Consider the following 60948-nt stretch of genomic DNA (forward strand, 5'->3'; position numbering starts at 1 on the left):
GCTGAAAATACTCAGCAGCATGCTATTAGAGCCCCAGCGATGGGGGTTTGATTCCCGTCACTGTCTGTAAGGAGTTTGTACGTTCTCCTGTGTCTGAGTGGGTTTCCTCCGGGTGCTCCGGTTTCCTCCCACATTCCAAAGACGTATGGGTAGGTTAATTTGGGTTTAAAATGGACGGCATGGACTCGTTGGGCCGGAAGGGCCTATTACCATGCTGTAAAATATTAAAAAAAGTTCTGACAAAGCGTCTCTGAACTGAAGCATTGACTCTTTCTCTCACCAGAGAGGAAGTGGTTGAGGCAGGTACATTAACAATATTTAACAGGTACTTTGACAGGTACATGGGTAGGAAAGATTTAGAGGGATGTGGGCCAAATGCAGGCAGATGGGAATTCTGGTGGGAAAGTTGGGCATCTTGGTCATCATGGACCAGTTGGTCCAAAGGGCTTGTTTCCGCGTTTGTGTGACTCTCTGACTCTATGTGGTCTGACCCACCAGGTAGTTTCGGCATTTTCTGTGTTTGTATTATATTTCCAGTTTCTGCAGCTTTTTTTTTATTTTCACAACAGTTTGCATATTCAATGCGTCGTTCCTTCTCCAGCCTCCAAGCATCTTCCTTTCTTCAGAAAATAAATAAAACTACAGATGATGGAATCTGAAACAAAAACCAGAAAATGATGCAAACGCTCAGCCAAGTCAAGCAGCATCTTCAGAAAGAGAAGCCAGTTAACACTTCCGGATGGAACCTCCGTCAGAACCTTGCTTCATCCACTTGTGCAACACTTGTTTTCCCCATAATGCCAGTTTAGAACATAGAACATGGATCACAGTACAGCACAGGAACAGGCCCTTTAACCCACCATGTCTGTGCCAACCATAATGTCATTTTAAACTAACCCCTTCTACCTGCACATGGACTATATCCCTCCATTTCCTGCGGTTCATGTGCCTGTTTAAATGTCTTTTAAATGTTGCATCATATCTGCCTCCACCCCCACCCCTGACAGCATGTTCCAGGCACCCACCACTCTCTGTAAAAAAATCTTGCCTCACACATCTCCTTTGAACTTTCCCCCCTCACCTTAAGCCTTTGCCTATGCTTAAGGTGACATTTACACCATGGGAAAAGACTCTGGCTGTCTACTCTATCTGGGCCTCTCATAATTTTACAAACCTCTGTCAGGTCCCCCCTCGGCCTCCACTGCTCCAGGGAAAACAACTCAAGTTTGTCCAACCTCTCCTTACAGCTCATGCCCTCTAATCCAGGCAGCATCCTGGTGAACCTCTCCTGCACCCTCTCCAAAGCCTCCACGTCTTTCCTGTAATGGGGCGACCAGAACTGCACACAGTGCTCCAAGTGTGGACTAATCAAAGGTTCTTACAGCTGCCAGGTGACCTCCCAATGCCCCGACCGATGAAGGTAATCATGCCGTATATCTTCTTTACTGCCTTTTCTACTTGTGTTGCCACTTTCATGGCACCTTGGACTTGGAAAGTATTCTAAGCAAAGAGAAGGCGCTGCAAACTAGAGAATCCCGCAGCAGAGCGAAACCTCAACAGAGAGGCGGCAGAGGACTGGAGGAGCTGCTGGGTTTAGCCGGCAGCTCCGGTGACTGCCTGCAGGTGGCGAGCGTGCTCCACATGGGAGAGGGCAGGCTCCGGGTTGCCAGCATCAGCTGCTGGTCGGCAGAAACTGAAACAGCAGACAAACGCGCTGAATTATTTTGTTCTGAGCCCTCTGCACCAAACACTGGATAAATCCGGCTGGTCACTGGTTCCAGTCTAACCTGAGACAAAAACCAAAAAACTATGGGGCTGAGGGGCGGTGAGGAGGGAGGGGCGGTGAGGTGAGGGGCGGTGAGGAGGGAGGGGCGGTGAGGTGAGGGGCAGTGAGGTGGGAGGGGCGGTGAAAAAGGAGTACCATGGGAGGGGCGATTGGGGGGAGGGGTGGTGAAGAGGGAGTGCTGTGGGAGGGGCGGTGAGGAAGTGCTGTGGGGGGGCGGTGCAGGGGAGTGCTGTGGGGGGCGGTGAAGGGGGTGATGAAGAGGGAGTGCTGTGGGAGGGGCGATGAGGGGGGTGCTGTGGGAGGGGCTGTGAAGGGGGGGTGGTGAAGAGGGAGTGCTGTGGGAGGGGTGGTGACGAGGGAGTACTGTGGGAGGGGCGATGAGGGGGGAGTGCTGTGGGAGGGGCGATGAGGGGGGAGTGATGTGGGGGGGGCGGTGAAGGGGGCAATGAGGACATAAGAACATCAGGAACAGGAGCAGGAGGAGGCCATCTGGCCCATCGAGCCTGCTCCGCCATTCAATAAGATCATGGCTGATCTGTCTGTGGACTCAGCTCCACCTCCCTGCCTTTACCCCATAACGAGTGCTGAGAACTCAGTGATGAGGACGCAGGGTGATGAGGACGCAGAGTGCACAGATCAGGAGGACTCAGGAACCCAGGGTAAGTGGGGGATGTGGACATACCGATTACAGGGCTATGGGCTCTCTCTGTGAGTGGGAATAGACTGGATGGCCTGAATGGCCTTCTTCAGTGAGGAGAGGGCAAGTGACACCAGAGATTCACAGAATCGTGTATAAACATATTAGAAACAAGAGGGTATCTGAGGTGAGGGTAGTTCTGTCAGAGATCCGGAGGGAAGTCTATGTGTGGGGCTCGGGGATGTTCACGTCAGTATTCACCAGGGAGAAGGATGGGGAGGATGGAGAGTTGGGGAGGTGGGACACTGACAGTCTGCAGCATTACAGGCCAGTCAGCTGTCACTGTTGGTGACAAACAGTGAAAATGTTGAAAATGCTTCAGGGCCGGGATTTATGACGGGTGGGAATGGGAGGGGCAGATGGGGATGGGGTGGGGTGGGGTGGAGTCCGTTTTGTGCACGAGTCCTGTTTCACCCAGCTGACCGAGTTCAGGCGGTGACTGAGAAAACTGATGAAGGTGAGTGTGCAGGAGTGGGACATGAAATTAGGCCAAATGCAGGAAGGTGCGGTTACTCTGCATGGACATCTGGGTCGGCATGGACAAGTTGGGCCAAAGGTCCTGTTTCTGTGCTCTATAACTGAGGAAGTATGGAGACACATGGGACAGTAGAATTCTACCACCATTCCACAGGGATCAAATGTCCATGGAGTGAGCTTCACTCTGTCTGACCCCGGAAGTGTGTGACGGGACGGTGCGGAGGGAGCTTCACTCTGTGTCTGACCCCGGTAGTGTGTGACAGGACGGTGCGGAGGGAGCTTCACCCTGTGTCTGACCCCGGGAGTGTGTGACGGAACAGTATGGAGGGAGCTTCACCCTGTGTTTGACCCTAGGAGTGTGTGATGGGACGGTGCGGAGGGAGCTTCACCCTGTGTCTGACCGCATGAGTGTGTGATGGGATGGTGTAGAGGGATCTCTGTGTCTGACCTTTGCTCTGAGATTTGTCGTGAAGAGTATTGAAATGGCCGACTCCATTAGCCATGTCTCAGTTCGACTTTCACTGATGATTTATTCTGTACAGGGCTCATGTGGTTGAGGATATTGAGTCAAGAAATTGAATTGCATCATTGTTTCCTGAGTTTGTTTCATTGATCGGCATGAAGCAAGCACAACAGGCTCCTTCTTCCTGTCTGTGTCGATGTTGTTCACTGCCTCTCCATCTGAACACCCTCAGTGTTCTGTGTGGTCCCTACAACATAGTCCATGTCAAAGGCCCTCCCACTGACCATGGGGAACTGACTGGACTTCGACTGGTCTGGGCCCTGGAGGAATCTTTGTGAGGAGATGGAGTGGAAGAGGGTCTGGTTTTGTTTGTGGGAGTGGAGATGGAGATCAGAATAATTTTTGTCTTGAAATGAGTGGATGTTTCGGAGGTAGTTTGTGGCCACTGTTTGGAAGGAAGGGAAGTCAAGGATAACCACTGGAGTATCAGGGGTCAGTCACTTGCTGCAGGATCCCCAGCCTCTCACCTGCTCTGGAGGTGTCTGCACGGATGTGTTTCTGGTCAGTGGTGACCACCCCAGGATGTTGATGGTGGGGTCTGGGTGATGGGGAAACCATTGAATGTCGAGGGGAGGTGGTTGGAGATGGTCACTGCCTGGATCCTCTGACCAGCCCGTGGTCCAACTCCTGCTCCATGTGGACGTGGGCTGCTTCACTGGTGGGGAGATGTGGATGGGATGAAACATGGTGCAGGCATCAGTGAACATCCCCAGTCCTGACCTTCTGATGGTGGGAAGGTCACTGATGAAGCAGCTGGAGTTGGTTGGGCCCAGACATTGCACTGAGGACCCCCACAGTGATGTCCCTGGACTGGGGGTGGGGGGGGTCTGATCTCCAAACTCATCTTCCGTTGTGTGAGGTCTGACTTCAACCACTGGAGTGTTTAACCCATTGATGCCCGTTGACTTCAGCTTTACCAGGACACCTTGATCCGATCAAACGCTGCCTTGGTGTGGAGGGCAGTCGCCCCCACCTCCCCCCTGGGCCTTCAGCCCGGTGGTCCGAGGCTGCGATGAAGTCTGGAACAGAATGGTCCTATTGACACCCATAATGGGCGTTATGGGCAGGGTCTTGGTGAGTGCCTCTTGAGAGAATGCCTACAGCACCTTCCATCATTTTACTGTTCCCCTGACCCTTGAACCATCCACCAGTGAGAACACCTTCCCTTCATTTCTCTTCTCTGAACCAGCCCAAGGCTCTGAAATCTCCTCAGAAGTTCTTTGTTCTCTGTCAGTCCCAGAAGGACAATCCAGCTCCTCCGGTCCAGCCCCACTGCAATAACCCCTCCCATCAATCCCCCTCCCTGCGTGTTAAGGAATGGGAAGCCATCGTACAGCTGTTGCATGGTCCAGTTGTTGGCCCTGCATCCATGCAGAGATCTCCCCAGTCTCCATGGAGCCTCCCTGTTTCTGAACTCGGGGACCAGGTCCCTGAGGTTTCCCAGTGCCACTCCCCCCACTCTCCCCACCCCACCACCTGTCCCACTCCCCCCACTCTCCCCACCCCACCACCTGTCCCACTCCCCCACTCCCCCCACCCCACACCTGTCCCACTCCCCCCACTCTCCCCACCCCACCACCTGTGCCACTCCCCCCCACCCCCCACCTTTCCCACTCCCCCCACTCCCCCCACCCCACACCTTTCCCACTCCCCCACCCCACACCTGTCCCACCCCCCCACTCTCCCCACCCCACCACATCCCACTCCCCCCACTCCCCCCACCCCACACCTGTCCCACTCCCCCCACTCCCCCCACCCCACCACTTGTGCCACTCCCCCCACCCCACCACATCCCACTCCCCCCACTCCCCCCCACCACATCCCACTCCCCCCACTCCCCCCACCCCACCACCTGTCCCACCACCCACTCCCCCCACCCCACCACTTGTGCCACTCCCCCCACTCCCCCCACCCCACACCTGTCCCACTCCCCCCACTCCCCCCACCCCACCACCTGTCCCACACCCCCCTCCCCCCACCCCACCACATCCCACTCCTCCCACCCCACCAGCCTACTACCTGTCCCACTACCCCCACCCCACCACCTGTCCCACCCCCCACTCCCCCCACTCCCCCCACCCCACCACCTATCCCACTCCCCCACTACCCCCACCCCACCACCTGTCCCACCCCCCACTCCCCCCACTCCCCCCACCCCACCACCTATCCCACTCCCCCACTCCACATCTGTCCAACTGCCCCCAGCCCACTGCCCCACATCTGTCCCAGTCCCACTCCCCCCACCCCACACCCCACACCCCACATCTGTCTCACATGCCCCACCCCACCACCTGTGCCACTCCCCCCACCCCACAGCTACAGCCCCAGGGTGTCCCTTCACTATCCTGTCCTGCCACAGTCAGCACCCCTTGGCCACAACCCATTGCATCCTCCCCTCAGGGAAATGGTGGGATTGTGCAGGAGGGTGGGAGCAGACCAAGCCCAGCAGCTGTGGATTTCAGTGGTCACATTCCGGAGACCAGCTCTCCCAGGAGGGGTTCAGCTGACCCATCGGGAATGTGAATGTTGACCGGCTCATCAACGCTCCCTTCCCAAAATACATCCCGAGGCTGCAGACAGGCTGACCCCAGTGACTCCTCTGTCTCCATACCGCCTCCATTGTGTGGGACAGGGGGCACAGCCAGTGGTACTGAAGTGCAGTCAACAAATGTCACAACAGGGTGAGGCCATGTGGCCCATCATGATAGTTCCTAGCCCCACAGTACTGCCACCCACTGATGGCCACAGGTTCCCCACAACAGTTGATGCAGCTGTTGTTTCAAGTATTAATCAAACTCCCTGTCTACACAAACTGGACGTTGATTTCTGCTCCTCCCACCTCCACGTCCCCTTCACCACATCCTTGAGGCCCACTCACCTTTGTACATTAGACAGCTCCCCTCTGGCCTCTACTCCAGCACCTGGGAGAGAGCATCACAGCTCACCATGCTCCGAGGACACTGATCTTTGGATTACTTTGCCTGGGGTATTATCTGAAGCTATACCCTGAGTATGGTACATCACTGACCATCACTGATGGCTCTCCCTCAGATCCATCCCCAGATGGAGCATCACTCTGCAGGAACATCCTTAAAGATTCCAGAGAGCAGTTCCTCCCACATTGTGACCCTCCCTCAGTACTGCACTTCCCACAGTGTGACCCTCACTGTCCAGCCATGGGTGGGGACCCCAGTGTCTGATGTCCAGCAGTGGGTGGGGACCTGATTATCTGATGTCCAGCAATAAGTGGGGACCCCAGTGTCTGATGTCCAGCCATGGGTGGGGACCCTGGTGTCTGATGTCCAGCAGTGTGTGGGGTCCCCAGTGTCTGATGTCCAGCCGTGGGTGGGGACCCTGGTGTCTGATGTCCAGCAGTGTGTGGGGTCCCCAGTGTCTGATGTCCAGCCGTGGGTGGGGACCCCGGTGTCTGATGTCCAGCAGTGTGTGGGGTCCCAAATGTCTGATGTCCAGCCATGGGTGGGGTCCCCAGTGTCTGATGTCCAGCAGTGTGTGGGGTCCCCAGTATCTGATGTCCAGCTGTGGGTGGTGTCCTGGGGCCCTGGACATGGAATGCGTTAACGTGACATGCTGAGTCACTTTGACTGAGTCATCCCATTGTCTGCAGCTCCAGATCCCTGCAGCCTGACCGTTGCCTTCATTTCAATACAAAGACATTCCTGGAATCTGGCCCAGACCAGAGCTTATTGGCCCTCCCTCACCGCCCCCTCACGAGTGGGGGTGGGTGTGATCTGTCCCCTCAAACCACCACAGTCAGTGTGGGGACGGGGTCCTTCAGTGCTGTTGGAGGAGGGTGTCCCGGCGAAGGGAAGGAATGGCCAATAGATTTCCGAGTGGGGACAACGGGGGGTGGGGGGGTGAACCTGTGGATGGTGGAGCCCCCTGTCCCTGCTACCCTGGTCCTTCTGGGCTGGAGGGGTGGGGGTTTAGGAGGTGCGGTCGGACTAGCGATTGTGCGTTATGTCGACGTGTTCACACAGTCTCAGATCGACACTGGTTCCATGGTGCTTGTCGCAGGAATCTCACATCTAACTTCACAATCCTGCCCTTGATTCTGCCACATGGAGGGAGTGGATGAGGGCAGAGATTTGAGGTGAGAGGGGAAATATTTAAAGGGGACCTGAGGGGCAACTTCTTCACACCAAGGGTGGTGGGTTTATGGGACAAACTGCCAGAGGAAGTGGGTGAGTCAGGTACACTTACGTTTAAAAGACACTTGGACATGTCCATGGACAGGGATGGGTTAGAGATATATGAGATATTTATTTATTAGTCACATGTACATTGAAACACACAGTGAAATGAATCTTTTTGCGTTACTGAGCACGGGCTGTGGGCAGCATGCAAGTGTTGCTACTCTTCCGGCGCCAACATAGCATGCCCACAGCTCCTAACCTGTATGTCTTTGGAACGTGGGAGGAAACCGGAGCACCCGGAGGAAACCCACGCAGACACACAGGAAGAACGTACAAACCCCTTACAGACAGCGGTGGGAATTGAACCCAGGTCGCTGACGCTGTAATAACGTTAAGCTAACCACTACACACATGGCCAAATGCAGGCATGGGACTAGCTCAGGAAGGCACCTTGGTCAGCGAGGAGGAGTTGGGCCAAAGGGCCTGTTTCTGTGCTGTATCACTCTGACTCGATGCACTGGTCCTCTTTACCTTTCCGTCACACTGTCCTGTCTCTCACTGCTTGCCAGTTGCAGATAGTTAATCAAGGTGGTGTGACTGCCTCCTGGAAATCTTGTCCGGGTGATTTTGCCCCCTCCCTGAACCATCCCTGAGTTGCAAATATGGTCACTCCTTACCAGAATGGGGTCCACCAGTTCCCACACATTGCGACTAAAGCAGAATCAAATCAGTGAGACAGGACTTCCCCCATATAAATCCATACCAACGATCCCTGGTTTGGAGGGGTATGGGCCAAATACTGGCAGATGGGACCAGCTCAGGTACTTGGTTAGCATGGGGGAGTTGGGCCGAAGGGCCCATTTCCATGCTGTTTAACTCTGCGACTCTACAACAAATCCGCACTGTAAGGTTTTCCCAAAGACTTTGGCTGGTCCTGATGGAACCAGCATCCAGAATCCTCCAGAATCACACTGTTCTTGTTCTCCCTGGACTGAGGGCACGGAACAAACCCCTGGAGGTCACAATCAGCCCTCAGCCACTCTTCCTTTATTTAAATCCCCCACCACACCCATCCCGTGGCACACTTTCACTGGAAGACTCCCTCCTTCACCCACACAAGACCCCTGATGCACTGGGACACACTGGCCCAATCTCCTCTTCACTGGCTCAGGGAGGATGGTATCTCCACACCCTGAGACAGCAAGACACAATTCCGGGAAACCTTCACCCGACACTGTCCGTGGGGACACAGGGCACAGCACATGGTAATAGGCTGAAGCAGAGTCAGCAATGGCAGGGGAGAGGCCAGCTGGCCCATCACTTCCCTGCTGGTGACCCCACCAGCCCTTGGAAGGGGCTCTGAAGGGGGACATAGGGGCAGTAATATGGGAGGGACATTACTGTGGAGGGGCAGGACTGTGGGAAAGGCAGTAATGTGGGAGGGGCAATACTGAGAGAGGGGCAGTAATGTAGGAGGGGCAGTCATGTGGGAGGGCCAGTACTGTGGAGGGCCAGTACTGTGGAGGGGCATTACTGTGAGGGGGCATTACAGTGGAGGGGCAGTAAGGTGGGAGGGGCAGTACTGTGGGAGGGGCAGTACTGGAGAGGCAGTACTGTGGGAGTGCAATACTGTGGGAGGGGCAGTACTGTGGGGGACAGTACTGTGGGCGAGGCAGTAATGTGGGAGGGGCAGTACTGTGGGGGACAGTACTGTGGGCGAGGCAGTATTGTGGGGGGGCAGTACTAAGGAGGGGCAGTGCTGTGGGAGGGGCAGCGCTGTGGGAGGGGCAGTACTGTGGGCGAGGCAGTATTGTAGGGGCGCAGTACTGAGGAGGGGCAGTGCTGTGGGAGGGGCAGCAAGGATAGATTGCCACACTATGGGAAGGACATTGTGGAGTGTCGCGTGTCACGTTAACGGGTGTAGCGTCGCGTGTGTGTTTCGTTAGTGTTAGTTTGCATTCTCTACCGTAGTATGTCGTTGCATAGTTTCTCTTTTCTGTATTAGATGTGGTGTAATGACACTGGTTGTCTTTTGTAGTGCTTTTAGTGAATAAACGTTTATTATTTAAAAAAAAGGACATTGTGGAGGAAGCACTGCACTGTGGGAGGGGTGGTGAGGAGGGAACACCACATTGTGGGACTGTGCAGCACAGGAGCAGGCCCTTCAGCCCACAATCTCTGCTGACCATGATGCCAATCTGAAGTGATGCCACCTGCTGTGATGTGAAGAAATGTGAGGTGATGCTTTGTGGATGGAGGAGAAGACCAGATATGGGAAGGAAGGATATCATTCTGGAAGGGGTGCAGGCACAGAGGGAGCTGGGGTTCTATGTCCACAGGTTCCTGCCGCTCAGTGTCCGACTTACCCCAGTGATTGGAAATATTGGCACAGTTAGGGTCGATAAATCCCCAGGGCCTGATGGGATCTCTCCCAGGATGCTGAGGGAAGGGTGGGAGGAGATAGCTGGGGCTCTGTCAGAGATTGTTGCATGGTCATTAGCAATGGTGAGGTACCAGAATACTGGATGATAGCCAATATTGTCCCCTTGTTCCAAAAAGGGACTTGGGATAAACTTGGAAACTATAGGCTGGCGAATCTCACATCAGTGGCAGGGAAGTTGCTGAAGTTTCTGAGGGGCAGGATCTGTGTTCACTTGGAAAGGACTGATTAGGAGGAGTCAGCATGGTTTTGTGCAGGGAGATACTGTCTGACAGACCTGGATCAGGCTTTGAGGAGGTAACCAAGAAAATTGATGAAGACATAACGGTAGACATAGTTTACATGGACTTCAGTAAGGCTTTTGACAAAGTCCTGAAGGATTGGCTGGTCCAATAGGTTAAGGCACAAGGATCCGAGGTATGTCCGCAAACTGGATCCAAAATTGGCTTGGAGGTGGAGGGCGGAGGGTAATCTGTAACTTGTGGTTTACCGCAGTGATTGGTGCTTTGTCATTTGTAACATGGATGAGAATGCAGGGGGCATGATTAGTAGGGCTGTGGCCAACATGAATACTGATGGAGTTTGTAGATAACGAAGAAAGTATTTAAGCATACAGCAGGAAAGATCAGCTGGAAAGTTGGGTGGAGTGGTGACAGATGGAATTTAATCCAGGTAAGTGTGAGGTAATGCATTTTGGGAAGTCAAATTCTGGTAGGACGTATAGAGTAAATTGGTATTGGTATTGGTATTTGTATTGGTTTATTATTGTCACTTGTACCGAGGTACAGTGAAAAACTTGTCCTTGCATTCCGTTTGTACAGATCAATTCATTACACAGTGCAGTTACATTGGGTTAGTGCAGAGTGCATTGAGGTGGTACAGAGTGCATTGATGTAGTACAGGTAAAAACAATAACAGTACAGAGTAAAGTGTCACAGCTACAGAGAAAGTGCAGTGCAATAAGGTGCAAGGTCACAGCAAGGTAGATAGTGAGGTCAGAGTCCATCTTATCATATAAGGGAACCATTCAATAGTCTTATCAGTGGGGTAGAAGCTGTCCTTATGTCTGGTGGTATGTGCCCTCAGGCTCCTGTATCTTCTACCCGATGGAAGAGGAGAGAAGAGAGAATGACCCGGGTGGGTGGGGTCTTTGATTATGCTGGCTGCTTCACCAAGACAGCGAGAGGTAAAAACAGAGTCCAAGGAGGGGGGGGCTTGCTTTCATAGACTTGAGGCTTTGAAAATAAAAATCAGGACATCATGTTGCAGCCGTACGAGGCATTGGGAGCATTGTGTATAGTTCTGGTCACCACACCACAGGTAGGATGTGGTAGCAATGGAGAGAGTGCAGAAGAGATTCACCAGGATGTTGCCTGGAATGGAGGACTGTAAACATAAGGAGAGATTGGATCGGCTGGGTTTATTCTCATTGCAATGAAGGAGACCAAGAGGTGACTTTACGATGTTTGTCGTCGAGGAGCTGAGCAGAATTGCTAGTCAGTCGTTGTCCCAACGTAGGGCAGTCTAGAACTGGAGGACATAGGTTAAAGTTGAGAGGGGAAAGATTTATAGGTGACCTGAGGGGCAAATTTTTCACCCAGAGGGTGGTGGGTGTGTGGAACGAGTTGCCGGAGGCAGTGGTAGAGGCAAGTACAATTACAGTGCTTGAAAGACATTTGGACAGGTGCATGGATAGGGAAGAGTTATGGTTAGGGGAAATAGGACCTGCTCAGGGAGGTATCAGGGTCAGTATGGACAAGATGGGCTGAAGGGCCTGTTTAACTACTGTACAAGTCTCTGAATTTACTGACTCTCGGTCACTTTATCTGTGCTACCTGACAAATTGTTGTCTGCAGTGGACAGATTGTGGGCTTGGGATTCAGTGGTCCACAGTCTGGGAATGGGATATGGGGGAGAGGGAAGCAGCCAGGAATATTCTGCCCTACCCCAACTATCCACTGACAGTGAATGGACTGGGGAGTGAGGGAGTGATAGAGTTGGTGTGATGCATCATGTCGTCAGCCAGCCAGGGCGACTGTAACAACTGACGCCCAATTCCTCACTGAAGGAGGATTTCCACGTGTCCCACCCTGACTGGGGGCAGTGGGGAAGGAGCTTATCGTAACACCCGGGAACCCTGGACTCAGAAGAGGGGAGGACTGCATCTGACGGAGCCTAACCTTACTGCTCACAGTCTGATTGCTGATTCCTGCTCTCCAGCTGCTTGGAATATTTCCCACCAAGCAGAGAGGTGCAGAGCATTGGGACAAAGATGCTGATGGTCACTGTCTGGGGGAGGTGCAGAGGGGAGTACACTTCACCCGAGGGAGCCTGGCCCTCAGTGTGGGCTGTCTACCAACTGTTGGTAAAAGTCACAGCACCTCAGAAATAGAAGGGAACAGCTGGAGGCTTGCTGTCTGTTACTGTCTGTCTCTTGTTGTCTGTGGCCTCCCCCACTCTCGGTGCCTGTCTATCGAACTGCTTCTGTCACACTTTCCCTCTCTCCTCCTCACTGCTCTCTCTCTTCCTGTCTTTCTCTCACTCCCCCTTTCTCTGTCTCACTCTTTTTCTGTCTCCTCAGCTAGCTCTCTCACTCCTCTCCCTCTCCTTCTCTCTCTGATTCCCTCTCCCTCCCCTGTCTCCCTAACTCCCTCTTTCTCCCTGCATCTCAGCCAACTTCAGATCTCTCCTTCTCCCACCCTCTCTTGTTCTCCCCATCTCTACCTCCTTGTCTCCTGCCCTCTGTCTCTTTCTTTCTCTCTCCTATCACTCGCTCTCCCTCCCCTCTCGGTCAAGTTGATCAGGTTACATTCAAGATGACTATGGGGAGAATTCAGAGTTAGATCAAGCTGAGGCCCTCAGGTGCCAGTCAGTACAGGAGATGCGGTGAAGGAAGTGCCAGTCAGTAGGGAGATGCGGTGAAGGAGGTGTTGCAGGTTTTACTTCAGGTAAGTTTGAACAATGTGATGGTGGGGACCCTGGATGTTACACCAATCTATGGTGCCACAAGAGAACATAGGTTTAAGGTGCTGGGGAGTAGGTATAGAGGAGACGTCAGGGATAAGATTTTTACTCAGAGAGTGGTGAGTGCGTGGAATGAGCTGCCGGCAATGGTAGTGGAGGCAGATACGATAGGGTCTTTTAAGAGACTGTTGGATAGGTACATGGAGCTGAGAAAAATAGAGGGCTATGGGTAAGCCTAGTAATTTCTTTGTGGGCCAAAGGGCCTGAATTGTTGTAGGTTTTCTATGTTTCTATGTTTCAATCATGGAATCACAGCACGGAAACTGGCCTTTCGGCCCAACTGGTCATGTTGGTCAGGATTCCCATCCAATCTAGTCCAATTTGCCCATGTTTGCACTCTAAACCCCTCCAATCCATGAAACTGTCCAAGTACCTTTTGAATGTTGCTCACGTACCTGCTCAACCACTTCCTCTGGCAGCTCATTCCATATACTGACCACCCTCTGGGTGGAAAACCTTGCCCCTCAGGACCCAATTAAATCTCTCCCCTCTCATGTTAATCCTATGCCCCCTAGTTCTTGATTCCTCAACCCTGGGAAAAAGACTGTGTGCATTCACCCTGTCTATGCTCCTCATGGTTTTATATATAAGATCACCTGTCATTCTCCTATACTCCAACAATCAAAGTACCAACCTGCGCAACCTCTCCCCATAACCAAGTCCATCGAGTCCCAGCAACATCCTCGTAAATTTCCTCAGCACTCTTTTCAACTTAAAAACTTCTTTCCTACAGCAGGGTGACCAAAAATGAACACAGTACTCCAAATGCGGCCTCACAAACATATTGTACAACTACAACCTAACATCCCAACTTCCATACTCAGTGCCCTGACTGATGAAGGCCAGCATGCCAAACACCTTTTTAACCACCCTATCAACCTGTGGTGCCACTTTCAGAGAACCATATACTTGTACTACTTGGTCCCTCTGTTCCACAACACTGTCCAGGGCCCTGCCGTTCACTGTGAAAGTCCTACCCTCATTTGTCTTCCCAAAATGCAACACCTTGCACTTATCTGAATTGAACTCCATTTGCCATTCTTTGGCCCACTTACCCAGCTGATCAAGATCTCTCTGTAAATCCTGATAACTGTCTGCACTATTTGCGACATTTAATGTCATCTGCAAACTTACCAGCCACGCCTTGTACATTCTCATCCAAAGCATTGATATAGATGACAAATGGCAATGGGCCCAACACTGAGCCCTGGGGAACACCACCAGTCACAGGCCTCCAGTCTGAGAAACAACCTTTGCCCACCACCCTCTGCTCCCCACCATCAGGCCAATTCTGTATCCCATTAGCCAGCTCTCCCTAGATTCCATGCCATCTAACTTTCCATAGCAGCCTACCATGCAGAACCTTATCAAAGGCCTTACTGAAGTCCATAAAGGCTATGTCTACCACACAGCCATCATCAATCTTCTTGGCTACTTCTTCAAAAAACTCAGTCAAACTTATGAGGCATGATCTTCCACAAAGTCATCCTTACTATTCCAAATCAACCCCTGTCTTTCCAGATGCATGGATACCTTATCTCTCAGAATCCCCTCTGGTAACTTACCTACCACAGATGTTATGCTCACTGGTCTATAATTCCCAGGTTTTTCTTTGTATCCTTTCTTAAATAAAGGCACAACATTAGCCACCATCCAGTCTTCTGGCACTCCACTCATCGGTAACTCGGATGCACATATCTCAGCCAGGGCTCTAATGCAGACTACCCCAAGCCATCCCCGTTAACTATCTCAAGTTCTGAAGTCTTCATGTCTTTCTCTACAGTTAAAACAGAGAAGTATTCATTACGGACCTCACACATCTCCTGTGGCTCCACACAAAGATGTCCACTTTGGTCTTTGAGGGGCCCTACTCTCTCTCATTCCTCTTTATCCCTTAACATACTTATAACATCTCTTTGGGCTCTCCTTAATCTGCTCTGCCAAAGCGATCTCATGTCCTCTTTATTGCCCTTCTGATTTCCTTCTTGAGTACATTCCCGCATCCCCTATCGACCTGCTGGAGAGGACCGTGGGCAGAGGCAATGTACGGAAACTGCAATCCAACACACATCCATTCAATCAATCAGCAGACTCCCTGATGAGTTGGACAAACAAGTTATCATTGATCCACTGAAGCAAATTGGAGCAATTTCACTCAGGAAGTGACTGGTCCATTGAATAATTCTGGTTGGGATGGGTGCTGGGTGGAACTACAAGGAAGGAGCTGTGATTTCCCAAACCCCATCACAGCCCAATGACTCTGGGAGCAGAGCCAACGATATATCCACTGGTTGTGCAGTGGGTTCAGTGGGTTTGATGGTTGGGGGTCACGGTTCAGAGAGATCAGGGTACAATGGAGCCAGGATTTGTTGGGTACAGAGTTCAGTCATTTCAGGGTTCAGTGGGGTCAGGGCTCAGTGGGGTTAGGGTTCATTGGGGGTCAAGGTTCAGTGGGTCAGGGTTTAGTAGTTTCAGGGTTCAGTACATCAGGGTTGGAGTTCAGGGTCAGGGTTCATCTCATGTACCTGTTCGTGAGTGAAACAGGGCAGCCGTGAACTGAGGCAGAGGTGAAGATGGATCAGGGTCTGCAGCACAGGGAGAGGCTGGATCTCTGCAAGGATTGGTACCCATCCTTCCTTTCCTTACGAGCATTCGAGGTGGGGGCAGTCTCGAGGACCGAATGGCCTTCTCCCAATTCTCTGTGCTGTGTGAACCACTCTCAGGAAGGAGAGGATTCTTCCTGCAGAGGTTGGGGTTAGTGGGGAGGGAGGGAGGGAGGGAGGGAGGAGTGAGGCCTTGGTGCTCAAAAACTGGTCAAACCAGCCCAACCACAACAGGCCTGGGATCCCACACACAGTGTCCCACACAGCACTACATGTATCCCTGCTCAGCAACTGGCTTGTATACACACACAAACACACACACACACACACACACACACACACACACACACACACACACACACACGACCACAGGACAGGCTGTAGGTTTGGGGCATGTGTGTTATGTGTGTCACTGGTCCTCATTGCCCCCAGAATGTGCGAGTCCATAACTGGCATCTGATCACAATGGTGCCCTGGGTTTGAACGTGGGCTTGTACTGATCCTCCTGGGGTTTCCCCACAAGCTCCCAAGTCCTGTCACCCTCTGCTCCTCACTTTGGAACCTCCCAAACCAGTACTGGAGGCATTGGTTCTACTGTGATGAAGTGTTTCACGAGGTTGGGTATGGCTAGAATTAACTCCTGCGTGAGCAAGGACCTGGACCCACAGCTATTCACCTACGGCCACAACAAGTCCACACCAGATGCAATCTCACTGGGTCTCCACTTTGCTTTAGAATGGCTAGACAACCACAAGACATACGTCAGACTGCTGTTTATCGATTACAGCTCGGCGTTCAACACCATCATCCCCTCAGTACTAATCACCAAGCTTCAAAACCTGAGCCTCTGTACCTCCCTCTGCAACTGGATCCTCACAGTCAGTGTGGTCAGTAATAAGTTACGGAGAGAGGTTGAGCAAGCTGGGACATTTTTCTGGAGTGTAGGAAAATGAGGGGTGACCTTACAGAGGTGAATAAAACCATGAGGGGCATCAATAGGGTGAATGTGCACAGTCTTTTATCCAGGGTTGGAGAATCAAGAACCAGAGGGCACAGGTTTAAGTTGAGAAGGGAAAGATTTAAAGGGGACTTGAGGGGCAACATTTTCACCCAGAGGGTGGTCCGTATGTGGAACGAGCTGCCAGCGGAAGCGGGTGAGGCAGGTACATTAACAACATTTAAAAGACACTTGGACAGGTCCACAGATAGGAAAGGTTTGGAGGGATATGGGACCAAACACAGGCAACTGGGACCAGCTTAGGTTGGAATCTTGGTCAGCATGGACCAGTTGGGCCGAAGGGCCTGTTTCCGTACTGTGTGACCCTGTGACCTTTTCCTTTGTGGGATGTTTAACTCATCCTCATGAAGCTTCTTAGTGAGGGCTTGTTGGAACCGTGAGACTGCACCTCCTGTGTGGACAACTGGCCTGTGGCCAGACAGTAAGGGAGGGGTGGGGAAGGGAGGGGAGGGAGGGAGGGATGGGAGGGGAGAAGGAGGGAAGGGAAAGGAGAGAGGAGAGGGGCAGGAGGGGGAGGGGAGGGGTGAGGAGGGGAGGAGAAGGAGGGGTGAGGAAGGGAGGGAATGGAGGGGGAGGGGGAAGGGGGGTGAGGAGGGGAGGGGTGAAGAAGGAGGGGTGAGGAAGTGAGGGGAGGAAGGGGAGAGGAGGGAAGGGGAGGAAGGGAGGGAATGGAGAGGAGGGGGAGGGGAAGGGTGAGGAGGGGAGGGGTGAGGGGGGAGAGGTGAGGAAAGGAGGGGAGAGGAGGGGGAGAGGAGATGGCAAGCAGGGGAAGGAGAGGGGAAGGTGAGAGGGGAGGGAGGGGAAGGGAAGTGGGAGGGGGAGGAGAGGAGAGAGGAGGGAAGGAACTTTCCACCTGTAACTCTCCTCAGACCCTACTTTTTGCAATGTCATTGCTGGGCAGTGGGAGCTATGAGAGTCAAGTCTGCAAACAGTGTCTCCCCCAGACATGTGTTTGTGCTGAGAGAGGGGGGGGGGAGAGGGGGAGAGACAGTGGGAGACAGAGGGAGACAGAGGGAGGGGGGGTAGTGCGAGAGGGGAGTGAGAAAGGGAGAGAAAGAGAGTGGAGGGAAAGAGAGTGGGAGAGAGAGAGGGAGAGAGGAGAGGAAGAGAGAGTGGAGGGGGAGAGAGAGGGAGAGAGAGGGGAGTGAGAGAGAGGGGGAGAGAGAAATGGAGAGAGGGAGTGAGGGGGAGAGAGTAAGAGAGACTGGAACAAACTCGCCAGTCTGACAGACAGGCTGAGGCAGGTGGTACAGACCAGCAAAGAGTGACTCAGACAGATAGGGTGGCAGACAGATGGAGAGAGAGTCAGGCAGACAGCAGAGAGACAAGCACAGACCGCCCTACAGAACTGACAGAGAATGGCAGAGGTCTGATCAACTGATGGACAGAAAGACCATCAGACAGGTAGACTGACATATGTACAGTCAGATATACAGTCTGACAGATATACATTCAGACAGATAGACCAACAGATGTAATGGTCAGATATATACAGTCTGACAGACTGAGGCAGATATTTAGGCAGATATAGAGACAGTCAGATAGACTGACATTTATGCATAACTCTCTGACATCCAGACACACAGATATACAGACAGGTAGACATACTGATAGGCCTACAGTCAGATGTGTAGAATGACATACAGACCATGAGATATGACATAAGCACCAACAATGGTGGAAACACTCAGCAGGTCAGGCAGCATGTGTGGAGAGAGAATCAAGTTTCAGGTGGAAGACCCTGCATCAGAACAGGAAAGGTAAAGATGCAGGTTTTTGATTGCAGAGAAGGTGGGGGGAGGGTGGCAGGTGGGGAACAGAAGGATGTCTGAGTTAGAGCGCAGACTGTCAGACAGACATCAGAGACACAGTCAGACAGGGAGACAGTGAGACATCAGAGACAGTCAGGCATCACAGACACAGGCATCAGAGATACAGACAGCAGAGACACAGTCAGACAGCAGAGACACAGTCAGACAGGGAGACACAGTCAGACATCAGAGACGCAGTTAGACAGGGAGACGATTACCTTTCATTGGGTCGAGCCTTGGGACAAGGAAGACGGTATAAACACAGACTGAGAACGGGAAGGTGGGGTGTCAATGACCGGGGCACCTGGTTACTGATGCGAAGCCGGTTTACAACAACCTGAGTCGGTCGGTTTTCAGGCACCCGCCATCTCTCTCCCCTCACCCCGCCTCACACAGACTTCCGAACAGTGCGTCTCCCGGGCCCCCGGAGCACTCCCTGAGTCAAAGATAACATTCAACAGCGGAAAATCAAAGGACGGGTGTGGCGCCTAGATGCGCTTGCCAAGTCAGCCGGCATATTTTAAGTAGTAATACTAAACTCTGCCGTGCAAAACACTCTGCTTTCTTTACCTTTAATAACCCAATCAAACGCTACAGATAAACTAATAACTTGTCCCAAATGTTACCAGTCTCCGTTACAGGTCGCTCTCCCTAGTTCCATCCACACTTGTTCTGCTTCCCCCCCCCCTCCCTTCACCACCCCCAACGCACCCCCCCCCCCCACCCCATCACCCTGGGAATGCGCCAGAACGGGAGGGAAACGAACTAAAACAATCGGCCGAATGTGTGCGGTTAAAGCGGTTAATTTCTTAAACGGCAGAGTGTGGATTTTCAGCAGAGAGCCGAGCACTGGATGTCCGGAGGACTGCGGGTCAGGGGGAGTCTCTCCAACCTCTCACCTGACAGCCAGACCCTGCAACTGGGCAGCAGTCCCGCAGTCCTGCACAGAGTCCGCCTGGATTGCGGGGGAAAGGATGTGTATACCCGGTGTGAGCCTGGGGGCGTTTTGGGGCTGGGGAACTGGGGAAAGTGTCCCCATTCTGGAGTGTCAACGTCAAACAAATGTGGAGGTGGCGTGTGTGTGTGTTAATGTGTGAGTGCGTGTGAGAGAGTGTGTGTGAGCGTGAGAGTGAGTGTGTGAGCGCATGTGTATGTGTGAATGTGTGTGTGAGCCTGCGTGTGTGTTCCTCTGTGTGTGTGTTAATGCGTGTGTATGCATGAGTAAGTGTACGTGTGCGTGAATGCGTGCATGAATTCGTGTGTGTGAGTGTGTGCTTATCTGTGTGAATGTGTGTGTGTCTGTGTGTGTGTGTTTCTGTGTGTGTGTCTGTCTGTATGTGTGTGTGTGTGTGAATGTGTCTCTGTGTGTGTGAATGTGTCTGTGTGTTAGTGTGTGTGTTTATGTGTTAGTGTCTGTGTGTGAGTGTCAGTCTGTGTGTGCATGTGTATCTGTGTGTAGCGGTTAACGTGACACTGTTACAACGCCAGAAACCTGGGTTCAATTCAGGCCACTGTACCTAAGGAGTTTGTACATTCTCCCCATGTCTGCGTGGGTTTCCATCGGGTACTCAGGTTTCCTCCCACGTTCCAAAGACATACGGGTTAGGAACTGTGAGCATGCTATGCTGGTGCCAGAAGAGTGGTGACACTTGTGGGCTGCCCCCCAGCACATTCTCAGTAATGCAATAAGATGCATTGCACTGTGTGTTTCGATGTACATGTAACTAATAAATATTTTATCTTGTGTCTGTGAATGTCTGTGTGTGTGTGTGTGAGTGTGTCTGAATGTGTAACTGAGTGTGTGTCTGTGCATGTGTGTGTGTGTCTGTGTGTATGTCTGTGTGTATATCTGTGGTGTGTGTCCATGAGTGTGTCAGACTGTATGTCTGTGTGTCTGTGCATTTGTGTCTGCAATTGAGTGTGTAAGTGTGTGTATCTCTGAGTGTGTGTGTCTGTCTGTGAGAGTGTGTGTGTCTGTCTGTGTGTTTGTAAGAAAGGATAGGTCACTGAGTGTGTGTCTGTGTGTTTGCATACATTTATGTGATTGTGTGTGAGTGTGTGTGTGAGTGTGTGTGTGAACATGTGTGTGTGTTCAAATATGCATATGGGTATAGTGCCCGAGCACTGTGCGCACACATGCATGCATGCATGTGTATGTTCACATTACAGGTGTGTTAGTGGTGTATTTGTGTGGGAAGATATCTGTGGATGAATGTGGATATCCATGTGTATGTGTGCCTATGTATGTTTGTACTGGTATGAACATACAAGTGCACATGTGTGGTGTGTATATGTTTGTGTGAGGGATAGAAAAACTGTGTGTGCATAGATGTTATTTGTGGGTATACGTGTGTGAGAAATCCATTGTGAGCGTAAGCGTGAGCATTTAGATGAGTGGATACTGGGTGAATGTGACTGAGCGTGTGTTTGTATACGTGTGGCTCATAGGCACATGTGCGCAATGTGTGTAAGCATGTGTACATGTATGTGAGAGTGGTATGTGTATACAGTGTGAACATGTGGTGTATACATGTGCAGGTCACCTCCTCCTCCCCTCCCTCTTCTCCTCTCTCCATCCTCTCACCCCCTCCATACCTCCCTATTTCCCTCCACCCTCCTACCCCCTCTCCTCTCTCTCCCTGACTTCCCATCCTCACACTCCCTCACCTTCCCCCTCACTCTCGACTTTTCCTCACCCTCCGTCTCCCTCTCTCCCCCTCATCGCCCTCCCTTCCCAGCTTCTCCCTCTCCCCTTCAATCTCTCTCGCTCCCTCCCTCCCTACACGCTGCCCCTCTCTCCCCCTCACCCTTCCTTCCTCGTCCCTCTTCCTACCCCCACCCTTTCTCTCCCCTCTCAACCCTCCCTCCCTTCCTCTCCCCCTTCCTATCCCCTTGCTCCCCTCCCCCTCCCACCCCTCCCTCCATCCCCCTCTCTCCGTTCCTCCCCCTCCCCTGCCCACCCCCTGCCTCCCTCAGTCCCCCGTCCCCCTCTCGCCGCCCCTCCCCCTCCCTTCCCCTCCCACCCCTCCCCATCCCTCCCTCTCTCCCCCTCCATACTCCCTCCTTCCCTCCCTCGGGGCGATGATCACAGCTGAGGACCGTGCCCGTTGTATCTGTAACAAGGGGCTCGGGGCTGCATCTGCCGCCGTCGAGTGATGACGGCGCGGAACGAATGATTGCTGCTGGGGTCCTTGACGGGGAGGTGGAGGGTGAGCCGTGGCTGGGTCCTCCCCCTCCCTCTGCCGGCTGCCGAGGGCAGACTCTCGGAGAACGTCACAGCGAGCGGGCAGTGGGAGCTGAGACTGCGGACTGCGGGCGGCATGGCTCTGCTCGCCGAGATCTTTCTGCTGGTCACGGCGGCCGCAGGTAAGGGAGGGGAGCGCTCCCCTACCCCTCACACCCCCTCGCCCCACATCCACAGACGGGACCGACTCCCGCCACACCGCCCAAGTTGAAAGTTGGCGCCGGTCTGCGCAGGTGTCGCGGCGGCTCCCGCACATCGACCCACACTCCTTCCCTCTCTCCCTCTCCTCTGTCCCTCTATCGATCCCGCTTTCCTTCCCTCTTCTTCTCTCTCCCTCTGCCGCAGGACCGCAGAGCCCGGCGACTGCCAGCTTTCTCCGCAGCCGACATCAGTAACACCCAAACTTCTCGGCTGCGTCTCAGTCCCCTCGCCCCTCGCCAGCTCTCGCTCCCCCCCTTCTCTCTCTCTCTGTCTCTGTCTCTCTCTCTCTCTCTCTCACACACACACACACACACACACACACACACACACACACACACACACAGATACAGACACACAAGGAGACAGACACATATACACAGACACACACAAGGAGACACACAGATACAGACAGATACACATACACACAGAGACAGACACACACACACACACAGTCACACAGACAGACAGATACACACGCATACATACACAGTCACACACTCAAGACAGACACACACAGGCTCTCTCACACACAAGCATACAGACACACACCCTCGCACATGGACAGACACACTCACAGACACACACTGACACACACACACACTTACAGAGAGACACACTTACTCACAATACTTTCTTGCAATCCATCTGGGTTCTTTGTTTCAACTGCTGGTTCCTTTACATCGAGATGGTCATCTCTCTCTCCCCCCCCCCTCTCCCCCCCTCCCCCCTCCTCCCCCCCTCTCCCCCCCTCCCCTCCTCCCCCCTCCTCCCCCCCCTCTCCCCCCCCTCTCTCCCCCCCTCCCCCCTCTCCCCCCCTCCCCCCTCCCCCCCCTCTCTCCCCCCTCCCTCTCTCCCCCCTCTCTCCCCTCTCGCCCCCCTCCCTCTCTCCCCCCTCCCTCTCTCCCCCCTCCCCCTCCCTCTCTCCCCCCTCCCCCCTCCCTCTCTCCCCCCTCTCTCTCCCCCTCCCTCTCTCCCCGTCTCCCCCCTCTGCCCCCCTCTCTCCCCGTCTCCCCCCCCTCTGCCCCCCTCTGCCCCCTCTCCCCCTCTCTCTCCCCCTCTCTCTCCCACCCTCCCTCCCTCTCCCCCCTCTCCCACCCTCTCCCCCCCCTCCCTCTCCCCCCCTCTCCCCCCCCTCTCCCCCCCTCCCTCTCCCCCCCTCTCCCCCCTCCCTCTCCCCCCCTCTCCCCCCCTCCCTCTCCCCCCCCTCTCCCCCCCCTCTCCCCCCCTCCCTCTCCCCCCCCTCTCCCCCCCTCCCTCTCCCCCCCCTCTCCCCCCCTCCCTCTCCCCCCTCCCTCTCCCCCCCTCCCTCTCCCCCCATCTCCCTCTCCCCCCTCTCCCCCCCATCTCCCTCTCCCCCCTCTCCCTCTCCCCCTCTCCCTCTCCCCCTCTCCCTCTCCCCCTCTCCCTCTCCCCCTCTCCCTCCCCCCTCTCTCCCTCTCCCCCCTCTCTCTCCCCCTCTCTCTCTCTCCCCCTCCCTCTCTCCTCCCTCTCTCTCTCTCCTCCACCCTTTCATTTTCTCTCCTTCCTTTTCTTCTAAATCCTCTCATTCGCTCCCCTCTCCTTCCCAACACCATTCCCTTTCTTTCCTTCACTGCACCAATCCTCTCTGCACCATTCCCCCCTCCCCCCTCCCCTTCCCCCCTTCCCCCCCTCCCCTTCCCCCCCTCCCCCCCTCCCCTTCCCCCCCCTCCCCCCCTCCCCTTCCCCCCTCCCCCTCCCCTTCCCCCCTCCCCCCTCCCCTTCCCCCCCTCCCCCCCTCCCCTTCCCCCCCTCCCCTTCCCCCCTCCCCTTCCCCCCTCCCCTCCCCCCCTCCCCCTCCGCTCCCCCCTCCCCTCCCCCCTCCCCTTCCCCCCCTTCCCCCCCTTCCCCCCCTCCCCTTCCCCCCCTTCCCCCCCTCCCCTTCCCCCCCTTCCCCCCCTCCCCTTCCCCCCCTTCCCCCCTCCCTTCCCCCCCTCCCCCCCTCCCCCCCCTCCCTTCCCCCCCTCCCCCCCTCCCCCCCCTCCCTTCCCCCTCCCTTCCCCCCTCCCCCCTCCCTTCCCCCCCTCCCCCCCTCCCCCTCCCTTCCCCCCCTCCCCTCCCCTTCCCTCCCCCCCCTCCCCTCCCCTTCCCTCCCCCCCTCCCCCCTCCCCCCTCCTCCCCCCTCCCCCCCCTCCCCCCCTCCCCCCTCCCCCCCTCCTCCCCCCTCCCCCCCTCCTCCCTCTCCCCCCTCCCCCCCTCCTCCCCCCCCTCCTCCCCCCCCTCCCCCCCCTCCTCCCCCCCCTCCTCCCCCCCCCTCCTCCCCCCCCTCCTCCCCTCCCCCCTCCCCCCCTCCTCCCCCCCCTCCCCCCCTCCTCCCCCCCCTCCCCCCCCTCCTCCCCCCCCCTCCTCCCCCCCCCTCCTCCCCCCCTCCTCTCCCCCCTCCTCTCCCCCCCTCCTCCCCCCCTCCTCTCCCCCCCTCCTCCCCCCCTCCTCTCCCCCCTCCTCTCCCACCCTCCTCTCCCCCCTCCTCCCCACCCTCCTCTCCCCCCTCCTCCCCACCCTCCTCTCCCCCCTCCTCCCCACCAGTCTCCCTTCCCTGTCTCCCCCTCTCTGCCCCCACCTCCCCTCTCCTCCCCTTCCCTTTCCTGTTCTCCGCTCTCCCCATCTGTTAACCGTGGGGAGTGACCATTAACTCCATGGGGAGTGGCCGTTAACTCCATGGGGAATGCCTGTTAACTCTCTCTCTCACTCTGCTGCCTGACCAGCAGAGTGTTTCTTGTTCTGTATCTCTGCTGCTCCCTCTGTTCTGCCTCATCTCGATCCCTCCCCTCTCCTACCTTCTCTACTCTAACTACTCAACTCCTCCATCCTCTGCCCCCCCACTATCTCCAATCTCCCCCCGTTACCCTCTCTACTTTCTGCTTGTGCTCTCTCTCTCTCTGTCTCTCTTTCCTGGACTCCATCCAAATTCTCCATTTAATACATTAGATTTCCTGCTCCTGCCCATTTTCTTGCTGTCTCATTCTCCTTGCCTGACCCTCCCCTCCATTTCAACCCTCCCTCCCTACCCCTTCCCCCAACTCATCTCCACCCACTCTCCTTATTTCCCTCCCTCGCCTCCAACCCCAATTCAAACCCCCTGCCCCACCCTCTGCTACACATGACCCACTGTCTCTCCCCATCATCTCTCCCCCTCTCAGTTTTCCCATCCTCCACCTGTCTCCCCTCTGCTCCCCTCCCCTTCCCCTTCCCTTCCCCTTCCTCTCCTCCCCTTCCTTTCCCTCTTATCCCCCTCCCCAACCCCTTCCTCTCCTCCCCTTCCCTTCCCTCTCATCCCCTCCCCCCTCCCCAACCCCTTCCTCTCCTCCCCTTCCCTTCCCCTTCCTCTCCTCCCTTCCCCTCCCTCTCCTCCCTTTCCCTTCCCCTTCCTCTCCTCCCCTTCCCTTCCCCTTCCTCCCCTCCCTCTCCTCCCCTCCCTCTCCTCCCCTCCCTCTCCTCCCCTCCCTCTCCTCCCCTCCCTCTCCTCCCCTTCCCTCTCCTCCCCTTCCCTCTCCTCCCCTTCCCTCTCCTCCCTTTCCCTCTCCTCCCCTTCCCTCTCCTCCCCTTCCCTCTCCTCCCCTTCCCTCTCCTCCCCTTCCCTCTCCTCCCCTTCCCTCTCCTCCCCTTCCCTCTCATCCCCTCCTCTTCCCCTCCCTCTAACCCTTCCCCTCTCCCCACTCCGTTCTCTTCTATTGCTCTTTCCTCTTTCTCTGCCTCCCCAGCTCCTTTCTCTCCCTCCCCAGCTCCTTTCTCTTTCCCCACCACCCTCTCGTTTCTCTCTCCCTCTCTTTCTCTCCCCCCTCTCTCACCCTTCTTTTCCCCCCTCTCCACCTCCCCCTCACCCCGCTCCCCCACTCTCCCCCTTTCTCTCCCCCCTCTCCCCCCTCTCTTCCCCTCTGCCCCACCTCCCCCATCTCCCTCTCACCTCTCTGCCCCCTCTTTCCCCTCTCTCCCACCTCTCTCCCCCTTTCTCTCCCTGTCTCTCCCCCTCTCTCTCCCTCCATCTCTCCCCCTCCCTCCCTCCCTCTCTCCCCCTACGTCCCTCTCCCCCCTCCCCCCTCCCACCCTCTCCCCCCCCCTCTGTTTCACCCGTGTTTACAGACCAAGTCTCCCTGTCAGTCACCCTGAGCTGACAGCTGCCCAGCTGTAGTGTGAGACTGGTGCAGCTGGTTGTTAGTGACTGGGGGAGGGAGAAGTTGGAGTGGGGGGTTTGGGGCGGGGTGGAGTGAAAGGTTTGTTACATTCCCCAGACGAGCTCTGAGACTGCTGGTTGGGCACTCGGCAGGTTAGCCAAGAGCGGGATTCCGAGCATTCCTGGGATAAGGCTCTCGGCACAAGAGATAGGACACAGGCCATGAGGTTGGGGGAGGGTGCGAAGGTTGGAGTGACTGCCCCGACTGTTGCTTCATGTAAATGGGAGGCTTTGTTCGACAGGCGGTGTTGATTAATGGGGGTTTGAAGTGGTAGGTGGAGGGTTGGATCAAATGCCGAACATGTTGCTACAGCTCTACATTCCCCGAGCTGAGCTCTGTAATTAAGCACCTTTCAGCTCCCCTCCTCCCAGGGTTCTGCAGGTTATGGGGGGTGAACGGCCATCTCTGGAGTAAATAAAGGCACCATCCCACAGAGTGTGAAGGGTCACAGCACCTTTCAAGCAGCGATCCCTCACAGAGGCTCCAGTCCTCGGGGGAAGAGCTGTCGAGTCAGGAAGGTGGGAGGTGCTGGGGTAGAGCAGGGTGGAGGTGCCTTGGCAGTGTGACAAGGTGAATGCTGACTGCCTGTATTGTTACAGTTGTACAGGGTACAGGTGAGACCACACCTGGAGAACTGTGTATGGTTCCACTCCCTTTGTTTAACAAAAGACTGATTGGTCCAGGAGAGATTCACTGGGCTCGTCCCTGAGACAAGGTGCTGCAAAGGTTGTGTCTCAGCCTCTGAGAGGACAGGGCAGCGGATGTGGAGATACCTCCCCTAGTGAGAGAGTCTCGATCCAGGGGACAGATCCCCAATGGCGGTCATTTTACACTGAAGTGGGGAGAACCCCACTGGGGTAAAATACGAGTGGGCAAGGGTCTATCACTGTATAACACCGGGGCACAGTACCAGTGGGGATATGTCTGTCGCTGTATATCACTGGGGTACGGTACCGGTGGGGACGGGTCTGTCACTGTAATAACACTGGTGTACAGTACCGGTGGGGACAGGTCTGTCACTGTATAACACCGGGGTACAGTACCGGTGGGATGAGTCTGTTGCTGTATAACACTGGCGTGCAGTACCGGTGGGGACAGGTCTGTCACTGTATAACACTGAACAGTACTGGTGAGGACATTGTATTTCAGGAACTGGGAGAACATAAGGTTCAGTTTGACAGTGAACGATACGTTGGTAGAGCAGGTTCGAGGGCAAAGGGCCTGGACACCTCTCTGGTCTTAATAAAGATGGGTTGAGGATCGAGTCAGCTGCTCATTGCGTAATTACTGGGCTGATGCGCCTGTTCCCGGGGATTCCATGAATGTGTTGAGGGGAAGGAAGTGAGATATGAGGAAAGTTTGTCGACACACAAGGCACTGGCCCTGATTGATGTCGACAGCTAGCCAGAGACCAGCTGGATCTGCAGAACACTTCTGTTGAGGCACTGACTGCTTTAAGTATCCCCTCCCACTGGAGACTCAGCCAGCTGATGACAGAAGGCTCTGGAGGGAAGTTCTCACATCACATTGTTCACTTGGGAGAAGAAAGACTTCGAGTTTCACCTGCCCTTAATAAAAATCCCAGGAACGATATCCTTCTGCATAGGCTGGAAAAGGCTGGATCTTGGGCAGATTTCCACTGGAACCTGTGTCTTCCTGTGGTGTGGTAGTTTAGATTTGTGGGGCAGTCTGCAGGGCTTATCTGGGTATGTATAACACTGGGGTATGGTACCGGTGGGGACAGGTCTGTCACTGTATAACACTTGGGTACGGTACTGGTGGGGACAGGTCTGTCACTGTATAACAATGGGGTACAGTACCGGTGGTAACAGGTCTCGCTGTATAACACCAGGATACGGTACCGGTGGGGACGGGTCTGTCGCAGTATAACATTGGGGTACGGTACCAGTGCAGATGGGTCCATCACTGTATAACTCTGGGGTACGGTACCGGTGGGGATGGGTCTGTCGCTGTATAACACCGGGGTACGGTACCGGTGGGGACAGTTCTGTCACTGTATAACACTGGGGTACGGTACCGGTGGGGACGGGTCTGTCACTGTATAACTCTGGGGTACGGTACAGGTGGGTACAGGTCTGTCGCTGTTTGACTCTGGGGAATGGGACCATGGAAGACGAAATATTTAAGGGGAAGCTGAGGGGGAACTTCTTCACTCAGAGAGTGTGGAACGAGCTGCCAGCGGAAGTGGTGGATGCAGGTTCAATTGTAACATTTAAGAGAGATTTGGATATGACCCTGGGCCAGTGTCCTGCCTCACAGACACCCTGGATACATTCTGGGCACTTGGGGTAACTGAGGTGTATATGTCAGCAACTGTGCCTGGTGACGAAATGTCCCTGCAGTGTCTGCGTCTGGTCAGTCTCAGTTACCTGTGGTTGTCCAGGGACACTCTCCCAGGAACATTTCCCCATCGTGTGTGTCTCATGGTCTTGTCGCCGCAGTGCCCAGCCTTACTGAGACCACTTCTGAAGTATTGTGGACAAGTGTTGTTGTAGGTGGATGTTGCTGTTGTGGGCAGGTGTTGCTGTGGGCAGGTGTTGTGGACAGGTGTTGCTGTGGACAGGTGTTGCTGAGGGCAGGTGTTGTGGACAGATATTTTTGTGGACAGGTGTTGCTGTGGACAGGTGTTGTGGGCAGGTGTTGCTGTGGACAGGTGTTGCCATGCAGATGCTTCTGTGGGCAGATGTTGCTGTGGGCAGGTGTTGTGGGTAGGTCAGGTCTCCCTCCCTCAGGAGCGATGGATTTGCCCAGAGGGAGTGCAGTGAAGAATGGGTCCCAGACTTGGGTCCAGGGAAGATGTCCAGATGAAGGGTTTGGAAGTCAATTGTCCATGACCCCAGATGATGCCCGACCCACTGAGTTCCCCCAGAAATTTGTTTACTGGGACGAGGGATGGTCGGCTGGAACTGGATTCTGTGAAGTTTACAATCAGAGAGGATTTCATTAGAAAATGAGGGGAGGGTGGTGTGTGGGGAGGGTGTTTCTCCAGCTGGGGAGTCTGGGACTAGGGTCCCGTCTCAGAATAAGGTGTCGGTCATTCAGGATAGAGATGGGGAGGGATCTCTTCACCCAGAGGGCAGGGAATCTCAGGAATTCCCCGGAGGTTCAGTGTATCCAAGAGAGATTCCTGGTTATTGTGGGAATTGAGGGGGATGGAGTTAGTGCAGGGAGGTGGGGCTGAGGGAGGAGATCAGCCGGGGTATCATTGAGTGGGAGAGCAGGAACAAGGGACAGAACGACCACCTCTGCTGTTGTACATTCAAGTTAAAGGCCACTTCATTCCCATTCTAAAAATATCCAGATTCTGCCCTCTATATATAACCACTGATATGGCCAAATACCTCTCCAGAAATATGAGCCAGTCGCTGATAATCCACTCGGGAATTCAGGGGAATGTGGGAATGTGGAACTCGCTCCCACGGCGAGGGAGCTCACAGAATGTAGGGGGCTGCTGGGTATAATGCACAGGGTAGGGAGAAAAGGAGGGACAAGACAATCATCACCCTTCCCTGCAGTCACACCGCATCCCTCGGACAGTCCGCAACCGACCCCGTCCCTCGGACGGCCCGCGACCGACCCCGTCCCTCGGACAGACTGTGACTGACCCATTGCCATCGACACTATGGCAACTTCTCCCCCAGCAACTCACAACGGTATCCAAATCCCTCCCCATCTCCTCAACCCCCTACACACCCCTCTGTCTCTGTAACTCCTTAGCCCCCTACACCCCTCCCCGTCTCTGTAACCTCTCAGCCCCCTACACCCCTATCTGTCTCTGTAACCTCTCAGCCCCCTACACCCCTCCCCGTCTCTGTAACCTCTCAGCCCCCTACACCTCTCCCCGTCTCTGTAACCTCTCAGCCCCCTACACCCCTCCCCGTCTCTGTAACCTCTCAGCCCCCTACACCCCTATCTGTCTCTGTAACCTCTCAGCCCCCTACACCCCTCCCCGTCTCTGTAACCTCTCAGCCCTCTACACCCCTCCCCGTCTCTGTAACCTCCCAGCCCCCTACACCCCTCGCCGTCTCTGTAACCTCTCAGCCCCCTACACCCCTCCCCGTCTCTGTAACCTCTCAGCCCCCTACACCCCTCCCAGTCTCTGTAACCTCTCAGCCCCCTACACCCCTCCCAGTCTCTGTAAACTCCTCTGTCCCTTACAACCCTCCCTGTCTCTGTAAACCCATCCGGCCCATATCCTCGTTCTCCAGTCCCACCTCTCATTGCCCAAATAAGCCCCAGGCCTCAATCTGGACCAGGCCTTGAACCAAACCAAGCCCCAGGCCTTGATCTGGACCAGGCCACAGGCCACTGTGTCTCAATCCAACACAGGTCTGACTTCTCCTGGAACCTGACCTCGGCCAAGGACAGTTCCCAGTTCTGCCCCCTCCCCAAATCTCCCTCCCTACTCCCACTTACTACTCCCACTTCCCCCTCCCACGTCTTTCCCCCTCCCCCAATCCCGCCTCTCGCTCCCACTTGCCCCTCCCATTTCCCCTTGCCATTTCCCCCTCCCGAAATACCCATCCTCTCACCGTCCCCAATCCCCCTCACCCCTCTCCCCTCCACTTCTCCCCTCCTACTTCCCCCTCCCCACCCTACCTCCCCACCCTCCCTCTCCCTGTCCTTCTCTCTCTCACCTCTCCCTCTACCTTACCTCCATCCATTCCCACCCTCCCTCCATCCCTCTTTCCATCCCCTCCCTCCTACCCTCCCACTCTCTCCACCTCTCCCTCCCTGCTCTCTCCCCCCTCCTCCTCACCCCTTCCTCCCCCTCCCTTTCCCGTCCCCCTCCATCCCCACTTCCATCCTCCTCCCTCCCCATTTCTCCATCTGTCCCCCACCCCCTCCCTCCCCCATCTACCCTCCCTCCCCCATCTACCCTCCCCCCTTCCTTCCTCCCTCCCCCCTCTCCTCCCTGCTCCAGAAAGAGCTGGTGGGAAGGTATCAATGGAGCGAGGGAGGGGCTTTGGTCGATGATTAAATGCTGCCCCCCCCCCAACCACTGAGCCGCCTCCCTCCGGTTGGGATGGTGAGAGAAGGTTGTGGGAAACATTCCATAGTGCTTGGGCCGACAGAACAGGCCTAGTCCTGAAGCTTGGCAACTCTCAGCTTGGTCAGGCCTACCGACAGGCCAGAGGTTGTCCCCGTGTCTCCCTACCCAACCCTGAGTCAAAGCTCAACAGGAGCACCCTTGGGAGAAGGGATGGGCTTGGATCCAGTGATTTGGTCCACTCTGCAGTGGTGGGCTGAGAGGTAAGGAGGGGGGCTGAGAGAGGGGAGAGGGAGGGGAAGGGGAGTGGGGAGGGTGAAAGAGGGTGATGGAGAGAGAGAGAGGGGAGAGAGAGTGGAAAGGGAGGTAGGAGGGGAGAGGGAGGGAGGTGGGGTGAGAGAGGGGGCTCTCCCAAACTTGGGATGTAATTAGTCCGGGTGGGGGGCCTCAGCCTGTGCCCCCTCCTGAAGGTCCCTCAGTTGGATGCAAGTTCCCTCCCCCCTCACTCTCCATCTCCATACTGACTATCCAGTTCCCACTCCCCTCGACCCCACTTCCACCTCTCCCTGCCACCCCCACGCTCCCCTCCCCCTCACCTCCCCTAACCTCTCCCCCTCCTCTCTCTTACCCACGCCCCCCCCAACCAAAACAGGAGGCCCCAGGTTTAAGGGGAGAGGGGATCTGAGGAGTGAGTGTTTTACACAGAGAGTTGCTGATATCTGGAACTGGCAGCCAGAGTAGGTGGCAGAGTCACGTACAGTCGCTGCATTTCAGACATTTAGACAGACACGAGGTATAGAGGGATTTGGTCCTAATGTAGGCAAATGGGATTGGTGTAGGTGAGGGGAAGTTGGCATGTTCATGATGGACCAAAGGGCCTGTTTCTGTGCTGTGTCCCTACCAATGTGTGACCTCTCCAACTGCCCAGTGACATCAGACCTCATTCCACTCCTGAGCATGAGAACAGTTGTGTGTGCCAGTGCAGAGGGTCACACAACTCCCCTGTGAGTACAAGGAAACCCAAAATAACCAGCAGGCGGCAACCAGATTTGGACTGCACAGATCTCACTAGCATGGGAAAGTGGGACAAATCCCTTGGGATTGAGGAGAGAATGCAGGGAGCTTCACACTGTGTATAAAGTGTTCCCTGGGAATGTGTGATGGGACAGTGTGGAGAGACCTTCACTCTGTGTCTGACCCCGGGAGTGTGTGATGGGACGGTGCAGAGGGAGCTTCACCCTGTGTCTGATCCCGGGAGTGTGTGATGGGATGGTGCAGAGGGAGCTTCACCCTGTGTCTGATCCTGGGAGTGTGTGACGGGACGGTGCAGAGGGAGCTTCAACCTGTGTCTGATCCCGGGAGTGTGTGATGGGATGGTGCAGAGGGAGCTTCACCCTGTGTCTGATCCTGGGAGTGTGTGACGGGACGGTGCAGAGGGAGCTTCAACCTGTGTCTGATCCCGGGAGTGTGTGATGGGACGGTGCAGAGGGAGCTTCACTCTGTGTCTGATCCCGGGAGTGTGTGATGGGACGGTGCAGAGGGAGCTTCACCCTGTGTCTGATCCCGGGAATGTGTGATGGGACGGTGCAGAGGGAGCTTCACCCTGTGTCTGACCCCAGGAGTGTGTGACGGGAGAGTGCGGAGTGAGCCTCACTCTGTATCGGAGCTGTGCTGCCCCTATGCTTTGGGAGGAGTGCACTGATGGAGGAAGGAGAGGGATGGGAGAAGAAGGGGAGGGAGGTTAGTCGATGGGAGTGGGGGGGGGGTTGTTGGGTGGGTTTAGTGGGGAGATGGTGAGTGTGAGGCAAGTCCAGGAGTGATGCCGGTGTCACTGTGACCTCCAACTGGCTGTGTCGGGTGTTGTCATGGTTTCTCAGTGAGTTCCCAGGCGGAACCACATCGCCCGCATCAGCCATGCACTGACTGAGCGGCAGCGCCGTCCCAACACAGGCCTGACCCTGTCTACGTGCAGCGTCTGCGTCCTCCCCCCACAGCGCACCCTCCCCACCGCCCCTCCCACAGCGCTTCCACCTCACCCCCCTCCCACAGCGCTCCCACCTCACCCCCCTCCCACAGCGCTCCCACCTCACCCCCCTCCCACAGTGCTCCCTCCTCACTGCCCCCTTACAGCGCGGCCCTCCCTCCTCACTGTCCCTCCCTCTTCACTGCCCCCCTCCTCACCACCCCTCGCTCCCCACCATCCCTTCCACAGTGCTCCCTCCCCACCCCCCCCTCCCATGGCATTTTTACCTCACTGCCCCTCTCTCCTCACTGCCCCTCCCTCCTCACTGCCCCTCCCTCCCCACCACCCCTCCCACAGTGCTCACTCCTCACTTGTCCTGGAATCTTGTCCCCATGGATAATGTTGATGGCTGAGGGTGAGGGAGGGTCTCAGATCAGTGGGAACACATGGCTGTGGTTAAACCATCACTGCTGTCTCCCTGAGCATGTTTACCGATGGTGTAAGAGTTTACTCTGGTGACCCCTGCACTGCAGGCAGCCTTCTCTCCTTGGTCACAGAAACCACTGCTAATCTTAGCCATGTGTAACCCGACTCCCTTTGGAAGTTTGACAGAAACCTTGAAGCGGGGCGGTCTTTGTAGGAGGATTAGAGAGCTGGAGGGGTGCACCTGCTGCCTTTGGATAAATCTTGTCGACTGCTGGCAGATGGCCGCTTCCCTTAAAGTATCACCGGCTCGTGAAGCCGAAGAGCTGTGCTGTAAAGTCATAGAGACCTGGTGTTCTGGATCACAACCAGCGCCTTGGCCCGATCTCCCTGTTTCCCAGGGGCCTCTCCCCATCGCCAGGTTGATGTGTGGAATGTAGGGGGAGGAGGCTGCCAGAGGGGGTGGTGAGACCTCTGCCACTCACAGGCCCCAGATGAATCAGTGAGTGCTGCAGTGTTTACACAATTCATCCCAGCTTCATTACAATTCTCCACAGACGACTGAGCAGCACAGAGGCACATCCGGCCACCAACCACCGTCTCCACCCCTCCAGAGAGTAGTGCTCTCGATGGAGAGATGACAGATGGAACGGTCACACCAGCTCTCCAGGACCCCTATCCCGCCTGGACCCTATCCCGCCTGGACCCTATCCCGCCTGGACCCCATCCCGCCTGGACACCTCATCCCCAGTTCTCCAGGACCCCCAACCCCCCGGGACCCCAGTTCTCCAGGACCTCCATCCCCCTGGACCCCCATCCCACAGGACCCCCATCCCACGAGACCCCATTCCCCCCAGACCCCCATCCCAAAGGACCCCATCCCCCCAGGACCTCAGCTTTGTGGGACCCCAGCCCCTCACACAGTTGTTGTACAACAGAATGTTGGCACCGGCATGCACATACAGCAAGTAATGAGATCAATGGAATATTGGTATTGGTTTATTATTGTCACTTGTGCTGAGGTACAGTGAAAAACTTGTCTTGCATACTGATCGTACAGGTCAATTCATTACACAGTGCAGTTACATTGAGTTAGTACAGAGTGCATTGATGTAGTACAGGTGAAAACAATAACAGTACAAAGCGTCACAGCTGCAGAGAAAGTGCAGTGCAATAAGGTGCAAGGTCACAACAAGGTAGATCATGAGGTCATTGTTCATCTCATTGTATATAGGAACCATTCAATAGTCTTATCAAAGTGGGGTCGAAGCTGTCCTTAAGTCTGGTGCTACATGCCCTCAGGCTCCTGTATCTTCTACCCAATGGAAGAGGAGAGAAGAGAGAATGTCCCGGGTAGGTGGGGTCTTTGATTATGCTGGCTGCTACACCAAGACAACGAGAGGTAAAGAGTCCAAAATTCAAAGGTGTATGGCACATAGAAGTTGGGAAGTTTTGATGCAACCTTGCAGAGTAGTGGTGAGACCGCCCCAGAACATTGCTGTTTCGTGTACAGCTTAGTCTTCGTGTTAAGGCAGGAAGCAGGCAGTGCAGAGGAGGGGCGTTGGCTTGAATCATGGGGTGAGAGGGTTGGTGTATGTAGAGGGGTTGGGTCAGATACCCACGGGGGTTTGAGAGAATGCCCAGTGACCTTATTGAAACATAAGAACTAGGAGGCCATTTGGTCCCTTGAGCCCTCCTCCCCCATTCAGGGCTGATTTGCTCCCTCAGCCCCACCTCCCTGCACTAACCCCTTCTCCCTCCATTCCCTCAAAAGCCAGGAATTTTTCTTGGTGCACTGAGCCTCTGGGGGTGGGGGGAGAATTCCCATCACACTCCTGACGTGCCTTGTAGATTGGGGAAATGCCTTGGTGTGTCAGTGGGTGAGTCACTCACTGTTCCTGTGTGTGCAAGCGTGTGTGTGTGCAAGCGTGTGTCTGTGTGCATGTGTGTGTGTGAACTGGTGAGCAACTGTGTAAATGTGAGAATGTGTGACTGTGTGCAAGTATGTGAGTGTGTGTGCACGCGTGTGTGTGTGTATGTGAGTGTGCTTGTGTGTGTGTGTGTGTGTGTGAGAGAGAGAGAGACCAGCTCCTGTGTTCTCTGATGTTTGTTGGTTAGAGATTGGCAGGATTCTGACATTTCAGACCCCCGGGTCTGGTGCAGGAGGGTGGGGGGCGGGGAGCGTGAAATGGGGTTTGGAAAATGGGGGTGGGGGGTGGGGATGGGGGGTGGGAGATGGGGGTAGGAATTGGGAGATGTGGTCATGGGAGCTGGGGGGATGGGGAGGGGAATGTGAGATGGGGTGGGGAATGGGGTGGGGAGATGGGAGGTAGGGAGTGCGGGGGGGGGGAACGAGAGGAGGGCAACGGGCTGGTTTTGGCCCCCGGCCTATGGAAGGGGTCTGCCGTCTAACACTGCCCTCTGCCCCACCAGGAGTCCTGGGCTCTGTGGAGGTCTCCCTCCCTGAACAGGTGGATGCGGAGGTGACACACAGTGTGACCATCCCCTGTACTCACACCATCACCGGTTCCCACGGCAATGTCATGGTCGAGTGGTTTGTGGTGAGTGGGGCCTTGTGGTGGGGGCATCTCTCCCGTCCCTGTGACCCCCTCCAGCCAATACACCCCTCCCCGTCTCTGTGACTCCCTCTGGCCCGTGCACTCCTCCCCATCTGTGACCTCCTTCCTCCCCTACATCCCTCCCCATCTCTGTGACCCCCCTCCCTCCCCTACACCCCTCCCCGTCTCTGTAATCCCCTCCGGCCCCTGCACCGCTCTCCATCTCTGTGACCCCCTCCAGCCCCTACACCCCTCCCCATCTGTGAACCCCTCTGGCCCCCCCACACCCTCCCTGTTCCTGTGACCCCCTCCAGCCCCTACACCCCTCCTTGTCTCTGTGACATCCTCCGGCCCCCACATCCCTCCCCATCTCCGTGACCCCCTCCAGCCCCTACACCCCTCCTTGTCTCTGTGACATCCTCCGGCCCGCACATCCCTCCCCATCTCCGTGACCCCCTCCAGCCCCTACACCCCTCCTTGTCTCTGTGACATCCTCCGGCCCCCACATCCCTCCCCATCTCCGTGACCCCCTCCAGCCCCTACACCCCTCCTTGTCTCTGTGACATCCTCCGGCCCCCACATCCCTCCCCATCTCCGTGACCGCCTCCAGCCCCTACACCCCTCCTTGTCTCTGTGACATCCTCCGGCCCCCACATCCCTCCCCATCTCCGTGACCCCCTCCAGCCCCTACACCCCTCCTTGTCTCTGTGACATCCTCCGGCCCCCACATCCCTCCCCATCTCCGTGACCCCCTCCAGCCCCTACACCCCTCCCATTCTCTGGTTTTATCCCCCTATTCCTCTCGCATCACCACTGGATCCGTGCCTTCACCTGCCCAGCCCCACGTGTGTCACGCCTGGATGTTGTGGTACGCGTGTTCTGAGCCGAGTTGTTTAGTGTGTGGGTGGGCGAACACATGGAGCCCCCTCTAGCCCTCTCCCTCCACTGTATCCCCTACCTCCAGCTGAACAAGAACGGAGATCGGGAACGTATTGCCTACAAGGACCAGACAAGCAGCGTTGTGGATCCAGGCACAGGCTTTACAGACCGGGTGTCTGTGGACGGGGACTTTGGTCTGACCATCAGCCCCGTTCTGCTGCAGGACGAGCAATCGTTTCTCTGTCAGGTCATCGCTGGAGCCGCAGGGAGTCACGAGGGCAAGACCGAGCTGAAGGTGTATGGTGAGGGTGTGTCCTTTTGGGGGGGTGTCTGGGTTGGGGGTGTCTGGGGTGAGGGTGTCTGGGGAATGGTGAAGCAGTGTCCTGTTAGGAAAGCGGCATCCAGGGTGGGTCTGTCCAGGATCAGGGCATCGGTCTGTCCAGGGAATGGTGAGGGAGCATCCTATTGGTGTGGGGGTGTCTGGGAACGGTGAGGGAGCATCCTACCAGGTGACTGAGACACTCCCAATGGACCCCACCCCTTCCCACTCACTCCCACCGCCCACACTCCCAACAGGCCCCACCCCTTCGAATTCACTCCCACCATTCACACTCCCAACAGACCCCATCCTTTCCCAATCACTCCCAATGCCCACATCCCCAAAGGATGGACACAATGGGGCACTCACTCAGCTACACATCCAGTCATGGGGTGGGTTTGCTTTTCCCGGAACTGACCCTGTAGGGATTGATTTACTGGTGAAGGGGGAAAACCTGGAAGGAAGGAGGAGTGGGAGAGGATGGGGAAGTCATGGAGGGGAGTGGAGGTTGATGTAGGGGAGTGTGATCTATTGTAGATTGCTGAGTGGTATGAGGAAGGGTGGTGTGTCAGGATGTGATCCATCATGGATTTATGAGTGGGATGGGCATAGTGTCGGATGGGGGAGTCGGGGAAGGGAGGTTGGTGGGAGGATGGATGGGGGGTGGTGGGGGTGTGATCCATCATGGATTGATGAGCTGGAGCTCCTCCCGGTGCTGGATCTGGACTCAGGCCTGGTCATACACTAGTGGTCACACCCGGCTCACCTGGCACCCATCCCGGGATCCCAAACACCCTGGGGTTTGGGGTCTGTGCTGGGATCCCATACACGCTGGGGTCCAGGTGGGCTGTGCTGGGATCCAACTCTTCACTCACCTGTCACCCCATCACCATGTTCCCTCCAGATTCTCCAGAGCAGCCGGAAGTGACGTCCAACCTGGCCATCCTGTCGGTGACAGAACAGCTCCCATCGGAGGTAGGGTCACATCCAGGGTCAAAGGGGATAGTGCACAGTCTGGACTGGGACACCACAACCTCAGCTGGGGGCAATGATGGGGGAGGTATCCTGAAGGAAGGGGCAGAGGGGTGAGGGACCTCAGCTGGGGGCAGACGGGGGGGGGGGAGGATCGACCTCCCTGGGTTCCTGGAGGTGGAGGGAGGCTGATGTCCCTCAGCTGGGCAGTTGGAACCAGGAAGTGGGTGGGGTTGGGGATCAGGGTGGGGTAGGTGGGTGGGGTGGTTGGTGGCTGGGGTGAAGTTGGGTTGGAATTGGTTTGGGTTGGGTCTGGGTCTGCTCCAGGTCTGGGTCTGCTCCAGGTCTGGGTCTGCTCCAGGTCTGGTCTGGGTTTCAGTCTGGTCAGGGATTGAGATTGCCCTGGGATTGGACTCTCTCCCTTTGGTCAGGGTTTGATCCAGGTTTGGGATGCTCTGGATTTGGCATTGGGATTGGGATGGGTCTGGGTTTGGGATGCTCCAGGACTGGAGTGTTCTGGTCTGATTCTCCCTCTGGTCTGGGATTGGGATTGGTATGGACTTCGGATGCTCCAGGTTTAGGATGCTCCAGTCTGATTCCCCCTCTGTCTGTCCCAGATCGGAAGCTGCACCAGTCGGAATGGTTACCCAGCACCGTCAGTGGTCTGGTACAAGGACGGCGCACCCCTCGACACCATCACCACCCACCATCGACGTAAGTCAGAAGGGCACAACGTTCGTGGGCAGGGGGAGGGGAGGATGGACCCACCCTGACCCACTGACCAACCCTGCTGACCCCCCCCCCAACTGACACCTCCACTGACCCACTGACCAACCCACTGACCCCTCCCCCACACTGACCCAACATTGAACTCCTCACTGACCCCAACATCTCCCCCACAGAACCCACACCTCCCCTAAACTGACCCCACCCCACACACACCTTCCCCTCCCCCACACTGACCCCACCCTTCCCCCCACACTGACTCCCCCCACACACCTCCCCCTCCCCCACACTGTCCCCACACCCATCCCCCCACACCTCCCCACGACCCCTCTCCACACTGACCCCACCCCATTCCCCTGACCCTCCCACTCCTCCCCGCCACACTGACCCCCAAACCCCCCCACACCTCCTCCCGACTCCCACAGACCCCCTCACAACTCCCCCGCACACCCCACACCTACTGCCGCCCCCACGCCTCCCCGACCCCCACACCTCCCCTGACCACCCTCCACACCTACCCCTACCCGCCCTACACCTTCCCCCGTGCCCCCACACCTCCCCCCAACCCCCCCCAACACTGCTCTGCACCAACCTCCCTCTGCAGGAGGGACTCAGCGGGACGAGTAGCAGCTGTGGGGGGGGAGAGGGATGGTCGAAGTCTGGGGATCGTTTCCTGCATCAGAACTGAGAGTGCAGTGGGGAGGGGTCTCGGCCCGAAACATCGAAACACCCCTCTGTTACCTCCACCACTCTCCACACTCCCAGACTGGTTTCCTGTCCATCTCAATCTTTTAATGTAGACCCCTACCTCCTCTCCACCTCCCCCTACCCTCCGCCCCTCCCCCCACAGTCTGGGCTCCCCTCCATCACAATCTCTCTCTCCACTGAAGACTGCTCTGTCTCTCACCCACACCACATCCCCTCTCCCCCTGATCACCCATTCTTCCTCTAGTGAAGACTCCTCAGTAGCCCCCCCACCACGCCCCCCAGAATTGGGTCACTTCTGTCACAACCTCCTTGTAATGAAGACCTCTCTCTCACATAAGACATAGGAGCAGAATTAGGCCATTCAGCCCATCGAGTCCGCTCCACCATTCCGTCATGGCTGATTTATTTTTCCCTCTCAACCCCGTTCTCCTGCCTTCTCCTTGTCGCCTTTGACACCCTAACTAATCAAGGACCTATCAACCTCCGCTTTAAACGCACCCAATGACTTGGCCTCCACAGCCGTCTGTGGCAATGAATTCCACAGATTCACTGCCCCCTGGCTAAAGAACTTCCTCCTCATCTCTGTTCTAAAGGGATGTGAGGCTGTGCCCTCTGGCCCTAGACTCTCCAACTACTGGAAACATCCTCGCCACGTCCACTCTATCCAGGCCTTTCAATATTTGGGAGGTTTCAATGAGAACCCCCCTCAGCCTTCTAAACTTCAGTGAGTACAGGCCCAGAGACATCAAATGCTCCTCATACATTAACCCCTTCATTCTTGGGATCATTCTTGTAAACCTCCTCTGGACTCTCTCCAATGCCAGCACATCCTTCCTTAGATATGGGGCCCAAAACTGCTCACAATACTTCAAATGTGGTCTGACCAATGCCTTATAAAGCCTCAGCATTACATCCTTGTGTTTATATTCTAGTCCTCTCGAAATGATGCTAACATTGCATTTGCCTTCTTTACTACCAACTCAACCTGCAAGTTAACCTTTAGGGAATCCTGCACTGGGACTCCCAAGTCCCTTTGCACCTCCAATTTCTGAATTTGCTCCCTGTTTAGAAAATAGTCTTATAGCTTTATTCCTTCTACCAGAGTGCATGACTGTACACTTCCCTACGCTGTGTTCCATCTGCCACTTGGAAGTGTCCATTCTCCCAACCTGTCCAAGTCCTTCTGCAGACTCCCTGCTTCCTCAACATTACCTGCCCCTCCACCTATATTTGTATCATCCACAGACTTGGCCACAAAGCCAAGAATTCCATCACCCAGATCATCAACATATGATGTGAAAAGTAGCAGACCCAACACCGACCCCTGCAGAACACCACCAGTCACCGGCAGCCAACCAGCAAAGGCCCCCTTTATTCCCACTCTTTGCCTTCTGCCAGTCAGCCAATCTTCTATCCATGCTGGTACCTTTCCTGTAATACCATGGGCTCCCATCTTGTTTAGTAGCCTCAATGGCGGCACCTTGTCAAAGGCCTTATGAAAATCCAAGTAAACAACATCCACTGACTCTCCTTTGTCTATCCTGCCTGTTACTTCCTCAAAGAATTCCAACAGATCTGTCAGGAAAGATCTCCCCTTAAGGAAACCATGCTGACTTCGGCCTATTTTATCATGAGCTTCCAAGTACCCTGAAACCTCATCCTTAATAATGGACTCTAACATCTTACCAACCACTGAAGTCAGGCTAACTGGTCTATAATTTCCTGTCTTTTGCCTCCCTCCCTTCTTAAAGAGTGGAGTGACATTTGCAATTTTCCAGTCCTCTGGATCCATTCCTGACTCTTGAAAGATCACAACTAATGCCTCCACAATCTCTTCAGCTACCTCTTTCAGAACCCTGGGATGGAGTTCATCCAGGCCATGTGATTTATCCACCTTCAGACCTTTCACTTTCCCATGCACCTTTCCCTTAGTAATAGTGACTACACTCACTTCTGCCCCCTGAGTCTCCCGAATTTCTGGCACATTGCTGATGTCTTCCACAGTGAAGACTGACGCAAAATACTTATTCAGTTCATCCGCCATTTCTTTGTTCCCCATTACTCCTTCTCCAGTGTCATTTTCCAGTGGTCCAATGTCCACTCTTATTTTTTATACATCTGAAAAAACTTATGGTATCCTCTTTTATATTATCGGCCAGCTTACCTTCATATTTCATCTTTTCTCCCCTTATTGCTCTTTTAGCAACCTCTGTTGGTTTCCCAATCCTCCAGCTTCCCACTAATTTTTGCAATATTGTTTGCCCTCTCTTATGCTTTTCTGCTGTCTTTGACTTCCCTTGTCAGCCAGGGTTGCTTCATCCTCCCTTTTGAATGCTGCTGCTTTGGGATGAACTGATCCTGCAACTTCTGAATTACTCCCAGAAACTCCTGCCATCACTGCTCTACCGTCATCCCTGCTAGGGTTCCCTTCCAATAAACTTTGGCCAGCTCCTCTCTCACACCTCTGTCGTTAGCTTTACTCAACTGTAATACCGATACATCTGTTTAGCTTCTCCCTCTCAAACTGCAGGGTGAATTCTGTCATATTATGACCACTGCCTCCAAAGGGTTCCTTTATCTTAAGCTCCCTAATCAAATCTGGTTCATTGCACAACATCAGATCCAGAATTGCCTTTTCCCTCGTGGGTTCAACCACAAGCTGCTCTAAAAGGCCATCTCATAGGCATTCTACAAATTCCTTCTCTTAGGTTCCAGTGCCAACCTGATTTTCCCAGTCTACCTGCATATTGAAGTCCCCCATGACCACCGTAATATTACCTTTCTTACATGCCTTTCTATCTCCTGTTGTAATTTGTACTCCACATCCTAGCTACTGTTCGGAGGCCTGTATATAACTTCCATCAGGGTCCTTTTACCTTTGCAGTTTCTTAACTCTACCCACCAGGATTCTACATCTTCTGATCCTATGTCACTTCTTGCTGAGGATTTGATTTCATTTTTTACCAACAGAGCCATCCCACCCCCTCTGCCCAGCTGCATGTCTTTTCGATAGGATGAGAATCCTTGGACGTTCAGCTGCCAGCCGTGATCTTCTTTCAACCACGACTCTGATGCCCACAATGTCGTACCTGCCAATTTCTAACTGCGCTATAAGCTCATCTACCTTGTTTCATATACTGTGTGCATTCAAATATAACATCTTCAGTCCTGTATTCACCACCCTTCTTCTCAAATGTGTCTCCATGTTGCCTGAAGTTAAATTCTTAACCCCTTTTAAACTTTGTCTTATTCTTTATTCTGGAGACTTCAGTAACCTCTCCTGCACTCTCCTTCCTTTTTACTTTATCCACACTTTTCCAATCTGTTGAATCCACCCCACTACTATTTAGTTTAAAGCCCTATCCTCAGCCCCAGTTATGCAATTCGTCAGGACCCTGGTCCCAGCATGGTTCAGGTGGAGTCCATCCCATCAGATCAGCTCCCTCCTTTCCCCATACTGGCACCAATGTCCCACGAATTCAAACCCATTTCTCCCACACCAACCTTCGAGCCACACATTTAACCCTCTGATCTTACTGACCCTGTGCCAATTTGCACGTGGCTCAGGTAGCAATCCAGAGATTATTACCCTTTTGGTTCTGCTTTTTAATTTAGTCCCTATCTGCTCAAATTCCCTCAGCAGAACCTCTTTCTCTGTTCTGCCTACGTCATTGATACCCACAACAACTGGATCATTCCCCTCCCACTCCTCTGCAGTGCAGATGAGAAGTCCTGAACCCAGGCACCAGGCAGGCAACACAGCCTTGGGACTCTCAATCCTTGCGACAGAGAATTACGTCCATTCACCTGACTATACTATCCCACTTCTCCCCCCTCAGACTGGGCTCCCCTCTGTCCCAATCTCCCTGTAATGAAGCCCCCCCCACCCCCTCTGACACTGCCCCCCCACCCCCCGGCCTTTGTTCCCCTCCATCCCAATTGCTAGCGACTGAAGACCTCTCTGTCTCGCCACACTTCCTCCTCCACCTCAACTGGTTTCCTGTCCCTGTAATGAAGCACCCACCCACCCACACCTCCTTTACACCCCCGGACTGAGCTCCCTTCTGTCCCATCTCCCTGTCATGAAGCATCTTTCTCCCACCCACACCTCATCTCCCCCCACCGCCCTTCCCAGACTGAGCTCCCCTCTGTCCCAATCTCCTGTAATGAAGACCCCCTCTCTCACCCCCTCTGACACTGCCCCTCCCCATACTGAGGGCCCCTCTGTCCCATCTCCCTGTCCCCCCCGCCCACCCACACCTCATCTCCCCCTAAGACTGTCCCAATCTCCGTAATGAAGCTCCGTCCTCTCCCACCACCTCTGTCACTGCTCCCCCGTCCCAATCTCCCTGTAATGAAGCCCACCCCTCCCACCACCTCTGTCACTGCCCGCTCCTCCCCCACCGCCAGACTGAGCTCCCACTGTCTCACTCCCTCTGACACTGCCCCCCCCACCTCCTCCCCCCCCCCCCTGCCCCCCCCCCCCCCCCGGACTGAGCTCCCCTCCGTCCCAATCTCCCTGTGCATTCGGATTGGAGGGCTGTGACTAGTGGTGTCCCACAAGGATCGGTTCTGGGACCTCTACTTTTTGTGATATTTATTAATGACTTAGATGGGGTGGAAGGGGGGGGTTAGCAAGTTTGCAGATGACACAAAGATCGGTGGTGTTGTGGATAGTGGGGGAGGGCTGTCGAAGCTTAAAGAGGGATATTGATAGAATGCAGAGCTGGGCTGACAAGTGGCAGATGGAGTTCAATCCAGAGAAGTGTGAGGTGGTACACTTTGGAAGGACAAACTCCAAGGCGGAGTACAAGGTAAATGGCAGGATTCTGGGCAGTGTGGAGGAGCAGAGGGATCTGGGGGTTCATATCCACAGATCACTGAAAGTTGCCACACAGGTGGATAGGGTAGTTAAGAAGGCTTATGGGATGTTAGCTTTCATAAGTCATGGGATCGAGTTTAAGAGCCGCGAAGTGATGATGCAGTTTTACAAAACTCTGGTTAGGCCACATTTGGAGTACTGTGTCCAGTTCTGGTCGCCTCATTATAGGAAGGATGTGGAGGCGTTGGAAAGGGTGCAGAGGAGATTTACCAGGATGCTGCCTGGATTAGAGAGTATGGATTATGAGGGGAGACTAAAGGAGGTCGGGCTGTTCTCATTGGAGAGAAGGAGGATGAGGGGAGACATGATAGAGGTGTACAAAATATTAAGAGGAATAGACAGAGTGGACAGCCAGCGCCTCTTTCCCAGGGCACCAATGCTCAATACAACAGGACATGGCTTTAAGGTAATGGGGGGGAAGTTCAAGGGAGACGTTAGAGGGAGGTTTTTCACCCAGAGAGTGGTTGGTGCATGGAATGCGCTGCCTGGGGTGGTGGTGGAGGCTGATACATTGGTCAAGTTCAAGAGTTTGTTAGATAAGCATATGGAGGAATTTAAGATAGAGGGATATGTGGGAGGAAGGGGTTAGATAGTCTTAGGAGTGGTTTGAAGGTTGGCACAACATGGTGGGCCGAAGGGCCTGTATTGTGCTGTATTCTATGGTTCTATGGTGATGAAGCCCTCCTCTCCCACACCCTCTGTCACTGCCACCCCGGACTGAACTCCCTGCAATGAAGCCCCCTCCTCTCCCACCCACTCCGTCATCACCCCTAACCCAGCTGCACAGATGGTGAGCCGGCTGTGTTGTACTTTGAAGTTGCTGTTTGGTGACAAGCTGTGCCCAGGGAGCTGGGATCAGTGCACAGACTCACCCGGGGCTTGTCCTGGGGCAGTGGGACAGCCCAGGGAGTTACTGGGAGATGTGTGAGGCTCTGGTTACAGCAGCTGCTGCCTGATCACAGCCCCTGTCTCCCCGGGGGGGGTTGGGGGGCGGTGGGTAGCCTGGAGAGCGGCCAGGACCACAGACCACAGCTGCTGCCTGTACACCGTCTTGTTACAGGGCCCAGCGTGGGCTAGGGAGAGGGGAGGGTGGGGGGAGGGAGAGGGGAGGGGGAGGCGGAGAGGGGAGGGGGAGGCAGAGGGGAGGGAGGGGGATGGGGGGCAAGGCGGGAGGCAGGAGAGGCGAGAGGAGGGGGGAAGTGGCCAGGACCACAGATCACACCGTCTCGTTACAAGGCTCAGCGTGGGCTAAGGAGGGGAGGGGAGGGAGGGGAAGAAGGGAGGGGAGGGAAGAGGGGAGGGGAGGGGGAGAGTGGGAAAGGAGGGGAGGGAGGGGGATGGGGGAAGTCAGGGGGAACAAGAGGGGAGAGGAGGCAGGTAGTGGCCAGGACCACAGACCACAGCTGCTGCCTGTAGACCATCTCATTACAGGGCCCAACGTGGGCTGGGGAGAGGGGAGGGAGGGGGGAGGGAGTGGATGAAGTGGGGAGGGAGAGTGGAGGGGGAGGGAGGGGGGAGGGAGTGAGTGAAGTGGGGAGGGAGAGTCGAGGGGGAGGGAGGGGAGAGGGGGGGAGGGAGTGGGTGAAGTGGGGAGGGAGAGTCGAGGGGGAGGGGAGGGAGGGGGGTAGAGGGGGGGAAGCGGCCAGGACCACAGACCACAGCTGCTGCCTACGTCTCATTACAGGACCCAGCATGGGCTGAGGGGAGGGGAGGTAGGGAAGGGAGTGGGGAGGTAGGGGGAGGAGAGGAGGGGTACAGGAGCGGGGGAGGGAAGGAAAGGGAGGAGAGGAGAGAGGGGTGGAGAGGTTGAAGGGGAGGGGAGGGAAGGGGAGAGTGGGGGAAAGAAGGGAGGTCAGAGGAGAAGGGGGGATGAGGAGAGGGAGTGAGCTACCTCCTCACCGCCCCTCCCACAGTGACGGAGATGGAGAGATGAGGAACAGGGTGGGGTTTGGACAGGGGGGGTGGGGGTTAGACTACCTGTTCCGAGCAGGGATACGTGAGGAGCCTCTCTGCATGTGGGGCTTATCCCCACAGGGAGGGGCAGAGGTACGGCGGGGGGTGTTCAGCAGCAGGGGTTGGGGATCAAACACCCCCCCCTCACATCTCTCGCTATCTCTCTGCCCCACACTCTTCTTCCCCCACTCTCCCGCCTCCCCACTCCCCCCGACTCTCCCCTCCCCCCACTCTCCCCACTCTCCCGCCTCCCCACTCCCCCCACTCTCCCCTCCCCCCACTCCCCCCAACTTCCCTCCCCCCACTCTCCCCCTCCCCACTCTCCTCACTCTCCCCCCCCACTCTCCCCTCCCCCCGACCCTCCCCACTCTCCCCCCTCCCCACTCTCCCCACTCTCCCCACTCTCCCCTCCCCCCGACTCTCACCTCCCCCCCACTCTCCCCACTCTCCCCCCTCCCCACTCTCCCCCCTCCCCACTCTCCCCCCTCTCCTCTCCCCACTCTCCCCACTCTCCCCTCTCCCCACTCTCCCCCCTCCCACTCTCCCCCCTCCCCACTCTCCTTCCCATCACCCCCTCCATCCTCCTCCTACCTCCCTCTTCCCCCCTCCCTTCCCCTCCCTTTGCCCCTTCCTCTCACCTCTCCGTCTTCACTACCACCCACCCCATCCATCCCTCCCTCCCCGCACACTCCCGCTCTCCCTCCCCCTTCCTTCTCCCTCCCCTCCTCTCCCCCTTCCCCCTCACCCACTGTGCGCCCCCTCCCCTCCCTTTCCCCCTCTCCCACTCTGTGCCCCCTCCCACCCCCACTCCCCCTCTCCCCTCCCCATCGCCACCCCCACCCCCGGTCCCACAGACATGTACATGACCCCACGGGTGGTGAAGGAGACCAGTGGACTCTACACCGTCAGCAGCCAGCTCTACCTGAAGCTGGAGAAGAAGGACAAGGACTCGGAGTTCTGGTGTCAGGTCCGTTACCGGGGGGTGGGCGGCGAGGAGAGGCGGCTGGACTCGGAGCGCTTCACCATCTCCCTGCACTGTGAGTGGTGGAGGTGTCGGGGGGTGGTGTCGGGGGGTGGTGTCACTAGGTGTGGGGGGGGTCAGTGGGAGGGGTGGGAGGCAGTTGCGAGGGGTGAGGGGGCAGTAGGTGGGGAGGGGGTGGCGAGGAGAGGCGGCTGGACTCGGAGCGCTTCGCCATCTCCCTGCACTGAGTGGTGGGAGTGGGGGGGGGAGGGGCAGTGGGTTGGGGTGGGGTGAGTGGGTGGGGCTGGGGTTGGGGGAGGGTTCTGTAGGAGGGGTTGTCTGGTGGAGATGAGGGAGGTGTGAGGGAGGGGACCGTCTGGTCGGGGGGGGGAGGGTGGGGTTTGGGACCCCTCCTATACTGACACTACCCCCTCCTCGCAGACCACACGGAACACATGACCTTTAACCTGGCCTCGAACACGGACATCAAGGAGGGAGAGGATGTGAGGATGAAGTGTGAAGCTGATGGGTTCCCTCAGCCGGAGTACATTCTCTACAGAGTGGTGGTGAGGACCGGGCGGGGTGGGGGGGGAGCGCGGGGTGGCAGTGGAGTGGGCACGGGGAGTCGGGGGAGCTGTCGGGGATAGGGGGGAGGGGGAGGGAGGGGCTGGTGGTGATGAGGATACGGGAGGGGTGGGAGGGAGGCGGCGGTGAGGACACGGTGGGACTATTGGGGATGGGAGGGAGGGAGGGGCAGTGGGGGGAATAAGGGTGTGGGTTCTAACAACAGGGGTGTGGGGCATATCAGTGTTACAGTGAGGGGTGTGGGGCGTGTCAGTGTTACAGTGAGGGGTGTGGGGCGTGTCAGTGTTACAGTGAGGGGTGTATGGGGCATATCAGTGTTACAGTGAGGGGTGTGTCAGTGTTACAGTGAGGGGTGTGGGGTGTGTCAGTGTTACAGTGAGGGGTGTGGGGCATATCAGTGTTACAGTGAGGGGTGTGGGGCGTGTCAGTCTTACAGTGAGGGGTGTATGGGGCATATCAGTGTTACAGTGAGGGGTGTGGGGCGTGTCAGTGTTACAGTGAGGGGTGTGGGGCATATCAGTGTTACAGTGAGGGGTGTGGGGTGTGTCAGTGTTACAGTGAGGGGTGTGGGGTGTGTCAGTGTTACAGTGAGGGGTGGAGGATGTATCAATGTTTCAGTGTGGGGTGTATGAGGGTGCCCTTCTGCCTGTTGTTGGACGGTTGTCCCTCCGCCTGTTGTTGGACGGTTGTCCCTCCGCCTGTTGTTGGACGGTTGTCCCTCCGCCTGTTGTTGGACGGTTGTCCCTCCGCCTGTTGTTGGAAGGTTGTCCCTCCGCCTGTTGACAGATGGAGTCTTCTTGTATGCAGGGCGAGGAGGAGCAGGAACTCGAAACCAGCAAGGACGGGTGGTTCATGTTGAAGCACGTCAGGAGGAACGACAGTGGTACCTACCGGTGTGAGGCCTTGGACTTCGACGCACCGGAAGACGTAGAGCTGAGGAAGGACATCTCCATCTTTGTGCACTGTAAGACCCTCTGTTTCTGTCTCTCGCTCTTCTCTCTCTGTATTTCTCTCTGTCTCTCCCCCTTCCCCTCTCTCTCCTTCCCCTTCTCCCCCTCCCTCTCCCTCTCCCCCTCCCCCTCTACCTCCTCTCTCTCTCCCTCTCCCTGCTCCCCCTCCCTCTCCTCGCTCCCCCTCCCTCTCCTCTCTCTCTCTCCCCCTCCCCGCTCTCCCTCCTCTCTCCCCCTCCCTCTCTCCTTCTCTCCCCCGCACTCTCCCACCTCTTTCTCCCACCCCTCTCTCCCCCTCTCTCTACCCCTCTCCCCACATCTCTCTCCCTCCCTCTCCCACCCCTCTCTCTAGCCCTCTCTCTGCCCTCTCTCTACACCCTCCCCCTCTCTCTCCCACCCCTCTCCCCACCCCTCCCCCCTCCCCTCTCACTCCCTCTCCCACCCTCTATCCCCTCTCTCTCCCCCAGCTCTCTCTCCCCTCTTCTCTCTCTCTCTCCCTGCATCTCTCTCCCGCACTCTTTCTATCCCCACCCCTCTCTCTCCCCCTCTCTCTCCCTGCCTCTACTCCCCTCACCCAGGTCCCTGAATGTTTGGAGAGAGGATGGGGTTAGATCGCAGACAGAAGACCCCTCACCATCAGATGTCAAAGGCAAGCCACGTGTGCCTGGGCAGCAGATCTGTGGGATACTGAGGGTCCCAGAGGCATGTGTCGGGGCAGCGGTGGGTGAAACCAGCGAGGGGGGAGCTGTAGAGGGAGGGGTGAGCACTGGTGTGATGGCTGCATTAAACGACTCCTCTGCCCCTCCAACAGACTTGCAGCCACCAGAACTGACCACCAAAAGTCCCCTCACTGTTCAGCTGGGGCAGGACGTCGAAGTCTCCTGTTCCTCACACGGTTCAGCCACTCCCAAGATCATCTGGAGGAAGGTTGGTACTCATGCAACATGCAACATTCAACAGAGAACACAGCACAGGAACAGGCCCTTCAGCCCACCATGTCTGTGCCAAACACGATGCTGAATTAAACTAAATCCCTCTGCCTGCACACGATTCACATCCCTCCATTCCCTGCACATCCATGAGTCTGTCTTAACGTCTTCTCAAACCCCTCTATCATATCTGCCTCCACCTCCACCCCTGGCAGCACATTCCAGGCACCCACCGCTCTTTGTGTAAAAAACTTACCCCGCACATCTCCTTTGAACTTTCCCCTCTCACCTTAAATGCATGTTCTCTAGTATTAGACATTTCCACCCTGGGACAAAAACTCTGACTGTCTATTTGTGCCTCTCAATTTTACAAACCTCTATCAGGTCTCCCCTCAGCCTCTGCCACTCCAGAGAAAACAACGCAAGTCTGTACATCCTCTCCTCATATCTCATGCCCTCTAATCCAGGCAGCATCCTGGTGAACCTCTCCTGCACCCTCTCCAAATCCCCCGCACCCTTCCTGTAACGGGGCGACTAGAACTGCACACAACACTCCCAGTGCGGCCTGACCGGAGGGCTCCTGCCCTCTGACCTGGAGCCCCGAACCCCCAGGATGAAAGCTCAGCTGTGTGATGGGCATCTCAGACTCACTTGTTTCAGGGCAAAGACCACCTCTCACACTCTGGGACCCTCAGCCTAAGGAAGGTGGGCTACAAGTCGAGCGGGACCTATGTGTGCGAGGCAAGTGTGCCCTCCGTTCGCGGGCTAGTCAGAACACGGCAGCTGAAGGTCCTTGTGGAAGGTGAGGAGGGGTGTAGGTGTGGGAAGGGGTCACAGAGACGGGGAGGGGTTAGGGGTGGGGGGGTCACAGAGACGCAGAGGGGTATAGGCCGGAGGGGTTCAGAGATGGGGTGTAGGTGTGGGAGGGGGTCACAGACGGGGAGGGGTGTAGGGTGTAGTTATGGGGATGGGGAATGTCAGAGCTGATGTGGACGAGTTGTGGTGGGGATGGGATGGATGGGGACGCGCCAGGTGGAGACGGGACAGTTGTGCTCGGACGGTGCCAAGTCTCCCATTCTCCCTCCATGGGCAAACCCTCCATGGAGAGCGGGTGGGTTTGGGACAGGGTGGTGGGACAACGATGTGTTGGGACGTAGTGGGGGTCGGATGGGTCAGGTTGTTGGTGGGGGTGGGACGGGATGGCGGTTGGATGGGTCAGGTTGTCGGTGGGGGTGGGACGGGATGGGGGTTGGATGGGTCAGGTTGTTGGTGGGGGTGGGACGGGGTGGGGGTTGGATGGGTCAATTTGTTGGTGGGGGTGGGACGGGCTGGGTGTTGGATGGGTCAGGTTGATGGCAGGGACGGTCTGGGGGTTGGATGGGTCAATTTGTTGGTGGGGGTGGGACGGGCTGGGGGTTGGATGGGTCAGGTTGGTGGCAGGGACGGTCTGGGGGTTGGATGGGTCAGGTTGGTGGGGGTTGGATGGGGTGGGGGTTGGATGGGATGGGGGTTGGATGGGTCAAGTTGGTGGCAGGGACGGACTGGGGGTTGGATGGGTCAGGTTGTTGGTGGGGGTGGGACGGGGTGGGGGTTGGATGGGTCAGGTTGGTGGCAGGGACGGGATGGAGGTTGGATGGGTCAGGTTGGTGGTGGGGGTTGGACGGGGTGGGGGTTGGATGGGTCAGGTTGGTGGCAGGGACGGGATGGGGGTTGGATGGGTCAGGTTAGTGGTGAGGGTTGGACGGGGTGGGGGTTGGATGGGTCAGGTTGGTGGCAGGGACGGGATGGGGGTTGGATGGGTCAGGTTGTTGGTGGGGATGGGACGGGGTGGGGGTTTGTGCTCAGGTGGTGCCACATCTCTCATTCTCCCCCCCCCCCCCCCCACAGGCAAACCCTCCATGGAGACAGGTCGGTTGGAGGTGACAGTGGGCAGGGAGGGGGATCGGGTCACCCTCACCTGCACCTCCTCGGGACACCCCAGCCCCAAGATCGCCTGGAGCGTTGACAAACAGCCGGTTGGTAGTGTGCACCTCCCTCACTGACCAAGGGGGTGTGGTCGTTGACACTGGTGGGCTGTGACCCTGATGGGAGGGGGCGATGATCCTGGGGACATGACCCTGAGGGGTGGGGGCGATGATCCTGGGGGCAGTGACACTGAGGGGTTGGGGCGATGACCCTGGGGGCGGTGACACTGAGGGGTTGGGGCGATGACCCTGGGGCGTGATACTGAGGGGTGACCCTGGAGTGGGGTGACCCCGTGGATGACCCTGTGTAACCTCGGTGGCGCAGTGACTCTGGGGGGGGGGGGGTCAGGCGACCCCGCAGTTGACCCCATGTGACCCAGTGTGACCTGTCTGCCCCTCCCCAGGTGGTGAGCTCCTCGGACCAGGCAGTGGTCAGTAAGGTCTCCCTACCGGTCACCGCAGCCCTTGTCCAGACCGGGGTCTCCTGTAACGCCAGCAACAAGTACGGCTGGAGCCAGCGGCACTTCCGGCTCTCTGTTGGTGGGTGAGGGGGGGTCCGAGTGGTGGGGGGAGGGGAGGGAGGGGGTGTGGGGGCGAGGGGAGGGGGGAGGCAGTGGCACTTCCAGTCTCCGTCGGTGGGTGAGGGGGAGTGGGGGGAAGGTGGTGGAGGGGTAGGGGTGGGGGTGAATGGGGAGAGGGGGTTGCCAGCAGCACCCAGCTCTCTGTCGGTGGGTGATGGGGTGGGGGGAGGTGGGGAGTGGGGTGAAGTTTGGGGCAGTGGAGGGAGGGGTGGGTGTGGGGTGGGGGAATGGTGAAGGGGAGGGGAGTCGGTGGCACTTCTGGCTCTATTGGTGGGTGACGATGGGGAAGGGGGAGGGGGGTGGGGAAGGGGGTGAGGGGAGTGCGTGAGAGGGAGGATGGAGGCAGGAGGGAGGGGAGGTGGGGGAGGTGAGTGTGTGCCCCTACCCCTCTCTGCCTGGCAGTTGGTGGGATGGGGGGAGATTCAGGAGCCTTATCGGTGTAGCCCCGGTAACACCGATCTCTGCTGTTCTCTGTTCCAGTTCCCCCGACCACAGAGACCCCCGTCACATCCGGAGGTAAGTACCTCCCCTCCCCTCCCCTCCCCTCCCCTCCCCTCCCCACGACAACCACTCCCTCCCTCACACGGAGATTGAGGGTAGACAACCCCTCGACATTGGGGTAGGGAGGGGGTTCTCTCCCCTCCCCACCCCACCCCCAGGTTCTGCAGATGGTCCTGCCTGAGGTGATGCCCCTGCAGTCAACCAGCCCTGACTGTGACCTGCAGATCCAACTGAACACAGCCCCTGGGGGGTTGGTGCATGTGAGGGAGGGGTCGCACTGAGATGGGGTGTGTGAGGGAGGGGTTCTCTCCAGGACAGGGAGTAGGTGAGGACCCCCAGGACAGGGTACAGGTTGGGTGTCTCCTCTGGGTCAGGGGGTGGGTGTGGATCCCTGGGACAGGGAGTGGGTGGGGTGTCTCTCCCGGGACAGGGAGTGGGTGGGGTGTCTCCTTCTGTAACTCTCCTCTCTCTCCTATCGCTATCCAGTGGATTCCATCAGGAAGGCAGGTCAGTGTCCCACCACCTACACCCCTCCCCATCCCTGCACCCTCTCTGTCTCTGTGAACCCTTCCGGCCCCTGCAGCCCTCCCTGTCTCTGTAACCCCCTCTGGCACCTACACCCCTCCCTGTCTCTGTGACCCCCCTCCCTCCCCTACAATCCTCCCTGTGACTCCCTCCGGCCCCTACACCCCTCCCCGTCTCTGTGACCTCCATCAGCCCCTACACCCCTCCCCGTCTCTGTGACTCCCTCCGGCCCCTACACCTCCCCGTCTCTGTGACTCCCTCCGGCCCCTACACCCCTCCCCGTCTCTGTGACTCCCTCCGGCCCTTACAGCTCCCACCCCCCCCCCCCCCGTCTCTGTGACTCCCTCCGGCCCCTACAGCCCTCCCCGTTTTCCACCATCCTTGTTCTCCCCTCACTCTCTCTTTCTCTCGCTCTCTCCTCACTCTCTTTTACCCTGTCTTGTTTCCACTCTATCTTGTTCTCTCTCCCGTTCTCTCTGACCGACTCCTGATCCTCCCTCTCTTTTCTCACTCACCGCCTCCTGCTCTCTCTCTCCTGTGCTCTGACCATCTTCTGCTCTCCCCCTCTCTCACTGCCTTCCACCCTCTCCCCGCTCCCCCTCTCTCTCCCCTCTCTCACCCCCTCTCTGACTGCCCCCGGTCCCTCTCTCCCTCTCCCCCCTCTCTTCCCCTCTCTGACTGCCCCCACTGCCTCTCTTCACAGGGAGCCAGGAGTCGGGGGGAGGAGGGGTTGTGGTGGTGGTTGTCGTGGTGATCTGCGTTCTCCTGCTTCTGCTGGTGTTGGGCCTCCTGTTCTGCCTTCACAAGAGGGGCAAGCTTCACTGCGGCAAGTCCGAGAAGAAGGACACGTAAGTACACGTGGGGCAGAGCTGGGAATTCGATGGGGAGAGGGAATGTTGAGATCACACCACACGGAAACTGGCCCTTCGGCCTGACTCATCCATGCCGACCAAGATCCCCATCTAAGCTACTCCCATTTTCCTGCGTTTGGCCCTGATCACCCTGAACCTTTCCCATCCGTGGACCTGTCCAACTGTTGTTAATGTACCTGCCTCACCCACTTCCTCTGGCAGCTCGTTCCACGTACGGACCACCCTCTGGGTGAAGAAGTTGCCCCTCAGGTCCTATTAAATCTCCCCTCTCTCCCCTTAAACCTGTGCCCTCTAGTCCTTGGTTCTCAACCCTGGGAAACATACAGTGCAGAGGGAGAGGGAGAGTGAGGGAAGGGGCAGAGAAAGAGGGGGGATGTAGAGAGAGGGGGCGGAGAGAGAAAGAGGGAGAGGGGGCGGAGAAAGAGGGGGTTGGGGGAACAGAGAGGAAGAGGGAGAGAGGGGGCAGAGAGAGAGGGGTTGCAGAGGGGAGGGGGGGAACAGAGGGAGAGGGGGCAGAGAGAGGGGGGAACACAAAGGGGGAGCAGAGAGGCAGAGAGAGTGAGAGGGACTGGGGGAACAGAGAAGGGGCAGAAATTGAGCGAGGCAGAGAGAGAGAGGGACAGAGGGGAGCAGAGAGGGGGACAGAGAGGGAGGGGGAGGGGGCAGAGATCGACGAAAGTGAGGCAGAGAGAGGGGGACAGAGAGGGAGGGGGGCAGAGATTGAGGAAAGTGAGGCAGAGAGAGGGGACAGAGAGGGAGGGGGGGGCAGAGACTGAGGAGAGGTAGAGAGGAGAGAGAGAGAGAAAAGCACGCTGAGGATTGCTGCTTTCAGGGACATGGTTGGTGCCAATGGAGGGGGTTTGAGGATTACGAAGAGCTGGTTGTAGAGAGAATGGTGAGAGGGAGAGACCCAGAGCGGTGGGGGTGCCTTTGCTGATGCAGATGTCACTTGCTCTGCCGTCTGGGACAATCCCAGTGGATCTCATTAGATACGTTCAGGCTGTCCAAACCCTGTCCACTGGGAAACGGGTCCTAATGTTTGTTTAATGATGTTGTTTAATTATCAACGTTATCTGGCAGCCCAGCTGAGGGACTGGCCAAGGGAGGGGGAGGGGCGCTGTCTTGGGATTGTTCCATTCCTCCCTCTGTGTTGCACCAGAATTCCTCGTTTTGGGAAGCTGATGGACTGATGCCACTGGAGGGACCTTGTGTGTCCATGGATGTCTGAAGGTGCAGCACAGGTGGTGGTGAAGGCGCCCGGGGTGTAGAATCGAAGAGCAGGGAGGTTCTGGTACAATTCAATGACATTCCAGCTATGTCAGACCACATCTGGAGCACTGCGTACAGTTCTGGTCACCACACTGGGGAAGGAGGTGACTGCACTGGAGAGGGTGCAGAGGGCATTCCGCAGGACGCTGTCTGGGACATGGAGTCAGTACGCGGAGAGGCCGGGTCTGTTCTCCCTGGGGTGGAGGAGGACCTGATACAAAATTATGAGGGACAGAGATAGGCGGACAGTAGGAGACTCTTCCCCGGGGCAGAGGTGTCTCAGACCAGGGGGTTTGGTTCAAGAGAACACAGAACAGTACAGCACAGGGACAGGCCCTTCGGCCCACAATGTTGTGCCAAACTAATTAAACTAGTAATTAAATGCCTAACTGAACTAATCCCTGCTGTCTACCCAATGTCCATCTCCCTCCATTCCCTGCATATCCATGTGTCTGTCTAACAGCCTCTGAAACCCCTCTATTGCACCTGCCTCCACCCCCACCCCTGGAATCCCATCCCAGGCACCCACCGCTCTCTGTGTAAAGAACTTGCCCCACACATCTCCTTTGAACTTGCCCCCTCTCACCTTAAATGCACACCCTCTGGTATTAGACATTTCCACCCTGGGAATGAGATCTCAGCTGTCTCCTCCATCCATACCTCACGTAATTTTATAAATTTCTATCAGAGAGGAGTGAGGGGTGCATATGGGGTCTGAAGGGGAACTTTTCCCCCGGAGGGGTGGGGTTGGGATCTGGAACACAGTGCCTGAGGGGCAGTGGAGGCAGGGACACTCTCACAGCACTGGAGCGGCCGAGGCAGTGAGAGATACGGACTGAGTGCTGGCGAATGCAATTGGTGCAGGTGGGTCAGAATGGACAAGGTGGGCCAAAGGGCCTGTTTCTGACTCAGTGTTTCACCTCCCCCCTTCCATCCCCACCCCAACTTACTGCCGCTGGCCACTGGGGCCAGGCTGTTCCACTGTGAGGGCATCAGACCTTGGCCTGCCTCGTCCAGGAATGGCCTGGATGGACACAAACTCCCAGCACGATCTGAAGCAGAGGGCCATTCACGACTCCCAGCCAGTGAAAGGGCAGGAGGAGGCCATTTGGTCCCTTCCTCCTGCTCTCCCACTCCCCACCACTCTGGCTGATCACCTCCCTCAGCCCCACCTCCCTGCACTAACCCTGTCCTCCTCGATTCCCACAATATCCAGGAATCTCTCTAGGATACACTGAGCAGCCAGGGACAGAATTCCTGAGATTCCCCGACCCTCAGGGTGAAGAGATCCCTCCACATCTCCATCCTGAATGACTGACTCCTCATTCTGAGACCGGGACCCCTGGTCCTAGACTCCTCAGTTGGGGAAAACCTCTCCCCACACCCACCGGTGGAGTCTCAGTGAGATGCCTGTTTGTTCTCCCAAACTCCAGAGAATGAAGTTGATGTATGTGGGGGTGAGGTTGGGAATGCAACCCCCCAGTGAGGTTGGGAACGCGAGCCCCCAGTGAGGTTGGGAACGCGAGCCCCCAGTGAGGTTGGGAACGCGAGCCCCCAGTGAGGTTGGGAACGCGAGCCCCCAGTGAGGTTGGGAACGCGAGCCCCCAGTGAGGTTGGGAACGCGAGCCCCCAGTGAGGTTGGGAACGCGAGCCCCCAGTGAGGTTGGGAACGCGAGCCCCCAGTGAGGTTGGGAACGCGAGCCCCCAGTGAGGTTGGGAACGCGAGCCCCCAGTGTGGTTGGGAACGCGAGCCTCATTGAAGTTGGGAACACGAGTCCCCAGTGTGGTTGGGAACACGAGCCCCCAGTGAGGTTGGGAACGCGATGCTGAAGGAATTGGTCTGACCAATCTCATGCCTTCTTTCCTTTTGCAGAGTTAACACAGAGGTCAGGAACGATGACATCGTGGTGGAGATGAAGTCAGGCCAATCAGCAGAGACCTCAGGTCTCCTGGGTGTGAACATGGAGAAGGGGCCTCGGCCAGACAGGGTGAGGTGGACTTGTCTCAGTACCTGTCACAGACCTGTCCCAGACTGAAATGTCCCCAGAATGTCCCGGTCCTGTCACGGACCTGTCCCCAGACTCTCCCAGACCTGTCCTGGACCTGTCCCAGACTGGAGTCCCTGAACCTGTCCCAGGTCTGTTGCCGGTCTGTCGCGGACTGACACTCGGTCCATCTCTGCCTTACTAACCCAGTCTCTCTGTCTCTCAGCGCTAGGTCTGGGGCTGCTGACCCACCTCAGGAGGAGGAGGATGGAGAAGTGAAGGACGCCAGGGAAGAGGGAGTGCGCGATTCCGTGGTGAGGGACCAGGCCTGTCTCCTCCCACCACTCTGCCAACACTGTAACCTGTCAGAGAACCGCTAGTCGAACTCCTTACAACAAACTCTGTGGCTCTGAGCCGCTCCTCCCTCTGTTCAACCACCCAACAACACTCAGGGCTCTATCCTACAGACCAGGGTCCACACAGTTGGACCCCTCCCATCCACAGTTGGACCGTCGCTGGCCTCTTGGGCACACCCTGGCTCAGTGTTTCCATAGATCCCTGTGTCTGACCCTGGGAGTGTGTGATGGGACGGTGCGGAGGGAGCCTCACTCTGTGTCTGACCCCGGGGGTGTGTGATGGGACGGTGCGGGGGGAGCTTCACCCTGTGTCTGACCCCGAGAGTGTGTGATGGGACGGTGCGGGGGGAGTTTCATCCTGTGTCTGACCTCGAGAGTGTGTGATGGGACGGTGCAGAGGGAGCTTCACCCTGTGTCTGACCCCGGGAGTGTGTGATGGGACGGTGCGGAGGGAGCCTCACTCTGTGTCTGACCCCGGGAGTGTGTGATGGGACGGTGCGGGGGGAGCTTCACCCTGTGTCTGACCCCGAGAGTGTGTGATGGGACGGTGCGGGGGGAGTTTCATCCTGTGTCTGACCTCGAGAGTGTGTGATGGGACGGTGCAGAGGGAGCTTCACTCTGTGACGTGAGTTGTGTGTGTATCCCTTTCCTCAGTTCTGTTCCCATGGTCCAGCTGTTGATGGGAGGATCCCCCCCTGTACTTGACCCTTGGCTGTACGGGACCCCCCTCACTCCCCCATTCGGGACCCTGTGTCGGGGACTGATTACGCCGTGTCCCAGAGTTCGTGGTGATGAGTTCTGACTGCCCATTTCCAAGTGTTTGTGCTTTCTTGATGTTTTCTTGAGAGGGGACCCAGGGAAGGGTTTGACCACCTGCCCTCCCCACCCCATCCCTTGTCCCGGTGGAAAGGTCCCACAGACTCAGCTCTCCGTCACCGTGACCCTGTCGCACCGCCAGCCTGGAGCGGTCAACGTGATCCCCGCCCTGCACATCCCCACCACTGCCCAACTGCTCCAGTACGTCGCATCCCATTGGTTGGCAACCGGCCAATGAAATGAAACCTTCATCTGAGGTGACAAACCCCATTTCCCACCCCCCCTCACTTCCTATACCCCAAAACTCCCGATTGTCAGCCTACCCCACCCCCTGCTCCCCATTCCCTCCACTCCCCTTCTCCCCCCGCCCCCACTCTCCCCCAGTGACAGGACATTCAGGGTGGGCGATTAGCATGGGACGGTAGAGTCACGGTGGAACTCCCGTCTCCCCCTCCCCCTCACCATCCCCCTCCCCTATCCCCTCACCATCTCCCTCAACCCCTTCCCTTCCCCCTTCTCCTCACCATCCCCCTCCCCTTCCCCCTCCACTTCCTCCATCATCCGTCTCACCCCCTTCCCTCTCCCTCACTATTGCCCTCTCCTTCCTCCCTCACCATCCCCCTCCCCTTCCCCCCCTCCCCACTCCCATCATAGGACCACAATTCACTGGGACTGTGAACCCGATGGGTTCCCCTCTCTCGGCTTGTGACGTGCTCTGTATATACTGTGTATTGTGTAGAGTTGGGATGTGTAGTGGACGTTGGTGTAATGAACGTTGTGTGTCACTGCTGGCTCCTGTCTCTTATTTCACGTCCTGTGTCTGCACTGATCCAAACCTGACCTAGTACTAGTGTACTGATCCCAGGAGCCTGTCCTAAACCCTGGGACCCCAGTCCTAGACCCTGGGACCCCAGTCCTAGACCCTGGGACCCCAGTGCCAGACCCTGGGAACTCAGTCCAACACCCTGGGACCACACACCCAGACCCCGGGACAACACACCTAGATCCCGGGATACACACCCAGACCCTGGGACAACACACCCAGACCCTGGGACAACACACCCAGACCCTGGGACAATACACCCAGACCCTGGGACCCCAGTCCCAGACCCTGGGACAATACACCCAGACCCCAGTCCCAGACCCCGGGAACACAGTCCCAGACCCTGGAACAACACACCCAGACCCCGGGACCCCGGTTCCAGACCCTAGGACCCCAGTTCTAACTGCGGACCTGTCCTGATCACAGGACCCCTGGATTAGGGTCAACTCTGACCTCAGACAGTCCCTCTGCTGGCACTCATAGAACTGCTGACCTTTCACCCTCTGGGACCCATCTGGTGACCTTTTACCCTTGGGGACCAGGTCTGCTGGTGACCTTCCATCCTCTGGGGCAAGACCTGGTGGTGACCTTTCACCATCAGGGACATATCTGGTGACCTTTTACCCTCAGGGACCAGGTCTGCTGGTGACCTTTCACCCTCGGGGATCAGACCCCAGTGTTGAAGCATCAGAGGACAAGATGTCAAACGGAATCTTCATTGCCAACTGCGGTGCGAATCCCAGAGAGATCCAGCACGGAAACAGGCCCTTTGGCCCATCAGTCTGTGCCGACCACTAGGCACCCATTGTTGTGGTGAGCCCAGCCTCAGGAAGCTCTGGATCTGCTGCTCCTCAGTGCACACCCCTGATTGTTCGGGTAAGGGCCAATTGAGCTCCCCCCACTGACAATCCTCAGTGTGGCCCTGTGGTTGTCGAAAGGGTTCTGGTGTTGGCCCAAACATTCTCCCCAAGCTCGGCCTGTGGAGGGATCCATCCCAACATTGACCGGTACCCAGATGTTGGCCTCTCTCAGCTCAGAGTCAATGAGGAGCGAGAAACAGACCCAGGACAGCTGTGAGGGATGTCGACTCCAACAGTGGCTGCATGTCTCAGCGAGAGGCACAGACACCCTTCCCACCAGGGAGAAGGACAAGGAGTGCCATAGATCAGAACTTCCTTTAACCTGGGTTCCTGAGGTCAGAGTAGAGCTCAGCAAGGAGAGAGTGGAACTGCTGGTGCTTCCAATGGCTTCCAAAGGCCACAGCTGAAT

At 56.5% G+C, this 60948-nt stretch overlaps 1 protein-coding gene across 2 annotated transcripts; it reads left to right on the forward strand.

Annotated features, from left to right (window-relative positions):
• Positions 1–21701: 21701 nt before the first annotated feature.
• LOC127587283 (basal cell adhesion molecule-like) lies at positions 21702–59641 on the forward strand. 2 transcript variants are annotated; one of them, XM_052045579.1, is made up of 17 exons: positions 21702–21899; positions 35999–36126; positions 37088–37304; positions 38226–38296; positions 38911–39007; positions 47417–47599; positions 47965–48089; positions 48916–49072; positions 49870–49985; positions 50648–50789; positions 51875–52002; positions 52356–52491; positions 53013–53048; positions 53520–53540; positions 54262–54406; positions 57573–57687; positions 57911–59641. In XM_052045579.1, exons 1-17 carry the CDS (start codon positions 21854–21856, stop codon positions 57914–57916), a joined length of 1869 nt encoding a protein of 622 aa, XP_051901539.1. In that variant the 5' UTR covers positions 21702–21853; the 3' UTR covers positions 57917–59641. The 2 variants fall into 2 exon arrangements, with proteins under 2 accessions (XP_051901539.1, XP_051901540.1); XM_052045580.1 differs by lacking the exon at positions 53520–53540 and having other exon boundaries at positions 21706–21899.
• The last annotated feature ends 1307 nt before the right edge of the window (positions 59642–60948 follow it).

This window comes from Pristis pectinata, chromosome 39, assembly GCF_009764475.1.
Source record: "Pristis pectinata isolate sPriPec2 chromosome 39, sPriPec2.1.pri, whole genome shotgun sequence".
Taxonomy (NCBI): domain Eukaryota; kingdom Metazoa; phylum Chordata; class Chondrichthyes; order Rhinopristiformes; family Pristidae; genus Pristis; species Pristis pectinata.

Excerpts from the sequence above, each read along its gene's own strand:
- LOC127587283 (XM_052045579.1), top strand. The coding sequence starts at position 21,854 with ATGGCTCTGCTCGCCGAGATCTTTCTGCTGGTCACGGCGGCCGCAG. Across the intron at positions 47,600-47,964 it reads CTTCACCATCTCCCTGCACT|ACCACACGGAACACATGACC; the intron begins GTGAGTGGTGGA and ends CCCTCCTCGCAG. Across the intron at positions 49,073-49,869 it reads CATCTCCATCTTTGTGCACT|ACTTGCAGCCACCAGAACTG; the intron begins GTAAGACCCTCT and ends CCCCTCCAACAG.